This window comes from Papaver somniferum, chromosome 4, assembly GCF_003573695.1.
Source record: "Papaver somniferum cultivar HN1 chromosome 4, ASM357369v1, whole genome shotgun sequence".
NCBI lineage: Eukaryota > Viridiplantae > Streptophyta > Magnoliopsida > Ranunculales > Papaveraceae > Papaver > Papaver somniferum.
Window position 1 is genome coordinate 88,336,469 of NC_039361.1, and position 72,089 is coordinate 88,408,557.

Sequence of the window (72,089 nt, forward strand, 5' to 3'; positions counted from 1 at the left end):
TCCATCCCAGTCGAGTTTGGCGTTTGAGTCTCTTTAGAAATCGTCCAACAATCGAATCCTAAAAACTGTTCGTGAAACATTTCTTTTCCCGCCAAAACGTTAATTTGAAATGTGAAGAAGGATGCCCCCTAGACAGTCCCGGTCTCCCTTTAGCAGATGCCTGGAAATGGGTCACCCCTAAGTAATTAGGTTACCCCTTATCCAAAGTGAGAGTCCGTATAGTAATTTTCTCCCACGAGCGCAAAAACCATTTTTTTAGCCAATTTCACCGCAAAAGCTTATTTCTCCAAAAATACCTACAGGGACATAAAAATCCATAATAAATATAAAATCGAGCACTGATAATATATACAATTGAGATTATATAAGACACAAAAATGTGCCTATCATGGACTTATGGTGGTGGTGGTGACTTGAAGTAGCAAGGTGGTGTGGGATACATAATTGTTGGTAGTTGAGTTGTGTAGGCATATGGTGGTGGTGGTGGCATGTATTCTGGTGTAGGAGTTTCATGTTCTAGTGAAGGTGGTGGCGTGTACATTAGTGCAGGAGTTGCATTAATGTGTGTTGGTAGTAGTCTTTTTGCTAATAGATTCACTGGGGTTGGTGATGTTTTTGTGGTTGGTGGTGTTTTTTAATAAATATTGGTGATGTTTGTGGTGACGTTGGTGGGGGAGTTTGAGTGTGATTGTGGTGGAGATTGGGTGTGATTTTGGTTGCATTTATTGATGGTGTTCCGGGTATAGCAATTGTCCTTTCAGTAAACCTACTTACTTCAATTTTTACGGGATCAACTACTATTGTTGATCCCATTTATGGATCAACTCCTATTGTTGATCCAATTTTTTATGGGATCAACTACGGTTGTTGATCCATTTATGGGATCAACTCCTGTTGTTGACCCAATTTTTTATGGGATCAACTACTGTTGTTGATCCTTTCAACTCCTATTGTTGACAATATTTTCCTTGGATAAGTATAATCATGCTTGTAGTTTAAATTATGTAAATTCCTTCCAGTGTTGAACTTGTAGTGCAATGATAGCATGACTGACTCCACGTCAGATGATGCGTGTTCAGTTCACGCCAATTTCATTCCATTTACATTGATCAACTTCTACTGTTGATCCTTTTTTTTGGATCAACTACCGTTGTTGATCCCCTAAATTGGATCAACTCCTACTGTTGGTTCTATTTTTATTTGGATCAAGTACTGTTGTTGATACAAAAATATTTGAACAGTGGTGGCGGCGGCAGTGACGGTCGCGGTGGTGGCGGCGACGGCGGACTAGTGGTGGTGGCGGCGACTGACTAGTGCTAGTGGAGGACTATTGGTGGTGTAATGGTGGTGGTGAAGGAGTGGTGGTGGAATATTAGTGGTGGTGACGGTTGGTAGGTGGTGGTGGAATGGTATTTGAATGTTGGTGGTGATGGTGCTAGTGGTGGTGGTGAAGTGGTAGAGGAAGAAATTTGTTCCATTTTGAAATAAAGAAAAATATTATATGGATGAGGGTATTAAGGTAATCAAATTTAAATGGATAATGTTATTAAAAAGTAGGAACATATTTATTGTTGTATAAGGATATATTTATTGGGTTTCAACAGTGAGGACATATAAATAATGTACCCAATGTAATATGCACCCCAAAAATGGATAGGACCATCACAGGTACATGATCGAATTTTATATAGTGGTAAATAGAGTTGTCGTTTACTCGGACTTGTTTGAGATTAATTCTAGGCTTAAATATAAAAAATACTAAAACAAAAAAATATATACAAAAAAAAGGTCACGGGATGAAGAATTTGCTGGGACTCGGGATTTTACTGTTTTTCATGTTCATGGGTTCATAAATTAATCCTAAACATTTATAGCTCAAAACAAAAGAAAAAATAACTTTATTCTTTGCCAAAGTAGATTTCATAAAACATTAGTTGTAAGTTGTGAGCATGACGCATCAAAAGTAATTAAAACTAAGCATGCGACATCAAACAAAATAACAAATAATTAATAGAAATCATAAAACAATTAAATTCTATGCAAATAGTTATAAAATAATTATTTTCATTACCACATGAACGAAAAACAGCCTCCTCCGTCGTCCCAGTAATGAGGTCTAGCTCCACATATTGGAAACACGCTCAAAATTCATTTTTATTGCTCAAAGGGTGTTTACGAAGATGAAAATGGAGGGAAAATTATTAAACCGGGTTTGCAACACTTATTTTTGTTACAAATCGAGCTGTTACAGAGAACGATAATAACTATATGTTGTTGTCACTGTAGCACAACGACTGTTCTTGCGTGTCTTATGTTCTTCGTGTTCTTGAGGTGCAGCAGCATCAGAGACGACTCTGCAACCTCTGATTTCTTCTTTGCAGCTCAAAAATCACCTCTGTGTTCACCCCTAACTCTCCATCCCCCACTATGAGTCTTGAAAACTCTTTATATACCCAAATCCATCAAGAATATCCCGTAATAACTCGCCAAATCTCTGTAATAATTCCATGCAGTCATCGGGAATAATTTCCTGAATTAACTTCTTCACACTTCTGCAGGTACTATGTGCATTCTCATCATCCTCAAACACGCTCCATAAGAAGTTTAGCATCCTTCAAACTCATGCAAACCTTCAACAGATGAAGTAAAAATTTCGAGAATATCTCGAAGAACAAATGTGCCCTGTTTTCTTCCACATCACACCACACTCCCATTTTCTCGAAATTAAATCTCTTACCATCTCTGTTTCGATTAAACAGGCTGGTCTCAACTAATTGGAACGAGAAAATCTCCCCAAATCTTTTCGACTTTAATGAAGAAAATCCTCCCGTACACGTACTCTCTGTTTTCTCACACGCGTGATTGTAGCCAAGATTAATCGATTATGACAACATTAACTACCCTGTTTAGTCAAAGCAGGATATTTGATGCCAATTCCAGCTATTTAATCTCCTTCAAACTCGTCGAAATCTTCAGTGTAAGCTCCCGGGTTTTCAAGAACCAATTCCCGCCCAAAACCAATTCAAACAAAGATGAAAAGGTTGCCCCTTATCCAACAACAGGGGTTTGAATATCAAGCGGGGTATCCTGGTGTGTGAATAGCAACTGGGTGACCCTTAGCAATTGAGGTGCTCCTTATCCGAAGAGGTGGTCCGTTTAGCAAATATCCTCTGGGGGTGCCCCGAGCAACTTTTCGAGCCGAATTTTCCAAAAATACATAAAAACACAATATTAGTACAAAAATCGAGTTCCAACAATACAAACATTGAGGACAATTTAGACACAAAAATGTGTCTATCAAATACCCCCAAACTTATTATTTGCTAGTCTTTGAGCGAATCTAATCTAGAAAATAAAATCCTAACTCACCAGGTGGCCCTAGTGACCGAGATGTAGTCTCGGGAGGGTTTACCAAAGGTGTACCCACAAGACCTTTACTCCAGACCCTAGCTATCTATGCAGAACCTTGGAAGGCACTAAAAAATCTCCTTGGTTGGCATACAATATCATTGACTGTAGGAGGAAGTACCCTGATGCGAAATCCCAATTGTTGTACATGAGTTTGCACTCAAGCATACTAAAATTCATATATAAGTGACAGAGCTCTACTCAGATAGTTTCTGGACATCATAACCGGAGTGAACCAATCACATGGAAATATTAAGAAGATGGATGTAGAAAAAAAAACGTAGATGTTTTAATATTGACTGAGGTGAATGGTGTTTCCCATATCTGTCTGAAGGTCACTACTAGGATGAACCTATCCTAATGGATTGAGATACCGGTCTGACGAATATCAACACATCTGGCATTTACAAAGGGACCAGCGGGTGATAATCCTAACTCTAGGTCAATACAACTGGCATATATAAGGGCACCAGTGGTCTATTTTATTGAATTTATTCCATTTGGTCTGGTCTCAATTTTTTTTTTCTTTTTTTTTTTTTGTATCTCAATCACTCTATTTCACCCTAGAAATGGTAACAACTTGAATCGTGTGCCCCACCAAATCACTTAGAAACATAGTTAAAAGAAAAGAAAATAAAAACAGAAGTGAAAAGGATTCGACGAGATATGGCGAAACTACCATGTTTTTTTTTTCTAACACCTGAGCTCTGTGCTTTTATGAATAAACTATTTAGATGTTTCTATCCAACTCAGATTGGTTCCTCAACTCCTACAACCAAGATGCTTCCATCCACTTAGATTGGTTAGTGCCATCCTTAATAAACATAAATTTCTAGGCTCTGGAGTTTATTTATTGCAACTAAAAAGTTTCTCCGATACCCCCAAACCTAAATCTAACACTGTCCTCAATGTTCTAAAGATAAAATTAAAAGCATGAACAAGGAGAAACTGTTACCATTTGAAGCAAAAGAGTTAAGGAAATATATTACCGTGTTGCATGAGATTGGGTTACCTCCCAAGAAATGCTAAGTTTAACGTCTTCAGCCAGACCAAGAAAGGATTACTCACCTTAAAAAACATAAAGTAATAGCCGAAATATCTGTGGGTCATCAAAACCAAATAGAGATATCACAAGTAAAAGGAATCTGCAACATGCCAAGAAAATTAACAAATGAAGCACACCCTTATTTAGTTTTCTGTTTAAGACAACTACATCTAGCCGTGGTTCGGGTTCAGGTTCTATAATTGGGTCTAGATAAAATATTTTCATGGGTTGCGTTTCCTCATAAGTTAGATCCGAAAGTTCAGGTTCTAGAGTCTGGAAAAACTCAAATAAAAACTCAGAAGCACATAATAATAACCTGAATAATTGAGGATCCTCTAAGTCAATCAGATTTGACTTACACAGCTGACCACAATAAGAATGGTGGTCTTCCTTAAACAAATATGTCGACCCTAATATCCTAAAGTAATTAGGTTTAGTCTCAAAACTTAATAATTGACACATCTGAAACTTATACGTTCCCACAATTGGTTGAAAAATATTTGGTGGGAAAACAAAGTCAAACTGGGTATTATCGCCTGGGTAAACCACATCAACCAGAGGATGGGTTTCTAACAACTGAACTTCTTCCTGGACATTATTAGGTTCGGGAGAGCTAGCATTAAGGTATTCCGGCACAATAGTTGAGGCACATATATCAAGTCCCAATTGAGGGACCTTTCTAAGAGTTAAAGCATATGGAGAATGATAATCACCCCCAAACTTAGAGTTTTCAGTGTCTCTAGAAAGACTAGTCACAACTTCCCTAATTTCTAGGTCATCATAATCCTGGAAATGGTCCAATTGATTCTTCTAAGTTAGGTTCATCCTCACTCATCTCTACGAGTTCTTTGTCTAAGACTATTGTTTCTAAATCGCTAGACTCAAAATATTAAACCTTCGTTGGCTTCGTGAAAAGGAAATACTACATCGTCTAAAAAAGGGATATTTCTAGTCAAATCCTCATCCTTTAGAATAGGTGAATAATTAAAATTATTTGGATTTGTACTAGAATTAACATTATCATTATAAAGCTCATTGGGAGTAACAGATTCCTTATCACTATGCCTATATATTTCAGATTCTTCATCAATACATCCTCATCACAGTCATCATTATAATAAAATGAAAATGACCGAACCTCATCTAAACAAGTAGTGTTACCAATTATAACCTCGTCATCTTGATTATGTAAATAAAAACTATCCTTATTTTCAAGGGTGGTATTGGGAACACTATATTGGAATTTAAGACTATCTTGAGCAAATCTTTCCACAATCCTATTTGTACTTTCAGTAAATTGCTTGAGGGAATCTTCTAGAGACATCTTAATTGTTTGCTCTATGGACTCTTCTGGAAGCGAAATATTATAAGTCTCCTTCATAAATAAGTGAAACTTCTGTGTTGACTCATTGAAACTCTTGAGAGACTCTTCTAGAGAAATAGGAGGATCGTTTTGCTCGTATGACCTGTGCGCATGTAGATAGTAATTGGGCTCACCATGGTATGACCCGTAAACTTCAAAAGATTGATGTTCCCAACCACTATTCACACTATGGTCAAAGTAGTAATGTCCATTTTGTTCAGTTGGATATTCGTTGTATTGGCTATTGTACCAGTTTGGCATTCTCAAAACAAAATAAAACCCACTAACAAGGGATTCGTGAGTGGATAGAGTCTTATCTCCCGTACCAGACGGGCGATGAACCGTTGAAGTCGACTCGAGCCACGACTCCTATGTCATGTACGAAACCGAGGGGCCGAGGCGATATCGTAACCGCCGTCCTTCCCTACAACAATTTTATTTAATTCACCCTTCCTTAGGGTTTTAAAAATATTAATGTCCAATGTTCCAAAAATAAAGTTCAAAAAGTCCAAAAATAAGAAATTACAAAAATAAAAACTTATTTACAGTTTCTAAAATAAAATAAAATATTTATATACAAAAAATATTCTTCTTCACTCCTTTTGGATTCCTCTTTTCTTTCCTTCTTTGGTTTCGCTTTTGTTTTCAGCACTTTCTCTTTTTCTTTAGCTTAGCTCCAAATCTGAAAGCAAACAAAAATACCAAAACGCGTAAAAAAGAACAAAAAAAAAAAACCGAAAAACAAATCCGCGTCGGCGACGCCAAAATTTCATACATGGGTAAAATTATTTAATTCTTTTCAGACTTTTGCATCAATTTTAATTGAAATATGATTTGAATTAATTGGTTGTCATTTAATTTGATGAGGTACGCTTAGCTTAAATGTTTTGATACATCATGCTTAGGATTTACAACTAATATTTTGAGAATCTACCTTGGAAAAATCAGAGTCCATATTAATTTTATTTATTGAGCTTTAACTGTTGAGAATAAATAAATCGAACCCTATGTTATGAATTCGATGAAATCCTAGTCCCAGTAACTCTCTTCATCTTGTGACAATATTTTGTATATATTTTTCTTATATTTTAGTTTATTAATTCTTAAAATCAATCTCAAACAAGTCCCCGGCAGCGGCGCCAAAAATTGATCGAATTTTATATAGTGGTAAATAGAGTTGTCGTTCACTCAGACTTGTTTGAGATTATTAATTCTAGGCTTAAATATAAAAAATACTAAAAATAAGAAAATATATACAAAAAAAAAAAAGGTCATAGGATGAAGAATTTACTGGGATTCGGGATTTTACTGTTTTTCATGTTCATGGGTTCATAAATTAATCCTAAACATTTATAGCTCAAAACAAAAGAAAAAATAACTTTATTCTTTGCCAAAGTAGATTTCATAAAACATTAGTTGTAAGTTGTGAGCATGACGCATCAAAAGTAATTAAAACTAAGCATGCGACATCAAACAAAATAACAAATAATTAATAGAAATCATAAAAAAATTAAATTCTATGCGAATAGTTATAAAAGAATTATTTTAATTACCACATGAACGAAAAACAGCCTCCTCCGTCGTCCCAGTGATGGGGTCTAGCTCCACATATTGGAAACACACTCAAAATTCATTTTTATTGCTCAAAGAGTGTTTACAAAGACGAAAATGGAGGGAAAATTATTAAACCGGGTTTGCAACACTTACTTTTGTTACAAACCGAGCTGTTACAGAGAACGATAATAACTATATGTCGTTATCACTGCAGCACAACGACTGTTCTTGCGTATCTTATGTTCTTCGTGTTCTTGAGGTGCAGCAGCATCAGAGACGACTCTGCAACCTCTGATTTCTTCTCTGCAACTCAGAAAGCACCTTTGTTTTCACCCCTAACTCTCCATCCCCCACTATGAGTCTTGAAAACTCTTTATATACCCAACTCCATCAAGAATATCCCGTAATAACTCGCCAAGTCTCTGTAATAATTCCATGCAGTCATCGGGAATAATTCCTGAATTAACTTCTTCACACGTCTGCAGGTACTCTGTGCATTCTCATCATCCTCAAACACGCTCCGTAAGAAGTTTAGCATGCTTCAAACTCATGAAAACCTTCAACAGATGAAGTAAAAATCTCGAGAATATCTCGAAGAACAAATGTGCCATGTTTTCTTCCACATCACACCACACTCCTATTTTCTCGAAATTAAAGCTCTTACCATCTCTGTTTCGATTAAACAGGCTGGTCTCAACTAATTGGAACGAGAAAATCTCCCCAAATCTTCTCGACTCTAATGAAGAAAATCCTCCCATACACGTACTCTCTGTTTTCTCCCACGCATGATTGTAGCCAAATTTAATCGATTCTGACAATATTACCTACCCTGTTTAGTCAAAGCAGGATATTTGATGCCAATTCCAGCTATTTAATCTCCTTCAAACTCGTCGAAATCTTCAGTGCAAGCTCTCGGGTTTTCAAGAACCAATTCCATCCCAAAACGAATTCAAACAAAGATGAAAGGGTTGCCCCTTATCCAAAAGCTGGGGTTTGAATATCAAGTGGGGGTGTCCTGGTGTGTGAATAGCAACTTGGTGCCCCTTAGCAATTGAGGTGCCCCTTATCCAAAGAGGTGGTCCGTTTAGAAAATGCAATAATACAGACATTAAGGACAATTTAGACACAAAAATGTGTCTATCAGTACAGCCCCTTATCCTCCACCGTGCTCCTGATAGTGTTTGCATACGAAATGAACTTTATTCTTTTGCGAATTCTTCCACCAACAACAGACGTCTCTTACTTCTCTGATCCACTTATTCTCTTCAATTTCTCTACATCACTAAATCCGCCATGCTTTTCAGACAAAAAATAAATCTGCATCGCTAAAGCCACCATGGTTTTCAGACAGAGATGAAAAAATAAAATCATATAATGAGAAATAATTTCTCTCCAAATTTGAGGTAGAAGACATGCTAGTAGATATAGCCACTTTGGTGAGGTAGATAAAGGCCACACTCTTGCCCTTTTAAGCGACTTTTCTTCTTCTTTTGTTCCAAATGACTCCAAAGTACCTAAAACTGAAAACTAAACATAAGATACATAATTTACAAAAAAAAACTTAGCAAAGAAAGCATAAACAATAGATAAATATCAAGGTGTTTTAGAAACCTATCAGTGTATTTGGTACCCTCGTCTTTTCACAATTTGGACGAAGTCCCGGGGTTTTTCTGCTATTGCGGTTTCCTCGTTAACAAAACTTCTGGTGTCTTATATTTTTCTTTTTCCGTATTATATTGTTTATCTTTATAATTGGATTTACACAGGTTTGTACGTATTCCATCTTAATAGACACGTCCACTTAATTGTAGTTTATTACGAGACTAGTTTCTTGTAGAATTCGTATCTTGGAAGATTCATAACAAGTTTAATCACTTGGCAGAATTCCGATTGAATTATTTGGATACGGCCTGATTGATCTTTGATATTAATTTTTGAGATCGTCTAAATACTCTGCTTAACAATCAGGTTCATGGACCTTGTGTCTATATACATACTGATTAAGTATAGGTTTAAATATTAACTCTATAGACATATTTTCAAGGATAATTAAGTTGGTCTACTTGTTATTGTATTAAGTTTTTCTATACGTGATACAGAACGAAATTTGGTGTATTTGGTATCCCTTGCGTTTTCAATTGGTATCAGAGTGGGAAAATACTGTAGACCTAATAAGTTTGTTTTTATATTGATCCTTAAAAGCGTACCCCATGGGGAATAGCTTCGGAAAGTTTCTTTCGTTTACCTGTTACATACACCAGAGTTCCTTAAGGATTCTTCAAAAACTCCTTTTTAGGAAATCATCTTCGATTCTTCTAGAAAGTAGCGATTTTCTCAAGACCTCCATCTTGGAATTGAGTATGAAGAATCTAAAGGAAATTTTTTTGCTCCTCAGGTTTGTACGATTGACAAGAATACGTCCGACAAGAGTATTAGGATACGATATCTTAAAAGATTATCTATTAATCCTTTTAAGAAATGCAACAAAAAAAGATCTAGTGAAGAAGATCTTTTCTTGGATATCAAAGACACTTGTTTTCTTGCACTAGCTTACGGTGATCATGAACAAAGATGATTCCTCGCATTGTTCCTACTCTAACATGTTGTGATTCATTTATGGACAATCCGGGCATGTCAAAAAATCTTGCACTTTCTCGAAAAGGAGAACTGTCAAGATGATGACATCTTCTACTTGTCAAGAAACCAAACGTGTTGATCACTTCAGACGGGGAACTAAAATTAAAAACAACTGCCTGATCAAGAATTCTAACTCTTTTGATTATGCCTAAGGTACAAGAGATGAAGACTATCATTCTGATATGATTCATGAGCATCTTCTTTCTCACACAAATTATTTGTAATAAGGAGTAGAATCCCCCCATCGTGTATATAGCTTGACATAGGGCAAGAATCAGATAAGTAATTTTTTATGTGTTTGGTTTTACCTGTGATCTCTCGTATTGTTTATTCAATGCTCTGTGTTGCTTACTAATACTTTATGGATAATTTTAGTATAGTTTTTTTTTTGTTTATGTTGAGTTTTACTCCATAATAATGAAATTGTCCATAAATGAGTAAAGTCGTTAGGGGTATCATGATTTATCTAATTTAGATATTTTGTAATACAATTTTTTGATAAGACATTAGAGTATGTATCGGTTTACTAATCCATCACATTTAAAAAAAAAAAAAACAATTTACTTCATAGTGGTTCGGTAATGGTTCAATCCCAACTATGCTTTATAAGGTTCACCAGCTTCCTTATCTTCTCCAACTGTTCACGAACGACTAGAAATAAAAAGCTAGGGTTACGAAACCAACTTCCTTTCTTGTACCTCTTGGTTAAGTTTTTCTCTATAATTTCATGATTAAAGGAAGCTAAAGATTCAATTGAGAAAATGGTTATCATCCAAGGTGATTTTAAGTAAGTTCTCTTGTTAAACTTCTTCAGTTATACAATTTTAGTAAATCATGCTTAGGGTTGGAGATAATGGAAAACCTAAGAGAAATCCTAAGGGATTGTCTCAAGTTATTAGAAAGCATGGTCATAAGGATATTTGTGAATCTAGTAATTAATCTTCTTGTAGAATAGCCTTTGTGAATAATGATTGTTTTAATGCTTATGACAAAATTCTTTCAAGAGGTTTTCTTCTTGAAAAGAAGTTGGTCAAGGATCAATTGCATGATAGAGAACTATATTGTTTTGAGAAGTATAACCTTGGTGACATCTTTGATGGTCATGGTGAAGGATTTGATGTTCTTACAAGAGTGTTTTATGAAAATGTCCATGATGTTAATTTTGTTAAATTCTCTTTTAAATCCATTATTGGAATACAAGTGATTGAAGTGAATAGAGAAGTTTTGGATAGCATTACTAATCTTCCTACAACAGATTTTACCTTTCCTAGACCTAAGGAAGAAAAGCCATCTTGTGAGACTATCTCTAATCAACTAAATGGATGATGTCTAAGTTTGAAAAATTGGAAATTTCCTACCAAGGATCTTTCCATAGCTTTGAAAGTTTTTGGAAAAATTGGTATTCGAAATCTTTGTCCTTCTACTATTGAGCGTGATCATTGAGGTCGTGAATTTACGAAATTTGTGTACTTTCTTGATATGGGAGATCGTGTCCTTGATGTTTTTGGATGGATCATACAACAAATAGAAACTATGAAACTTTTTATAAGATTTCCTTGAATTTTTTATAGGATTTGTCAAAATTTTGACATTGATCCAATTGGTGTTTCTATTGGGACTCCCATTCCCGTTATCAAGAACTCACTCAAACATATGAGAGGTAATGATCTCAAACGAAGAAGAAGTCCTTCTCCACCCTCAACCGGTGCTTGTGATCTTACTCCTTTGGAACATTTAAACAAAATTATTGAAAAGGTTGAAAAAGTAGACAACAAGGTAAAATGTGTATGTGAACAAATGTCTTTACTTGAAACAAAATTTCACGAGATTAAGGATGATTTGGAGAATATTCAAGATTCTTGGAGTGATTCAGAGAACGATGATGAAGATGATGCCTAGCTCCTTCATGCTTTACTAGTTAACTCCTTGTAGGAATTTTTTTCTTATCGTTTAAGAAGGAACGCTAGTTTTTGGAGTAGTTTTTATGTGTTACTTTTGGAGTTTGTTTTTATGTGCTACATTAGCTATTCCAAATATTATCATATTGCATACTTAAAATTTATTAATTAAATTTTATTTTGGAAGATGACTTGTAATACTTAATCTTTGTGGTTATTGTTTGAGGGTGAAAACGATTTCTGCTGATTTTGGTAATTTCGGGTGTGTGGGTGAGAAACGAGTTTAAACCCTAAACAATGTACTGCAAGGGAGTACTTTAGATTCGAGTGATCAATCTGTACAAATCCGGCCTGAACCAAGAAATGGTCGTTCCATACTTGCTTCGGTCACAAAGTGGAGGAGAAGGGTTGGTTTTGGGGAGGGAAGCGAAGAGAGTGTTGAGACCAGAATAGTTGATTCTGGAAGAGTAGTTGTTTCACGACTTGTATCAGAAAGTGGGAAGCTAACAGATGGAAATATAACAAATATTTTCTGAGTGTTGTATCCTCCTGACCTGAACTTGTTGTTCGGTGGAAATAGGTAAGACCTATTTATACAAGTCGAAGTGTAATGTACTCTGGTCTTGTAAGAAATGGAAAACGGATGAGTAAATGGGAGGAGGTGGTAACCGGTAACGCCTGGAATTGATGTTCCATAAAAGAAAGCGTTTCACCATTACTCCCTGTATTTACTAACCGCCTCATCCTTATGACACTGTCTTATAACAGACGTATTGTACGCCGCACGTTGTAAACCGCCAAACCAATACCCAATGAGCATCCCCCAGTGAGTGACATGTGTTGATGTCTCGAGTGTTTTCATGGAAAACATGTAGCATGTTGTTGTTCGACAAGTTGAGATTGGGGGACTTGCCGGCTCGGTGGTGACCTTCGACGGTCGAGATTTTGCATCTTGAGAGAAAGGGTAGCCGTTGATTATTGCAACCCTTCGATTGGTAGCCAGTGGCATGAAAGCATGGATGGTACGGCTTTAATATGGCCTAGTTTAGGCGCGGCCAAAAGTTAGGGTTTTGGCTTTGTTTGGGCGCGATCAAACTAGGGCTTGGCGTCGGGCTAAAGGTTTCCATGCAGTAGTTGGTAACCTTGGACGGCTAAGATATGCATTTTAGATGGAAAAGTGGTCGTTGATCTTCGCAAGCCTTTGTTTTGGTAGCCGCATAGGGAAGGCCGGCATGGTATGGCGTGGCAAGGTGGTTGGCATGCCATTGGCGCGGTTTGGGCGTAGCTAAAATAAAGGTTTTGGCATTGGGCCAAAGGTTACCATGCGTTGGTTGGAGACCTTGGACGGCTAAGATTTGTATCTTAGATGGAAGGATGGTCGTTGATCGTCGTCATCCTTTGTTTTGGTAACCGCATAGGGAAGGCCGGCATGGTATGGCGCGACAAGGTGGCTGGCATGCCATTGGCACATGTGGCATGGCCGGCATGCCCTGGCGCAGTTTGGGCGTGACCAAAACTAGGGTTTTGGTGTTGGGCCAAAGGTTACCATGTGTTGGTTGGTGACCTTGGACGGATGAGATTTGCATCTAAGATGGAAGGGTGGCCGTTGATTGTCGCACGCCTTCGTTTTGGCAGCCGTGAAGGGATGGCCGGCATGACATGGCTTAGGCGCGGCAAGGTGAATGGCGCGGCATGCCATTGGCACATGTGGCATGGTCGGCATGCCTTGGCGTGGTTTAGGCGCGGCCAAACTAGGGTTTTGGCGTTGGGCCAAAGGTTACCATCCGTTGTCTGGCGACCTTGGACGGATAAGATTTGCATCTAAGATGGAAGGGTGGCCGTTGATCATCGCACGCCTTCGTTTTGGTAGCCGCATAGGGAAGGCCGGCATGGTATGGCGCGACAAGGTGGTTGGCATGCCATTGGAACATGTGGCATGGGATGCCTTGGCGCGGTTTGGCGTGGCAAAAACTAGGGTTTGGGTCAAAGGTTACCATACGTTGTTTGGCGACCTTGGACGGCTAAGATTTGCATCTAAGATGGAAGGGTGGCTGTTGATCATCGCATTCCTTCGTTTTGGTAGCCGCACAGGGAAAGCCGATATGGTATGGCGCAACAAGGTGGTTGGCATGCCATTGGCACATGTGGTGCGGCTGGCATGGCATGCCATTGGCGCAGTGGTGTGGCTGGCATGGTTGGAATGCCTTGGCGCGGAATTGCGGATGGCATGGTTGGCATGCCTTGGCGCGGAGGTGCGGCTGGCATGGCATGCCATTGGCGCCGTGGTGCGGCTGGCATGGTTGGCATGCCTTGGCGCGGAGGTGCCGCTGGCATGGCATGCCATTGGCGCAATGGTGCGGCTGGCATGGTTGGCATTCCTTGGCACGGAGGTGCGGCTGACATGGTTGGCATGCCTTGGCGTGGAGATGTGGCTGGCATGGTTGGCCATTGTCCCAGTGGTGTGGCTGGCATGGTTGGCCATTGGCCCAGTGGTGTGGCTGGCATGGTTGGCATGCCTTGGCGCGGTGACGTGGCTGGCATGGTCTGCCATTGGCACAGTGGTGTGGCTGGCATGGTTTTCATGCCTTGGCGCGATAACATGGGAATTAGGGTTTGGCATAGATGATGTCAGTCAGTGTTAAGGGTTCTGCCATGGAACATGACCTATGTAAAAAAAAAGGGTACCCCGGTAATTCTTACGTAGGCATGCTGATTGATTCAATAAATGTTTTAATGGTCATAGTGACGTCATGTCAGATGTACAGTTTTATGATTTTGACCCTAAGCTAAAAATCACCATCAACATTAAGTCCCCTGCCTACCAACATTAAGTCCCCTGCTTAGCTCGGAACATGAGCATTGTTGCGGGGTAAGCATAAGATGGTGACAGGCGAGGACAAAATCGAAATGACAAGTCGTGAAAAGATGGTCAAGAAGACCCGACTAACCTTTTTCGAGAGGTAAGGAGAGTTCGTGATTCTCGTGTTGGCGGCCTTGCATAGATTCTACTTGTGGTGTTGCTGGCTAGACCGTGAAGTGGTGATATGTAGATTGTCGGATTGGAATGGGAGCCGCAGGCGTTGGTCGGCTTGGAATGGGAGTCGCAGGCGTTGGTCGGCTTGGAATGAAGGAAACTGGCTTCGGTCAGCGGAATGGTGGAAACTGTCTTCAGTCCGCAGAATGGTGTAAACTGCTTTCAGAACTTCGGCTACCAAACGATGGTGATGGCGCTGGAACTTCGGTTATCAAATGGTAGTGATGGCGCCTGGCAACTTTGTCGAAATCAGGGTTTGGGATGCCGAAACCCTAATTAGCGCTCCTTACTAAAATCATTGTAGAATTCTCGTACAAACTCGGATTTTGACGGTCCTCCCCTCCATCTGACTGGAAAAGAATTTCCTATCTCCTTATGAGGGAATATTTAGGTTTTGAGCTCGTTTAGGAGGTGAAAACGGCCCGAGAGTGAAAATCAAGAAAAATTCAGGAGGGATGTTGCAGGCCCGGGGTAGCATAGTCACGCTGAGTCATCTGTTCCCGTTCATGGAGCAAGAAGGAAACCTTATTTTGTGCAAAACTCTAGAAACTCCGTCCGTATGAAAAGAGGTATTGACCTTCTTCTGTTTTCTATTGCTCGTTTGTATCCGCGCTTTCATCTGCAGTGTCTCTCCAGTGGATTCCAAAATTTACCAAACTCCATTGCATTCTTGGGACGGTGGATGGAATATATGCTCAGCAACGATCATGTCAGGGTTAATCTTGGAGATTGTGGTTGCGGTATCGGTCCATCTTCGGCTTTAGGTAGTTCAGTGCCTGGACCTTCTGGTCATGATGATGATGTGCTGTGAATGCTTGTATGGTCGAAAAATTCTGGCGCCCCCGGATTAAATAGGGAGACGTTCCGTTGCCGATGTCCTGCTATAAAGTCTTCCAGGACTTTGTTTCAAGCGACATCCTTCGAGCCATCTTCTGAATCTTGGAATATCGTATGGAATGAGATGTGGTAAGAAGTCCCCAGTTATACTTCTGTTTGATCCGATGGCATGGATGAATAAGTGAATGTATCTTTGTGGCGTGCTCTTGAAGTCTTCGGTGTACATGTACGGATTCGTGTTGAGAAATTCCTGCGGCTCGTGAAACTTCGACAGTGATGATGTTGAAATCAGAAATAACCTGGTTGAGGGGAGTGAAAGCGTCTCATGCTGGTAGTCCCCATGTGTATCATATTTTCATTGCATCTTCTTGAATCCACGTCTGCGTTATTTGATACAAGGTTATCGTACTCTTATGGATGTGACACTGGGATGCTCAGGATATTGCATGGACGAAATATTCTGGATAGCGAAGATGTAGGAATGAGAGAGTTATATTGTTTATCATGGCTCCCTCTGTTTCTTCAAGAAAATGTTTCAGCCGCGTCTCTGGAGTTATCTTACGAGTCTTTGATGGTCGTCAATGGACTGCGAAGAGAAGTCCCCAGTCGCATTTTTCTTCAGTTTCTGAAGTTGTTTTCCTCTGAGCAGGCTTGGGATCCTCCGCGGCCTAGTAAAGTGTTGAAGGCATCTTCTAGACAGAGAGGTGATGATATTCTTACGCTGCACCCTTGAAGAGTAGATGACCTTGTTGCGGCTATGGCCTTTTGGTTGACTGTGTCTTCTGAGATTTGATAGTGAAGGGATTCCGTGTATATCCTCAGTCCTCAAGTATGGTTTACATGTTTCCATCTTTGTAGTGATTGTTGTTGTGGTGAAGCTCTGGCTGGTATCAATACATAAGCGGAAACAATTCTTGGTAGCAGATGTAATCAGTAGAGACTACATTGTCGTGGTAACAAAGTAGGTTGGCTGGAATTGTATGGGAATCCGTGGAAGTAAAAGGATTGGATGGATACGTAAGCAAGCAAACTGTCCGTGACTACGAAGATTGGTTGGCTGTGATCATGATCCTTGACATGGGGAGCGTGGTGGTACGACCCTTTGCAGGAAGAAGCATCGTTGAAGCAGCTTCGGCTCTTGGAGAAGATGTTGAAACTTAAGAAGCCGAATGCTGAAGCCTCGTCTTCAGATCCTGGAGAAGCTTATGGAGAGAACGCTGAAACAGAGCGGCTGCTGGAGCGAGCGTTCAAGCAGAGCGGCTGTCGGAGTGATCGTTAAAGCGGAGTCGCTGCCGGAGGATGTTGAAGCGGAGCGGCTGCGTTAATCAGTGTGTTGTCAAACTTGACACCCTTCAAGCGAACAATGGTTAGGAGTCCCCAGTCCTATCTATCAATCGTGCTTTTCAGGAGATGTTGGGGTTTGGGAACGACTTCTCTGGTTGGAAACAGCTGCTTCCCTGATGCAGTGCGGTTGAGGGCTGCAAATATTCCTTGACGTTGCGCCTTGGGGAAATATAGAATCTCACATAAATGCTTCATCATAGACTGCACGATTTTGCGGGCGAAGTCCCCAGAAATCATGTATCTCCTGACAGTGAAAAGAGTCTTTGTGAACTCAGGGGGGTTGCTGATTTTTCTTTGCTTCGATTTCGGAGAAGTCGTTCCTGATTTTTTCGTGTAATGAAATTAGATTGTTGATTCCCTTCTACTGGGCGTTCAAGAGTAACGCTGGAAGGATGCAAGATGCTGGCGCAGGGAAGATGCAAGCTGCTGTAAAGATGCAAATTGTTAGCGCTGGAAAGGATGCAAGCTGCTGTAAAGATGCAAGCTGTTAGCGCTGGAAGGATGCAAGTTGCTGGAGCTGGAAAGATGCAAGTTGTTAGCGCTGGATCAGCTTGGAATGGGCGCTGTCTTGGCGTGGACACTGGCTTGGCATGGAAGCTGGCTTGGATTTGGTATGGCGTGGACTGTCGGCTGGGCATGGCGTGGACTGTTGTCTTGGCACGGCGCTGGCTTGGCGTGGCGCGGACTTGTTCTTGCGGGACCAGTTGCCTCTTTCCATACGTAGCTCAAATAGGAAATCATTTCCTTATTCAAATTCCAAGAGTGTTATGCGTATGAAAGGGGTTGGCTCTCCTTTTTATCTCGTATCTTTGTTCTCACGTCCTGGTGTTAGCGGTAGCGCGGTAGCAATAAAGTGGACAAGCATATTCCAGCTATGTACTCCAGCGTTTCTCTTTCAATTTGTTTTCTTGTGTTGGTGCAAACCCTATCTATAGGTATGCCTTCCATAAATCTGTAGAAATATTTTTCTTCTGAACTGGTGTAAACCCTAGCCATGGGTATGCCTTTCATAAACTTGTAGAAACACTTCGTCATAAACAATTCCTCTTCGAATATCACCGTAGCAACGTCGGCTACCTCATGAATAGTGACGGGTAATCATTATTATGCAAAGTAGGCACGTACGAGTAGGTGACTGTTTTTTTTTTTTGAAAGGCAAACAAAGCGCTTGGTTTATGGTTTTTATTTTCTGGATTTTTGGGTTGATAGACAAGTATTACCCCTGAGGGTTTTGGATTATTATTTGGAATGAACTGTTTTAGAATATTGATGTTTTTGGTTATGAATATAAGTGGCATGAGTACCCCAGGAAAGTCATGGAATTGTGAATGTTGTGCGATAGTAGAAAGCATGAACCACGGGAAAAATATGGCTATCGGTTTTTTATCTCCCCTGTGAAGATTTGAAGTGGTAAACCATGTATTTTGTCTAGCAAGACTTACTCGGTTTTTCGGATCTCCTGATGAAAAGGAATCTCCCGGGTGTAAGACCGAGTTTTGCGGGAAGCACCAACGTGAATGTGGAAAGTCCCCAGTCATCCCTTGTCGTGTCATGACTGGTAACCGGGTCGTCTGGTAACTAAGCCGTCGATCCCTGGGCGGGTCGTTTGGATTCTACTATCTTGACGTCTGGGTCGAAATATGAGATCGAGGATTGAAAGTTGACATTGTAACCGAAAGATCAATCTCTCACTGTGGTCGCCAATTGTTTGAGGGTGAAAACGATTTATGCTGATTTTGGTAATTTCGGGTGTGTGGGTGAGAAACGAGTTTAAACCCTAAAAAATGTACTGCAAGGGAGTACTTTAGATTCGAGAGATCAATCTGTACAAATCTGGCCTAAACCAAGAAATGGACGTTCCAGACTTGCTTCGGTCACAAAGTGAAGGAGAAGGGTTGGTTTTGGAGAGGGAAGCGAAGAGAGTGTTGAGACCAGAATAGTTTATTCTGGAAGAGTAGTTGTTTCACGACTTGTATCAGAAAGTGGGAAGCTAACAGATGGACAGCTAGCAAAAATTTTCTGAGTGTTGTATCCTCCTGACCTGAACTTGTTGTTCGGTGGAAATAGGTAAGACCTATTTATACAAGTCGAAGTGAAACGTACTCTGGTCTCATAAGAAATGGAAAACGGATGAGTAAATGGGAGGAGGTGGTAACCGGTAACGCCTGTAATTGATGTTCCATAAAAGAAAGCGTTTCACCATTACTCCCTGTATTTACTAACCGCCTCATCCTTATGACACTGTCTTAAACGGGCATAGTGTACGCCGCACGCTGTAAACCGCCAAACCAATACCCAATGAGCATCCTCCAGTATGTGACATGTGTTGATGTCTCGAGTTTTTTCGTGGAAAAGATGTAACATATTTTTGTTCGGAAAGTTAAGCTTGGGAGACTTTCCGGCTCGGTGGTGACCTTCGACGGTCGAGATTTTGCATCTTAAGAGGAAGGGTAGCCGTTGATTATTGCAACCCTTCGTTTGGTATCCAGTGGCATGAAATCATGGCCGGTACGGCTTTAATATGTCCTAGTTTAGGCGCGGCCAAAAGTTAGGGTTTTGGCTTTGTTTGGGCGCGACCAAACTAGGGCTTGGCGTCGGGCCAAAGGTTTCCATGCGTTAGCTGGTAACCTTGGATGGCTAAGATCTGCATCTTAGATGGAAAAGTGGCCGTTGATCTTCGCAAGCCTTTGTTTTGGTATCCGCATAGGGAAGGCCGGCATGGTATGGCGCGACAAGGTGGTTGGCATGCCATTGGCACATGTGGCATGACTGGCATGCCTTAGCGCGGTTTAGGCGTGGCAAAAAAAAAAGTTTTGGCGTTGGGACAAAGGTTACCATGCGTTGGTTGGCGACCTTGGACGGATAAGATTTGCATCTTAGATGGAAGGATGGCCGTTGATCGTTTTCAACCTTTGTTTTGGTAACCGCATAGGGAAGGCCGGCATGGTGTGGCGCGACAAGGTGGCTGGCATGACATTGGCGCGGTTTGGGCGTGACCAAAACTAGGGTTTTGGCATTGGGCCAAAGGTTACCATGTGTTGGTTGGTGACTTTGGACGGCTGAGATTTGCATCTAAGATGGAAGGGTGGTCGTTGATTGTCGCACGCCTTTGTTTTGGTAACCGCATAGGGAAGGCCGACATGGTATGGCGCGGCAAGGTGGCTGGCATGCCATTGGCACATGTGGAATGGCCGGTATGCCTTGGCGCGGTTTGGGCGTGACCAAAACTAGGGTTTTGGCGTTGGGCCAAAGGTTACCATGTGTTGGTTGGTGACCTTGCACGGCTGAGATTTGCATCTAACATGGAAGGGTGGCCGTTGATTTTTGCACGCCTTCGTTTTGCCAGCCGTGAAGGGAAGGCCGGCATGGCATGGCTTAGGCGCGACAAGGTGGATGGCGCGGCTGATGAGCACGCAAGTGTGACACATTTTCACCCATAACTACATTCGCTATGACTAACTTAATCACTAATAATCTTGTTTTAAGTCTTTTCAAGGAAACAAGCTCTTTTGGAAAAATAGCTCGAAAAAGTGTTAAAGGAAACCAGATGAACTGATAAAGGCACCCATCATTTCAGATACGGGCACCCAACAAATGGATAGAGGCACCCTCTTCTTCTTCATTTGAAACAGATTCACATAATTTATGGGAGATATCAAAGATTTAAGGAAAAGATATCTTCTTGCCTATTATACAGGAAGTTTTCATATCTTGAAGTTAAAAGAGATAATATATTGATGAGTTTGTTTTTATTGAAAAGGAGAAAGAAAATCTGTGTTTTTAGTTATAAATAAAAAAAGATAATATCCCCAGGATTTTTTTCTAGCAAATAGAGGAAGATGTGTGATAAATCGAGAAATAAATTATTCCTGAGATATCTTTCATTAAAAGGAAGATCTGGTGGAGTTATGGAAGAATATTTTGAAAAGGTGTTTGAGTAATGGGTTGTTGTGTATAAATAGGGTGCTAATAGGACCAAACAGGCATCCGGAGAGGGGGGAGTTTTGGAAGAGCAAAATAGTTGCGTTTAATTTTTCTCCTTTTCTCTTCTTTGTAAACGCCATTTGAGCAATAAAAATAAATTTTGAGTGTGTTTTCATCATGAGAAGCTAAACCCCATCACTGGGACGACGGAGGAAGCCGAATTTCATACATGGTAAAATTATTTTACTCTCTATATGGCTTTTGCACTTATTTTAAATTGATTTATGATTTGAATTGGTTAGTTATTATTTTATTCGATGGGTCATGCTTGCTTAAATGTTTGATGTCCCATGCTTACGATTTATAATTAATGTTTTGAGAATCTACCTTGGCAAAAATAAGAGTTAGTATATTTTATTTATTGATCTATAATTGCCGAAGAATAAATAATTGAACCTTATGATATGAATTCGGTGAACTCCTAGTCCCAGTAACTCTCTCTTTTATTATTTTCATTAAACCCTTAAATTTAATCTTCACAAGTCTTAGAGTTCGAATCCTTATTTACAACAACGACAATTAAAAATCTCATCAGCGGCATGCCATTGGCACATGTGGCATGGTCGGCATGCCTTGGCGTGGTTTAGGAGGCAAAACTAGGATTTTGTCGTTGGGCCAAAGGTTACCATGCGTTGGTTGGTGACCTTGGACGGCTGAGATTTGCATCTAAGATGGAAGGGTGGCCGTTGATTGTCACACGCCTTCGTTTTGGCAGCCGTGAAGGGAAGGACGGCATGCCATTGACACATGTGGCATGGTCGGCATGCCTTGGCGTGGTTTAGGCGCGGCCAAACTAGGGTTTTGGCGTTGGGCCAAAGGTTACCATGCGTTGTTTGGCGACCTTGGACGGCTAAGATTTGCATCTAAGATGGGAGGGTGGATGTTGATCATCGCATTCCTTCGTTTTGGTAGCCGCAAAGGGAAGGCCAGCATGGTATGGCGTGGTAAGGTGGTTGGCATGCCATTGGAACATGTGGCATGTCATGCCTTGGCGCGGTTTGGCGTGGCCAAAACTAGGGTTTGGGCCAAAGGTTACCATGCGTTGTTTGGAGACCTTGGACGGCTAAGATTTGCATCTAAGATGGAAGGGTGGCTGTTGATCATCGCACGCCTTCGTTTTGGTAGCCGCATAGGGAAGGCCGACATGGTATAACGCAACAAGGTGGTTGGCATGCCATTGGCACATGTGGTGCGGCTGGCATGGTTGGCATGCCTTGGCGCGGAGTTGCGGCTGGCATGGCATGCCATTGGCACAGTGGTGGGGCTGGCATGGTTGGCATGCCTTGGCGCGGAGGTGCGGCTGGCATAGCATGCCATTGGCGCAGTGGTTCGGCTGGCATGGTTGGCATGCCTTGGCGCGGAGATGTGTCTGGCATGGTATTCCATTGGCACAGTGGTGTGGCTGGCATAGTTTGCATGCCTTGGCGCGGTGACGTGGATGGAATGGTCTACCATTGGCACATTGGTGCGGCTGGAATGGTTGGCATGCCTTGGCGCAGTAGCATGAGAATTAGGGTTTGACATAGATGATGTCAGTCAGTGTTAAGGGTTCTGCCATGGAACATAACCCATATAAAAAAAAAGTTACCCCGGTAATTCTTACGTAGGCATGCTGATTGATTCAATAAATGTGCTAATGGTCATAGTGACGTCATGTCAGATGTAGAGTTTTACGATTTTGACTCTAAGCTAAAAACCACCATCAATAGTTATATATCTGTATTGCTTATTTTTTGAGATTTGTTCATTGTTATCACTCTTTGGTGATTAGAACATATATCTCATATTTTCTCATAGGTTAAGCTCTTTCAATCTTGCAAAAGAGGAGTAAACTATTTTGAGAATGGCAGTTTTTGATCCCTCCATGATTATACTTTTTGTGAATACACTGCTACAGGATTTCGTAAGATTTTCTTTAGGGGTCGACTTACTTCCTTGATTGTGTCTCCACCAGTAAATTAGTGGTGAACTTTAATCTCTATGTTCGTACATGGCCAGAGAAGTTATAATTCTTATGTTGAGTCATATCACACTAATTGAAAATAGTTTGTGTTGATGTTTTTCTCACGAAAATATTGTATCTTAGTTTCTCTAATATTAAGATTGTTATTTTTAACTTATTTGTTCGTAACTGGCAAGAAGACAGAAAAATATTGGGTACAAATTTATTTTGTTCGTAACGGGAGAATAAATTTTAAGTCCAGGAAAATCCTTCTCTTGTGATTAGTGTAAAATTCGCGCTGTCGTTCTTTCGGGAATGACATAAATGGGGGAGAGTTCTTTTGAACTTGTACTTAATGGTAATATATTTATGGGAAGTGCTGATGTGGATTTGTAGGAGATGCTTGTGCCTTATGTCTCCTTGACGCAAACCGAGATTTCTTGGTTGAAATCGTCTAAACTAAAGGTTGGTATGTGTTCTCTAGTCTTGAAACTCTTTTGATTAATTCATGATTATCCTGATTTTTTCACCTTTTCCAATTTTGTTGAAAAAAAGAGGGAGAATTATTAAGTAGTATCTTATTACATTATATATGCCTTTACGGAGCATCATGTAAGGGGGAGTGAATTATTATCTATAGTTTTTACCTATTGTGTAAAAGTAATATGTATTGACTAAGGGGGAGAACATATCATCGTAGTATTGCTTCAAAATTCTGGTGCAATTGAATTTTGAGGAAGGTAACAATACTATGTTTCTGTATAACGACCAATGAGTAGAGCATGTTTACCTCATTCTACAAAATCTCTTTACGAATATTCTCATAAGTTGTTGTCGCTGCGATTTTTTTTTTTTTGCTAAGTCCAATGGTTTATTAAAGCTAAAAAAAACGTAATTACAAGAATTACAAGGATGGCTCAAGTCCCCCCACTCCCATAAACCAAAGGGGTGAAAAAATAACAGCAAAATAGCACTAAAAGCTCATAAAAAAATCTCCTAAACACAAATAAATAACAAAAAGAAAAATTCTAGGAAATTAAAAACGTTTGCACCCCTTATTTCCCACTCTAAAATTCCTCTTCTTAGGATGGAGAACTGAAAAAATTTCTGCTATAAGATCAGAGTTCCCATAAATATCCCTATACTCGTATTCATAAACATCATCATCTTATGCTTCATCCGAAGCATAATTACCTGGAACAAGTTTAATAGGAGTTGAAACTTTTTTGTTTGTTGAAACTCTTTCCATCAACTCCTTCTTTTTCTTAAAATAATCTTTTCTATAGGCTAGATTTCTAATGAAGTTAGTGTGAACCTCATCATTCTTGATATTACCTACCTCTTCAAGCTCCTCCTTGGTGAGAATATTGTCTTCCTTTTTTTCCCTTATGCCCTCTAATCTGTCAAGAAAAGCAGTCTTTTTTTCTGCCTCCACTACACTTGTTTCAATTGAATGCTCAACTGAACTTGTAGTATTCTCCAAAACCTTGCTATTCTTGTTTTTACTATCATCAGTAACCGTACCCATTCTTTTGAGATTTTAACTTCAGCTACTATACTAGCCACACCCAAATCAGCATCTTCCTCCTTAAAATTTCCAACACTTTGCTGAACTTCCTCTGCAACACCATGAAACTTTTCTTAGGGCTTTCAACCCTAGCCCAACCCATTATGGGTCCATTATATTACTTGGTTATTCCTTAGTGGAATAAGTGAGCCTAGATAGTAGATTCTCGGAGAAACATTAGATATTTTGAGCATGAGAACCACATGTAAGGCATGAGCAGCGGAGGGCCATTTTCGCCTTTTTCTGTCTTCTATAAGAATTTCAACAGAACTTCGTTTTCTTTTTTTTCTTTTTCCAAAAATCTATCTGCTTCTGTTTTCCACTCAAATGATCTTAAACAAAAAAAGAAATTATAGCTTTAAAAATTGAAATTCGAGTTCAACCCATCAACAGTTTGCGGCTGAATTTGTACTCTGCAAAGGTAGGGGGTTTTCTCACCCGAATTGGTTTACTCTTCAATTTGTGCAACTTGATTTCTAATCCCTAAATTTGATGAGTTTTTTTATAAAAGCATGTTTGTGACAAAATAAGAAATGGATTTCTGTTTCTTCATTTTAATCTGATTTCTGCTGTGAAATTGTTGAAGTGTTTATTATAAATCAATTTGAAAAACCTAATCAAAGTGGTGTGGTTGACACTTGCCCTAATCGAGTCTAGGAGTCATAATTTTGTGACACATTTGAACGAGTTTCTAAGAATTGCAAGAGTAGACGTTAGCTGATTCATTCTTGTAGTTTATGGGTTTTGCAGCTAGTCCTGAAGTGGGTACTTTTAGCTTTACAAATCAACTTTAGTGGCTGATTTATTATTTCACTACATGCGCACAACTTGTACCGGAAATCTTTGAAATGATTTTTCAATTTTCACTATGCATGAATTGGCGACTCTTTTGTTTGACCTCCTTGGCTATCCAACTCTTTTTTTTTAAACCTTCTTTGTTATCTTTGTTCAAATCATCACTTGCTTGTAAACTGATTTCTCTTATAAAAGAACTTTATTTGAAATTTGGATTCCTGGAAATGCTGTTTGTACTGTTTTGATGAGGCTTTCTAACACATGTATGGACCTTTTTATATCTTTCGATAATTTTTATGGCATAGTGGGCCTTCTCTATTTTCCAACGAAACAAACTTTACCGAATTGCGTCTCTTAATGAATTATGTACGAATTTTCGATTGGAAACTAACAAAACTGAAAATTTCAGAGAAATGCGATTTCTGTCCTGTTTTGGCGAGACATTTTTACATAGCTATTAACCTGTTTTCTGTTGTTCACAGTTTTTATGGGATAGAAGGCCTTCCCTAGTTTCCAACGAGACCAAATTTGTTGTATTTCATTCCTTAACGAAGTCTATACAAATTTGTGAATATAGGGACTCGAACTGAAATTTCTCGAACATCTTGTATTTTTGGTTTTCAACTGTACACATTGTCGTTTTAAATTAGTATCTGATATTTTTCAACACAACCTTATTTATTCACATTTTTGTGGGCAGTGTCATCATCTACTTTGGTTAGTAATTAATGTTTTCTTTTATGAACGAATGTCTTGAATCTTAACATTTGAAAGGTGCTGGCAAGTTCTTTCACACTTATGCTGTGTTCTTGTGTTTTGTAAAATCTAATTTACAAATCATTTGCAATTGCTTCCAATGCTTTATAAGTGTACGCATTGAGTTATGGGTTTGCGAGGTTTTTCATAACCTGTTTCGTGGATGTTTTCCTTGCGATTAATGTGTTTGATAGGAAACTAGAGAGCTCTACTATCGGATCGTCAGGTCTTAATTGGCACCTCATCTACGGATGGCAACCCGGAAGATCGTTTGTTTGATAACGGTGGATGGTATCGGACTACCCTGACAACGGCGTTTGCCAAAGAAATAGTAGAGTAACTTATCTGTATTTGCAGCATCGAATTTTTAGCTATCGACTGATTACTTAAAACGTTACATTTTGTAAATTATTTTGCTGCTGCTCTTTCCTATGCCTTAATATTTTTATGTCAACATTTCGTACTAAACCGTTATATCCCCTACTGAGTTGTGGCTCACTCCTTTTAGTTTTGTTTTCCACAGAGTACGAGCGGAGCTTGCAGCAGTAAGCCGGGCAGAGCTTACAGCAAGCTTTAATGCGTTGAAAGTTAGTATTTTGTTGTTCATAATATGTATATCACGGGGATAAATCTGGGATAGTCTTATGTTGCACATGATCCATACTTCTGATATATTTTATTGTACATAAAAATGTGGGGATCTTGTCTTGTTGGGTAGTTTCAAATCGGTGTTAATCTATTTTTGTCGCATTTTGCTTGGTATGTATACGCAGTATAGTCTCGTGCTAAGTCTGACATGGGTATATGAGACTCCTTTTGTTGTCATGTATATAAAACTGTACTAGCAGGTCTCTTTTTATATATACTACTTTCTTTAGATTTCTGTTGAGTGTGTTTTTAAGTTCATGTTCATTTATCTTGTCAAAATGTTCTGTGTACTCAATCCTATTCAAGTGTACAAAGTCAGACAATGTTTAAAACTTTGTTTAACCCCTTTTAAATTCCTTTAGCATACTTGTTTCATTCTTGTGCAAAATCCAGTATTAAGAAATTATAAGCATTAATATCTTTCTGATCTCGTCTGACCAACAGCAAGGAATTTTCATTTTTGTCGTCTGACTTGTAATGCATTATAGCCTGTCTTTCGGAATGGACGTCCGGTTTTAGACGGTAGTTTTATTAAGAAGTAAAATTCACTTTTCTGTTTAGTTAAGAAAGCTTAGATTTGGACACATGAATTATTAAGTGTGCATACTCGTCTTTTTTATGCAATCCGTTTTAATAAATGTAATTATATCCAGTGTATAGCTTGCGGGAACTCATTTGGAGACTCTTTTGAATATGACTGTGTGTTCATGATTCTTTTAAGAAGCTTAGTGGCTCTTCACTGGCTCGATGTATTCTTTTTTCTAGCCTAGCCTTTTGTTTTCATTTTGTATGATGCATTAAGCTTGAAATATCTATGGGCATATTATTACGCACCTGACAAAGATAGAAATGTTTTAATTTCTCTTATTAATTTTGAAACTTAATTCTACAGTTGTCTCTGTACTTAAAATTCTCATGTGTGATATATCATTTTGGTCATACTGGTGATACCAAGATGTCTAGAATTCCTGTTTTAAAATGAAAATGAAATTGGCGTATATTATATTTTTCCTTCTTTCGTTTTTATTTCCGAGTGGCATGGCCAGGGTTTGTCCTTGCTGGACGGGTTGAAACCCAACCCGTTAGAGGGAAATTATCTGGTCTGGTACAGTTGGTAATCAGAGCAATGGTTCCGACTTACAGGGACTATGTTTTGTTTTCTTACTTGATGAAATGATAGATTTTCTTTCAAAGTTCTATTTACTTCAATTGTTGAAATATTATAGTAATATGTTGATGACTCCCATTTGAATCTGTTTCAGTTTGTGAAAAGCATTTCCTTCCGCTCATACTAACTTATCATGTTTTGTTATGCAACTCTGAATTTGAAATATGATGGTTAAAGCTTTTACTGAAAATTTTTGTTTAGAGTTTGATAGTTTTGTTGTTTGAAAGAGCCCATGTTCCGATTTAACGAGGCTGTGTTGTTTTTCTTGTTTGAGTAAGTCATTTGATTTGGTCATTTTATCTTGGGGTATTGGGGAAAGCAGAAACCGTGATATACATATTAATGTGCGATGCCTCCAAGGGTCCTGAAGCTTAAGGTGTCGCTTCATCGAGAAATGGAAAAGTCAAAAATCTTGCTGTTACAAAAATGATGAAAGCAAGTTGTGAGCAATTTGCAGAATCCGTACAAACCATGGCTTTATTGGGAACCGGAACCAGTCGCGGCCTAGTAATGCTATAGACTTAAAGAAATTCAGGAAAGTGGTTGGTGAGAGAGCGTTCCATGGTACTGAAGAACCTGTAGAAGCTGAAAAGTGGTTTAAAGGGTATAAAAAAGGAGTTTGACGCACATTTAGTGGCCGAGGAAGATAAAATACGCTTTGCTACATATATGTTTTAGGGTAATGCGGAAGATTGGTGGGAATCCGAAAAGCGAATGGGAAACGAAACAAATACGTCATGGGTTCAGTTTGAAAAGTTGTTTCTTGACAAGAATTTTCCTCCTACAATCCGATCGTGTGCTGAATTTGCTACCTTGAAGCATGGGACCATGACGGTTACTCAGTTAGAAAAGAAATTTAATGAACTCCAACATCACGGAAAACATCTTGTCGAGACCTCGAAATTGAAGGCTCGCAAACTAGAAAATGCATTGAAGCCAGGAATCCGTGCCCCGAGTGGTTCCTCTACAACATCCAACTTATAAGAAAGTTCTGGGAGCCGCATTAGCTATTGAAGCTAACTGGATAAAAGCACAGAAGGAAAGGGAAGAAAGTGAGCCGAAAAGGAAGAAGAATAACGGCGATTCATCCTCTCAACAGAAACGTCCTCGTTTTGATTCTGAAAACACCACCAGCAAAGACAAAGTGAAGGGTTGTTTCCGATATGGAGAAGGTCATCTAATCAAAGATTTTCCAGTCCCAGCATCGCCGAAGCCGCAATACGTGAATCAACCCCAACAACCGAATGTACCGAAACAGAATCTTTACGCTAGGAAGCCTTACAAACCACGTACCAGTGCGCCACCCTTCCATCCAAGAAAACCAAATGATCAAGGAAAGCTAAACCATATTTCAGAGGTTAAGGAGGAAGCAGAAAATGCCATAATCGACGGTAACTTCTTAATTCATAGTTCCCGCGTTAACTTGTTATTCGATACCCGTGTTACTCATCCGTTCACTAATATGATCATATCGTTTCGTTTATTTTTGAATTTGGGGGACCAAATTCTTTTTTTTAGTCGGTAATGGTGTAACACCATGAAACTTTTCTTAGGGATTTCTAGTCTACTGAAGAGCTTGGAGGAACTTCGTCAACAAAAGGTATGTGAAGACTAAAACTTATCTATCACTCACAAGTCTATTCTATTCCATCTTCTAAAGAGACTAAATCGTATAGCTATATAGACTTTTACATCATACACAATTGAAATTGCGAGCCGAGTTTATCTCGTTTATATTTCTCAAAATATGTGTTGGAAGCTTTTAGATTTATCTTAAACTTCATCATCTACTTGACGAGTTTAGTTGTAGACAATTTATTTGTTGGAACCTAAATATTAAGTCAAGATGATCATGTGAAAATTACCTTGAACATCTTACATGATTTGTGTGAGACATCATTTGATGTTAACTTGGGAAGTTTCGTATTGATCGATTAATCACTTGAAACTTACTTGACGCTAGTGGTGTGTGTAAGATTACCATTGTTGTCTTGTAAGGATGTTTAGAGTTTGGAACTACTACCAATGTATGGAAATAACATAGGTTGTATACTTTGTATGCCAACAGTGAAGCTCTAGTTTAGGTCCGGAACTCGTGTTTGTGAACTATGTTAATTTGCGAACGGATATACCTGTGAAAAGGTCCAAAACTGTACTTCGCGTATTCTGTTTGCGAACAGCTAGACAAGGCTAACCCCGAAACTGTGGTTCGCGTACTCTGTTTGCGAGCGGAACGACAAGGCCAAAGTCCGGAACAGTGGTTCGCGTACTCTGTTTGCGAGCGGAACGACAAGGCCAAAGTCCGGAACAGTGGTTCGCTTACTCTGTTTACGAACACAGTGGTAAGTTTCTAAAATCAGTAAGTATGACTTTTCATACTCATGAACTTAGGTTCGTTTGCGAACTAAAGTCCCTGGAACTTTCTAAAATGCGGGGGTACAACAACCACACCCAACAATTGGTTTGGAAATCTGAGAGGACTTACTCAAATATACTTTCTAGAGAATCAACTAGACAGTCAGACTCAATCTAGAGAAAAATATATACGAAAGTTTATATCTCTAACTCTCAGTTCAATCTGCAATCAGCAAATACAAATTTGTGAGCCTGATTGAATATAAGAGGAGTAAACTTGAACGGTACCAAAGATCAATGTTTAAGGATCAATCAATTTCAATCAACAACCAAAGTTTGGATTTCCTAATTAATCGATACAACGCACAACCTGTGATATTTCAATTATATAACAAAATATAATGCGGAAAAGAAATAACACAGACACCAGAATTTCGTTAACGAGGAAACCGCAAATGCAGAAAAACCCCGTGACCTAGTCCAACTTTGAATACCACACTGTATTAAGCCGCTAAAGACACTAGCCTACTACCAATGAACTTCGGATTGGACTGTAGTTGAACCCTAATCAATCTCACACCGATTCAAGGTACAGTTGCCCTTACGTCTCTAATCCCAGCAGGATACTACGCACTTGATTTCCTTAGATGATCTCACCCACAACCAAGAGTTGCTATGACCCAAAGTCGAAGACTTGATAAACAAATCTATGTCACACAGAAAAGTCTATAGAATGAATAAATCTTTCTCCCACATAAATACCCAAGAGTTTTTGTTCCGTCTTTTGATAAAAATCAAGATGAACAGGAACCAATTGATAAGCCGGTCTTATATTCCCGAAGAACAACCTAGTATTGTCAATCACCTCACAATAATCTTAATCGACTAGCGAAACAAGATATTGTGGAATCACAAACGATGAGACGAAGATGTTTGTGATTACTTTTTATCTTGCCTATCGAGGATATTAATCTCGAGCCAATTATTCTAATTGTACTCAAACACGATAGAAACACCAAGATAAGATCATGCAACTACAGAGAAAATAGTTGGGTCTGGATTCACAATCCCAATGAAGTCTTCAAGTCGTTAACCTACGGGGTCTCGAGAGAAACATAAGGTTAAAGGAGAATCGACTCTAGTTCCGCAACTAGTAACACACAGAAGTTTGGAGATTAGGTTTCCCAGTTGCTAGAGTTCTCTTTTATATAGTTTTCAAATCAGGTTTGCAATCCAAGTTACCTTGGTAATAAAGCATTCAATATTCACCGTTAGATGAAAAACCTGATTCAACCAAGCTAGTATCTTTCAACCGTTAGATCGAACTTAGCTTGTTACACACAAATTAAATGTACCCTCATTTAGGTTTATGTAACCGTACCTAAACGTGTACACCATGTTGGCTCAACAATAGTTAACCGAAGTTAGCCATATGATCACTGTCATACCAACCTTGTTCATCTTAACCATAACTAGTTCAAATGACTCAAATGAAACTAGTTAAAGAGTTGTTAAATTGCTACATTCTCATAGAATTATACAAGAACACAATTGAAGCAAAATCGGTTTGATTCACTCGAATCGATTCATGAACATCATATCCATGGTTTGCAAAGATTGCATTCCTTATTTTATAAATGTTTAAGTTCATGAACATAACCAATTTTAGAACTTTAACCTTCAAGTATGTAAACGGGTACGCATACTTGAAATACCCGGAAAAAAATTGGTTTGCGCCAGTACGCAAATGGGTACGCGAACTTCCAATTCCAGCAGAAATATTCGGACATGAACCTTACGCTAGTACGCGAACGAGTGCGCATACTTAGGTTCCCGGATTTCTCAAGCCAACAGGTACGCATACTATGGTTCCCGGACATGGATTACATATGTGCAAGAGTACACAACATGACATATCCAATAATGGTTAAGTGTTCTAAACTCTTATTTAAATCATTGAAACTTTCTTAGAGGATGACAATAGCCGTTTTCACACACTATTAGCATCAAAGCAATTTTCAAGTTATTGAAATAATCATAACGGAACATTCCAAGTCCACACCAAATGATTGTATCACACAAACCATGTAAGATGTTACTCGACAATTTTCACATGATCATCTTTTGACTTGCATCAAGAATATAAGATGAACTTGGTCGAAGCGAAAGCTTGCCAACACATATTCCGAGAAATATGTAAGTGGGTTAAACTCAGCTCGAAATCTCAAATGTGTATAATAGAAAACTATATCGTAATACGACTTATGTCTCAATATAGGAGATATAGTAGAAATATACTTTCCAAGTGATAGACGAGTTTCAGTCTCCACATACCTTTTGTTGATGATGTTCCACATGCTCCCCTTAGTAGTTCTTCGTCTTCAAATGATGAACGCCGTGAAGTCTAAGGCTCAACTACATAATTTATGTCCTAGTCCGAGACATCTATAAGTAGACTAGAAATCAAGACTTATAGTTTTGATCACTAACATTGACAAACATGCTTGAGATAGCAACGCATGCGAGTTCGACCGAGCAGTGCTCTAACAATCTCCCCCTTTGTCAATTTTTGTTAGAGCATTGCTCGGTTGAACCCACCGAGCATTGGTATGTCAAATTTGATTGTCATATTTCAGTGAATCAAAACTCATGTTAAGAGTCACTTGATTATGTACTAGAGTTAAACTTCGTATAGGTTAGCTTGAAAGTATTAGGATATGAGACGTTACAAGTATTGCGAAGTCTTGAAGATGTGAAGAAGCAAGGAGCTACAACGACAACAATCATCCTTCCACTTGAGGTTAGTGATATTTGACTTGAACTGATCATTCCCTAACGTATCTTTCAAGTCGTGCATATTGAAAAGATAACTGTGAAGCATATATGAACTCTAGATAGACATAGTATTAAGGAATACAATACGAGGTTTATTGCTTAACCATTAAACTTTGCAGATAAGAAATCGCCATAATCATTTGAATGCTATTGTGATTATGTATGGGTATGAGGTGAGGATTTCATCCTAGGGAACAATGTTTACATGTGTTCTAAGGAAGTAAGTTCATTAACTTGTTTGTGAACCGAAAAGGAAATTGCCAGGAGTTATTGGTTTTGTTATTCATTGCATCTCTTATGAACAACTAATATGTGTGATAGAATATAACCGCTCACAACTTGTTGTGTTCTTGGTATAACTATTCACAAAGTCCTGACTTATGTATTGGTATAACTTTTATTAGTAAAACCAATTTTAAATAATCGCCTGTGGTATGATCGGATTATGTCTGACCTTGGGGAAAGGGAACCGATCCTAGTAAGGGAAAGGGAACCGATCATTGTAAGGGGTGCGGTACATCAAGGGGAACCGATCCTTGTATAGGGTGCAACAAGGTTTATAGCAGAAAGGAGAACCGATCCTATGGACATGTGCAACACATATAAGTTAGATACCATATATATGTGGGGAACCGATCCTGGTACCTAGTCAACCGAATCTTTGGGAAGGTAGTGTGACTATGCGTAGTACTCACATGGAGGTAGAGCCGAAACTTGTTTTGGTAGAACCGTTAAACCCATGATTGTGATTGAATGTTGGTTTGATCAATCACATAGTTCTTGAAAGTCAGATAAACCAATTCTAAACTTGTTTGGAAGTATGGCAAATCGGTTTCAAGGTTGTAAGTGTGAAAGAGAACTTACAAGGTAAAGATGTCGACAAACTTAAAACACGTGCTGTGAATGTTTATTTCTATAATTGTTCAAAGATATTCCTTAACGGTTAAGGGAAGAGAATCCCAGGATCGAAACATAAGTAAGTAAGTTAAGAATATTTTAATTAAGGATATTAATTTCATTTTATAGGGAAATTACAGAATTAGTAATGTGCATTTACTAATTAGATTTTCCGAGAGATTTCGATCGTTATTTTTGGACAGAGCATTTCCAGGAATTATGGAAACCGAATTTGTGCTTTAATGAATATCTTAAGAATATTTTAGGTTTTGGAAATTCCTTGGTGTCCAAACTTCCTTGTCTATAAATACATGAAGTTTTCCTTTCTAGCAAACTAATCATTTGTAACAACAGATTTACTCTTTTGTTGTTGTTACTGGTGGAGCCGCCTATCGGAGAGGAGAGTAATCTAATTACGTGAAATCTCTTATGGCCGCTCAGTTTAAAGTCTTCTTTGGGATTGAGAAGCTCTAGCGCGACCCGTTGGTGGGAAACTAGATAATTGCGGTTTATCTTTGTTTTCGATTGACTTGATTGACTAACGACGGTTGAAATCTGATTGCACCAAGTTTGTTTATTCTTGAGAATCTTCTCTTCTGATATAAGATTCACTCAAACTAGTTCAGAGTTTCGGCAGGGATCTTTAGACTGTTGTTAGTTCTAAAGACGATCTTGTGATAATCCATTGTTAACAGACTCCGTTCTGTGCGTGATTGATCACAAGAGATTCAAGTGATTGTGTGCAGGTTTTTATTGAAGATTTAAGAAGATTTGAAGACAAAGAAGATATTGAAGATCTTACTTGAGTTTTACAATCTTTGGTGTGCACAATACTTGTTTCGGTAAAAGAGGATCCAATTAATAATCGGTTTATCCTCGTGGTAGATTGGATTGATTAATTGAGTAGATCGGCATCAACACGGTTCTTCGGATTAAAGGTGTTGTTGGCTTAGTGATGACACCTCATTTCCAAATCCCCATTTTTTACTCAAAACAAAGATATAGGCTCCACTCATTTTCTCCCGTTTTAGCACCATGAGACCACCTTCTCTACCCTCGATGATTAACTCACTTTGGTGGGTCTCATATTGACTCTTCTGTTAACAAAAGAGAAATGTAGTTCTCCTCCTTCACATGCATGCTTAGTGGACCATATGCAACCAATTGGGCACTCAATTAATTACACCCAATGGTGCCAATAAACCTTGCCCGTAATGGTTCTCTGGTTGCACCTTAAGTCCTTTTTTTATAGGAAAATCTTAGGCCTAGAAAGGCACTAAGAAGCAGTACAAATGTGATGATAGGCAGCAGCTGTGGATGAATCACACAGCCTACCAGTATTGTTCTTATAAAGTAGAGCTAATTCAAAAGTTTCCATGTTTTGACTACGGGTAACAATGCTTAGGTTTAATAGAACAAAAGATATGGGATTTATGACCATATTTCTACTAGTGTCTTCTTGACTATGTCTTCTTTCATAGTAATTGAGATGAAATCTTCCTTGGGCAGCTTCTTTGTAGAGGAACTTGAATCGGTCTAGAATATCCATTGATTCAGCAGATATTGCAATGTTTGTGTGTTGTATCTCTTTGGCCCACTGGAAAGCTAGATTTGCGCCTCCTGTGAGTCCTCCTTCTCCATGGTGTCCTGGATGTCTTCTAGATCCAATGGTGTTTCCTGCAAAATCTATCATAGTTAAAGCAATATGATAAACAGAGTCCTCAGAATCTTGTATAGTGCAGATACTGATATGTTTCCCAAATCCTGTGTTTGTATTCCAAGTATAATGAGCATTAGCTTGTTGCATATCAGTGGCAACTTACTCTGGTAATAGAGGGAAGTTGTTCATGATATGATTTGGCATTGCATAAATTCTATTATGGGTGCACAACTGTTGCTTTATTCTGAGAGTGATCACTCCCACATTAGGTTGAATTTGTTTAAATATAAGATCACATCTAGCTTTCCAAATGTACCAACAAGTGGTTGCATAGATGCTTCTATTAGAGTTTCCTAGATGAAACCAGGAGTTCATCCAGTCAATGAAGATTGTATTGTTATCAAAGAGAGCATGGGAGGTGCCAAGAATTTCCTGCCAAACTAAAGTAGCAGTAGTGCAATTTAGGAACATGCGAGACATGGTTTCTTCTTCCCCACTATTGCAGACAGTGCATATAGGATTGATGTAATGAAGTATGCTAGCTGTCTTGGCATTTGTGGGAAGAATTCCATGTGCACACTTTCAGATGAAGATTTTAATGACTGGTGCCACTTCCATGTTTCAAATGGCTTCCCAATTTCCAGTTGGGACATAATTTCTGTAGATATAATCAATTTTGGCCTTGTAAAGATCCTTGACAGAGAAAGCTCATGTGTCATTAAAGTTCCAAATTATTCTGTCTTCTAAATTTGGGTGTGTTTGAAGATACATAATAACAGGAGCTTCTTCCATGCTAAAGATGTTAGAGATTTGAATTTCATCCCAGTTTCCATCTGGAAGAATCAAAGATTCTAGCTTATTGAGGGCAGTGGTGAGGTTTTTAAAGTCTAGTTTTAGAATTTGGAATCCATAAGTATTCCCAAATTTGTATTCTTCTGCCATTTCCAATCCTCCAGGAGCGGTGCTGTTGTATGTTGCTTATACCTTCTAGAATTCCTTTCCATATCCAAGAATCCCCATCCTTGGATTTAGTATCTATGCCGAGAACATTTCCGGCATCCATAAGCTTATACCATAAAGAATCTTTGTCCTGCTCTAGTCTCCATCCAATTTTTGTTATCATGGAGCTGTTAAATAACTCCATATTCATGAATCCTAGACCCCTCAGAGATTTTGGCTTGCAGATGTTGTCCATGCCTTTGGGTAATAACCAGAAGGATTTTCTATATTCTTACCCCAGAAGAAATCTCTCTGCAGATTATTAATGTCTTTGCAAGTTTTCTTAGGAACTTTGAAGCAATTCATTTGGTGAATGCGGGCTGAGGAGGTTACAGATTTGATGATTACTTCTCTGTTGGCAGGGTTAAGAGAAGTATGTTTCCAACCAGTTAGCCTTAGCTTAAATTTTTCTACTCCAGGTTTGAAAGAATTGATTTTGCTTCTATGAGTGAAGAGTGGCGATCTTAAGTATTTATCATCAAGCTGAAGGACTTGAACTCCCATTGAATGGCTAATTTGAGGAATTAGCTCAGGATTAGTGTTTTTGCTGAAGAAGATTCCAGATTTATGAAAATTGATGAGCTGACCAGAAGTACTTCCAAATGTCTGCAATAGTTGCATGATGTTTTGTGCTTCTATAGTATTTGCTTTGTAGAAGATCATGCAGTCATCTGCAAATAGGAGGTGACTGATAGAGGGTGCTGCTTTGCATATCTTCATCCCATGAATAAGGCCTATCTCCTCAGTATGCAATAAATTTCTTAAGAGGGATTCCATACAGAATAGAAAAAGGTAAGGAGATAGAGGATCACCTTGTCTAAGGCCACTAGAGGGTTTGAAGAATGTATCAGGAGATCCATTGATGAGAGCAGCTGAGGTTGTGGTTGAGATGCATTAATAGATCTTGTTGCACCATAGATCATCAAAGCCAATTTTCTTCATAATTGTCATTAAGAAGTCCCAGTCCACTGTGTAAAAGGCCTTTGCCATATCAATTTTTATACCCATAGAGCCAGTGTTGCCTTTTTTTCCTCTTTTTGATCTCATAGTGTGTATAATTTCATGAGCAGTAGTATATTATCATAAATTTGCCTCCCAGAGATGAAAGCAGATTGGTAAGGGGATATGATTTTGTTAAGAAAGGGTTTCATTCTTTGGGCTAGAAGTTTTGAAATGATTTTGTAGGTAGTGTTACAAAGACTGATAGGTCTGAAGTGGCTAGGGGAGGTAGGGTTATCTACCTTGGTAACGAGGGCTATGAAGGTAGCATTCATCTCTTTTAGCAAGTGACCAGAGAGGAAGAAGTGTTGAACCATTGAAACAATATCATTACCTATAATATCCCAGTTGATTTTAAAGAAATTTGGTGGGAATCCATCTGGACCTGGAGCTTTGTCATTTGCCATACTAAATAAGATAGCTTTTATTTCTTCAGGTTCTGGCTTTCTGTTAAGGGTGATATTATCTTCAACAGCTATGGTTGAGGGGATGAGATTAATTATTTCAGAAGAGGAATTGGTAATTTCAGCTGTAGCCATATGTGAAAAATGATTGGTAAAGCAGTCTTTAACCTCCTGATGTTCAGTGATCCAAATACCTTCTTTAGTTTGAATAGTTTCAATTTTATTCCTCCTTGCTCTAATTTTTGTGGCTCTGTGGAAGTAACTTGTGTTTTGATCACCCAGCTTGATAAGTTGGTCCCTGCTCTTAGTTTTCCAGAATTTCTCTTCAATATCATGCCAGTTTTTTAGTTGCTTTCTAGCATCAGCTAGGGCTTGTCCTCTGTCAGCTCTGAAATAGTAAGTGTGTAACCAAGTTAAGTGTTGTTTGCATTCTTCAATGTTGGTTTTGATATTTCCATAAAATTCCTTGTTCTGTACTCTGATTTGTAATTTGATGTCTTTAAGTTTCCTAGCAATGGAGAAGGCACTTGAACCTGGAGTGACCTTGTTCCAGCATTCAGCTATAATTTTCCTGCAGTCAGCATGATCTAACCAAGGTCCAAAATTTTTGAATGGTATCTTACCATTTTTCCAGTGAGGATTAAAATTTAACAGAATGGGCTGATGATCATACCCAATGGCTAGCATATTGGTGATAATAGTGTTTGGAAAATTATCCAGCCAACTATCATTTGCTAGCCTTCTATCCAATCTTTGCTCAGTTAGAGCATGGCCTTTTCTCTTGTTTTACCAAGTGAAGGGGCAGCAAGAGAAGCCAAGATCAATAAGATCTAAGTCTTGTATCTTTTAATTGAAGATTGAGGCTTCATTGGCATCAATTGGGTGAGTACTAAACTTTTCAGTATCATGGAGAATGAAGTTGAAATCTCCCATTACCAACCAAGGTAATCTATTGGAGATGACAGTCTGCTCAAGAGTTTTCCAAGATTTTAACTTGGATTGAGTATCAAAAGGATTACCATAATAACCTGTAAATAACCAAGAGGGGTTATTGAAAATTCTGATAATAACATTAATATGGTTTATAGAGCAATCTAAAATTTCTACATTTAGATTGTTTTTCCATAATAATGCCAATCCACCAGCAGTGCCACTTGCCCCTCCTGGATTAACATTCCAGAAATTGGTAACACCCAAGTCATGAAGAGTTTTCTTGAGTTTATCATGTTTTTGTCTAGTTTCAGACAAGAATATGATGTCATGTTCAATTTATTAAGCATGTAATTTAGGTATATTTTAGCATCCCTAATGCCCAATCCTTGGCAATTCCAAGCTAAGGAAGTGAAAAATTGCCAAAAATATGACACTGCTGGATACTTTGAGGAAAGTCTTCTAGTAATACTATCATAGTGCTTATGAGATGCAAATAACACATGGAAGATAGTATAAGCAAGATTTAATAAATGTCAGTAAAAGGTTAGGATGAGAATGTATACCCTTGTTCCAGCATCAGAGCAGTCCAAAGAGCCATTTGCCAAGTGATTGGAATGAGAACCCATCTGTTCCTGAATGGTGTCAGTCTGATCCTTGTATCTTTTTGCACTTGTCATGCCCTTGCTGGTAAATGTTGCATTTTCTTAATTTGGTGTGGCCTTCTTCCTCTTGGAATCAGCAAATTGTGTGGAGAAGGGACTGAGAGAGATGTCATCAAGATTCTCAAAGTTATGATCTTGTTTCTTAGCTTTCCAAGCAGCTTTTTTCTTCTTAGTTGCTTCAGCTTCCATATTTTCTTTGATATGAGCTAAGGTAGGGAGAGAGTGAGTGGGAAAGAACTTTGGTGTAGAGGTGACCGGGAAAAAATGCTCAGCAGCAACTAGATCATCAGCATCTAGATCAGCTGCAGTTGTGTTCTCATCATTTTTCCTCAAGTTGTTGTTGCTGTTTGAAGTGGTTCTAGCAACCGCTTTCCACTTTGGTAATTTTTTCTTGTACTGGCCAGATATCTTTTTTTCCAAGTCCAATCTTTTGTGTTTAATTTGACAGGCTAAGACATCTGGGTGAGGGGAGTCATGAACTTCAGTAGTAGGAGCCTGAGCTTCAGCAGAATGAGATTGATCTCCAAAAATGATATGATTGGTAGATGTAGATGCGATGTTTGCTATTGACTTTTCAAGCTCCAATCTCTTGGAAATTTTCATTTTTGCTTCAAACACAACAGCTGCATCTGCATCAGAGTAATGCATGTGAATAATAGCTTTTCCAGCTTGAACTAATTTTTGTTTGGGAGTTATAGATGCAGGTGCTGGTTGAGGGGTTGGTAAGTGGTGGAAATCAGCAGTTTTTTGATTTGGTGGTGTAGGGCAGGGAGGGCTTGGGTGGTCAAGAATTCTACAGACTTTGCAGAACTTGATGTCATTGAGAGCATAAGCACACTCTAACCAGTGAGAGAGGGTAGGAGTTTCATAGGCTTCTATTCCAAATTTGAGAGATCTGGTTACATTGATGGTAACTTTGACTTCCACATTTTTTCTCAAATCTGTCTCTACCATATGGTTTTTTTGAGCATTGAAATACACTAATTGGTTGAATGATATTTGGGATGTCTGTTATGTGAGTAGGAATCCTCTTAATTAGAAGCCAGATCATGACTTTAGAGAATAATTCTTCATCAATTAGCTCTGGACCTTTTGCAGGTACACCTACTAAAACCATCAACTTATCAAATACTCCTCTAGTGCCTCTATCTCTCAAAGTGTTGTAATCGTCTTCATTAGTGGTTCTGAGGATGTAGAAGTTTCTTCTTCTGTTCCATATTTCAACCTCAATTCTGCCAATCATCTCCCAGTGAGCATTGATGAAGTTGCTAACTCTGGATGTTTGGAAGCAGATATTACTACACAGTTTTCCAATGAAGCAACCTTTCCAATTCTGGACTTGTTTGGTTCTGATGTTCTCAGAATTAATAAAGACTTTGGGAAATAAATCCTCTGGAATAGTTAAGGTTGATAGACTGCCAACCTTTCCAATTCTTCTTCGGTTGCACCTTAAGGCCCGATAGACTGCCAATAGTAATGGATGCCCCTTAAAATTTTCTGATCTTCCAATAGTACATGCATGTAAAATGACCATTTTGCCCCTTAGACTTCCAAATTCTTGTTTTGCTCATAACTTCTTCATACGGACTCAGAATGACTTTGTTCTTTCGCCATTTACTTCGTCTTTTCGTCCTCTCTAAAACGACGACGAGAACTCCTAGGTTTGAACGAGTTTCTCTTGGTATTTGTCCCCTTCTCTACTTGTAGCTAGCTTCTTTTATTGCACAATTAAGTGCAATTTCACTTCTTTTTGGATGATTCACCTACTGAAAGACAATTAGAAAACAAACGTAATATATAATAATTTGCAAGAATACGAGCAATTACTAGCATGGAATTGACACCAAATATATGTGAAATATGCACTTATCAAATTCCCCCGCACTTGGCTTTTGCTAGTCCTCGAGCAAACTATCTAACCTAAAATAAAAAAAAAAACTGTCGTTGAGGACCCGGTTGCACTTAGCATGTGCAACAAGCCTTTAAAACCCTAGGTGTCCCTAGTGGACAAGTTATAGTCTCGTGAGGGCTTACGAGAAGTATACCCACAAAACCTACTCCAACTTCAAAGCGTTCCGGCGTCCCAAGCATCCAAAGAGCTATGAGTACATAGAGTTTCTGCATGCTAGTAATAAGAAGTTAGAAATGCCAAAGAACATATTCTCATACTTAAATGTTGAGTGAGAAATAATCACACCATAATGAGAGAACTCATGTTTGAGAGCGACCAATAAGCATTTCGCCTCGATTCTGCCTCACTTAAAATGATTTTATGATATTTGCACTCAATAAGACGGCTTTTTTATGGGTCTCAACAGTGTGTAGGTAGTAATGAAGAGATAAATCATATACACGTTGATTGGTGGGAAAGAAACCTTCCGAATTATTTCTGGAGACCCACAAAATCGTGGGAAATAAAAGACTTTTCTGATGATCTCTAAGAAAGGAAATCAACCACCATAGCAAGGATGAGAGTACTTAGCACCTTCACATCCAATCGGCAGTGACGAAAGCAGCACTCTCGCAGCATCCAATAGAAACGTCTTCGGCTCGTCTTCTTCATCTTCGGTCTTCGGTCTTCAATTATCGATGATAAATTATTGAACTTCATGGAACTTTGACAATTTATAACTCTTTTCCTCTAATTCTTTGTTGCTTGAAATTTCTGTATAGATTTTTTCTTCCTCGTGGCTTATTGATGAACCAAACCCTAAATGCAAATCTTTTTGTATTTTTGTAATATATATATATATATATATATTTTCCTTTTTTCTTCTTTTTTTTTTTTTTTGTAAAGATTGCAACTATAATAATTAAATAAATTTAACATGTCCATGAGAGAAGGGCTTTACCGCTTTGATCTTCACAACTTGTATTGTCTTCGTATCATAAACTTCAATAACTCTCATCTTTTGATTTTCTTTGTTCTTATAAATAAGTCTCCCACTTGGATATAGACTTATGCTCATTATATGTAAGTCTTCAACATGTGTATAAAAATCTGCTCATTGTATGTTGCTTCACTTGGATATGAAATTTGCTCTTCCTTGTATTGTTGCTTGTAAACCTTAAACGTCTTCAAATTTCTTGTAGATTTTGATGTCGCTCCTTTGTTGATGATGATGTATTTCTATGGACCTGTTGTTGGCGAGAGAGAGAATGGTGCTAACTGCAAATCAAACTACAAGAAGGTGGTTTTCATCTATAGACGTCACCCTCATGATTGACAAAATTAGCACTCAAGAGATCAAATAGTAGTGCTGAAAATGATGTGAAATTGGGTAGCTCACCGTTCTACCCGGAATTAACGTACGGTGACACACACTCAAAAATAAAGCTTTTTAGTCAACTAAAAAGAATTGAAGGTCTGGTGCCTCTGTTGATGTGAAAATAGGTAGTCTCCACTAATGATTGATCAACAACTCTAATAATGCATTCCCCCTGCACCTCATTTGCCACTGGCATGATTAAATCCATTATTTAACACTATAACAAGTAAGAAATCCGAAAGTAGTTCCCTAACACTTCCAAGTTCAGTTTATCGGTCAGAATCCTCTATGTAAACATAGCTAGAAATATGCTAGTGACTCTAAAATCTCTACAAGTTGGAGGTTTTTATGCAAATATTTACAAAAAATTTGAAAAAAAATTTGAAAAAAAATTTGAAAAAAAATTTGAAAAAAAATCGACTATAAAAGGCTAAAAACTCTATATGCAAAATACTGAAAACACTCCTCCACACTTAAACTTTACATTGTCCTCAATGTAATTGAGTCATCTAAAGTAAAATAAGGTAGGAAATAAAAATATGGTATGCAAAACTAAGAAAAATAAAACATAAAGACAGAAATAAAAACCAGTGGGTTGCCTCCCATTCAGCGCTTAGTTTAACGTCTTCATCCTGACTTGACACACATTCATATTACTCCTCCAGAGGGAGCAAATAACGAAGCTCAATCTCATCAACATTCACTGTAGTGAAGTTCTCGTAGTATGGCTTCAGTCTATGGCCGTTGACCTTGAAAACTTTCCCAGTTTTAGGACTAGTTATTTCAACTGCACCATGAGGAAAAATATTAGTAACAACAAATGGTCCCACGCATCAGGACCTTAACTTTCTAGGAAATAACTTAAGACGAGAATTAAACAAAAGAACTTTCTGCCCCAACTTTTTCGAGAAATCATTTTGTTGTGGAATAATTTCGTCTTTTCCTTGTATATATGAGCGCTTTCGTAAGCATCATTTCGTATTTCCTCTAGCTCATTGATTTGTAGCTTCCTTTGTTTCCCAGCTTCATCGTACTCCATGTTGTACATATTTACCGCCCAGAAAGCTTTATGCTCAAGTTCAACCGGGAGATGACAAGCTTTGTCATAAACCAACCGATATGGAGACATACCAATTGGTGTCTTGTACGCCGTTCTATATGCCCAAAGTGTAGCATTAATCCTGAGGCTCCAATCTTTTCTTGTATTATTGACAGTTTTCTCCAGAATGGACTTGATTTCACGATTTGAAACTTCAGCTTGCCCACTAGTTTGTGGGTGATACAGCGTGCCAACCTTGTGTGTAATGTTGTACTTCTTGAGGAGAGCATGGAAGGATTTCTTGAAGTGCGAACCTCCATCGCTGATAACCACTCGTGGTGTACCATGTCTAGAGAAAATATATTCCTTCACAAACTCACAAACAACTTGAGAATCATTAGTACGGGTGGCTATGGCTTCCATCCATTTCGAAACATAATCCACAACAAGAAGTATATAAAATTTTCCATTCGAATTAACAAAAGGACCCATAAAATCAATACCCCACACATCGAATATTTCTACAGCAAGAATTGGTGTGAGTGGCATTTGATTTCGAGCACCTGGATTGCCCGTTCGTGGACATTTATCGCAAGATTTGCAAAAAGCATATGCATCCTCAAACAGTGTAGGCCAATAAAATCCACTCTCAAGAACTTTGAGAGCGGTACGTTTAGAACCAAAGTGACCACCACATGCATAAGAATGATAAAATGACAGAATTGACTGAAATTCAGAGTTAGGTACGCACCTGTGGATAATCTGATCAGCACCATATTTCCACAAGTAGGGCTCATCCCACACATACTGTTTGGCTATTTTCTTAAGCTTAAGCTTTTGAAAATTAGACATCGTACTAGGTACTTGCCTTGTAACCAAATAGTTCACTATATCAGCATACCAATGTGTTGATTCTTCAATCGAAAAGAGTTGTTCGTCTGGAAAACGATCCTGTAGGGGAAGTTCTTCTTCGGAAACAAAAAGTCTACTAAGATGATCAGCAATAGTATTCTCAACACCTTTCTTGTCTCTGATTTCAATATTGAATTCTTGTAGCAAATGAATCCACCATATAAGTCTTGGCTTAGTCTACTTCTTTTTCAATAGGTACCGAAGTGCTGCGTGATCAGAATATACAATCACTTTTGTACCGACCAAATAAGCTCTGAATTTTTCTAATGAAAATACTATAGCCAACAACTCCTTTTCAGTGGTCGAATAGTTGATTTGAGCCTCATTTAGGGTCCTTGATGCATAATAAATCATAGGTGACCTTTTGTCTACTTTCTGACCCAAAACAGCTGCGACTGCATAATCACTTGCATCACACATTAACTCGAACGACAAACTTCAGTCAGGTGACTTAATAATTGGTGCAACAGTCAACAATTCCTTCAATTTGTCAAAGGCATCCTTGCACTCCTTGTCGAAGTTAAACGCGACCTCCTTTTGCAACAATTTGCACATCGACATATATATTTTGGAGAAATCTTTGATAAACCGCCTATAAAAACCTGCATGACCAAGAAACGAGCGAACCCCCCTCACCGAAGGGGGGTATTGTAAGTTTCTAATCAAACCTATCTTTGCTTTGTCCACTTCGATCCCTTGAGAGGACACGATGTGACCAAGCACAATTCCATGGTTTACCATAAAGTGACATTTCTCCAAATTTAAAACAAGATTAGTGTCTATGCATCTTTTAAGCACAAGTTCAAGATTATTTAAACAAATATCAAATGAATCACCATAAACACTGAAATCGTCCATAAATACCTCAATGATGTTTTCCACATAATCAGAAAATATACTTACCATACATCTCTGAAAAGTGGCAGGTGCATTGTCGTCTATATGCAAACGTACCAAAAGGACAAGTAAAAGTTGTCTTTTCTTGGTCCTCCGGTGCGATAACAATCTGATTGTATCCCGAATAGCCATCCAAAAAGCAATAATGAGAACATCTCGCTAGCCTTTCCAATATCTGATCAATGAAAGGCAAAGGAAAGTGGTCCTTGAGGGTAGCCGAATTGAGCTTTATGTAGTCTATGCACACTCGCCAGCCTGTTTGAACTCTTGTAGGAACAAGTTCATCATCTTGATTTCTGACAACAGTGACACCCGATTTCTTAGGCACCACTTGTATAGGACTAACCCATTTGCTGTCAGAAATTGGGTAAATCACCCTCACACTTAGTAATTTTAGGATCTCCTTCTTTACGAACTCCATCATCAGTGGGTTAAGCCTACGCCGAGCATCACGTACTGGCTTCAAATCATCTTCCATTAGGATTCTATGCATGCACATAGCTGGATTAATGCCTTTGATGTCAGCAATTGTCCAACCAATAACTGTTTTATGCTCTTTCAGAACCCTAAGTAAGGGATCTTCTTGTACTGCTGTGAGATTCTTTGCAATAATGACTGGAAGTTCTTCTCCATCACCCAAGTAAGCGTACTTTAAGTGATCAGATAGAGGCTTCAACTCTAATTTAGGTGCCTGCACAACAGAAGGTAAAAGAACTTCATCAGTTACAGGTAAAGAGATGTATGATAGATTACCTGTTTGAGATTCTTGAAATTCCGTTAAATCACCACACATCTCCACTAGCTCTTTGGTTAAGTCAACGTCCGAATTAGGCATGCCATGGACGTCCAAATCAATGCTATTTTGTAGCACGGATTCAGGTTCATCTTCATTGTTCAAATCAAACATCTGTTGTGCTAACGAACCAATAACATCAACAGAAAATGCAGAATGGACATCACTTGGATAACGCATAGCTTCAAATATGTTTAAGTGTATAATATCTTTGTCGAAATCCATGGTGAGTATCCCAGTATCCCAATCAATCTTCGTCTCAGCAGTCTTCATAAATGGTCTCCCAAGAAGTAATGAAGTAGACGAACAATTGTCTCCATTCTGTATATCCACAATATAGAAATCAACCAGTAAGATCAATTCATTCACTTGCACCAACACGTATTCCACGACTCCCTTAGGATATATGTTAGACTTATTAGCCAATTGAATGATAATCCATGTCTCCTTTAGAGGTCCAAGATTCAAAGAATCATAAACATCGGCTGACATGACGCTTATGGAAGCTCCCAAATCAAGCAAAGAACGTTCAAAACGTCTTTCACCAACAGTAATTGGCACTGTAAAACCACTAGGATCTTTTCATTTCGTGGGCATGTTTTTCAACAACATAGCTGAAGCACTTTATCCCACCTGAGTGACCTCGTTAGCAATCAACCTATCCTTCCTTGTACACAAATCCTTCAGAACCTTGGCATACCTGGGTACTGTTTTGATAGCCTCAATAAATGGAATGTTGATGTGCACCTTGCTGAAAATATCCATGATCTCCTTGTCTAGATCTTGCTTCTTTGACTTGGAAAAACGACTAGGAAAAGGAGGTGGTGTGGTAAAAGTAGGAACCGCGTCCTTAGGTTGGCCGGTTGAAGTTAACTTTTCCTTTAGAACAGTTTCCACCTCTACTTCCTTTTCTGAGTCGTGACTAACCTTTTCTTGTTGTTTTGGCTCTTCTGTCTGCTTTCCGCTCCTCAAAAGTACTGCATTAACATTCTCTCTTGGATTCACAAAAGTTTGTGACGGCAGCTTTGTTGATGCTTGCGCCTTCAGTTGATTAATCTTAGTTGCCATTTGCCCCATCTGAGTATGCAGATCTTTAATGGCGGAGTCGGTCTTCTGCATATGTTGATCAGCTTTCTGTTGACCTTGTTGGAACATGGAAATCAGAGTATCGATCTTAGAATCTTGATTCTGAGGCTGCGCTTGCGGCTGAGGTTGGAATTGTGGTTTTTGAAAACCACCTTGCCGAGCATATGGATTAGGAGCCGCAGCTTGCTTGTTTGCGTAGCTGAAGTTCGGGTGATCTTTTCAACCTGGATTATAGGTACTAGAGTATCGATTATACCCTGGCCTCTAATTAGGGAACACAACATTCAATTGTTCAGACTCTTCTTCATAAGTAGGAATAATCACTGCTGCCATTCTGCACTACCTTTTCGATGTTGCTTATCCTTTGCTCTGATTGTGTAGACTCTCCTATATCGCTAACTCTTCTGACACTTGAGTTGTTTATGGTGTAGAATTGTTGAGCGTCGAAGTCATGCTCTCAATCAAGCTTGTTGCCTGCGAGATTGTCTTTTCAGTAAGTGAACCACCACCAGCTGCATCAATCAAATTCCTCTGTTCTGGAAGTAATCCTTCATAAAAGTATTGGATAATGAGTGCTGAAGATATGTTGTGGTGAGGACAGCTTGCCAACAACTTTTTGTACCCCTCCCAATATTCATGAAGAGACTCTCCGGTAATCTGCAGAATGCCACTAATCTCCTTGCGAACATCAGCCGCCTTGGAAGCAGGAAAATATTTCTCCAGAAATAGTTTTTTCATTCTAGTCCATGTTGTAATACTCCCTGGGGGAAGATAATACATCTATTCTTCCGCCATATCTATTAAAGAGAACGGAAAAGCTTGCAGCATTGCCGTATCACTGTCTTCGGTATCTTGCCTAAGACTTGTCATCTTGTGCTGGAATTTTTGAAGATGGCGGTTTGCATCTTTACCCGGAAGTCCCTTGAACTTCGGTAAATGATGAATCAGACTCCACTTCAGTTCCACTGGGTTAATTAAAGTAATACACAATGGTTCCGAATCTAAGCATGGAGATGTCAACTCTCATAGCTTCTTCTCCGGAGGTGGAGGTGGTGGAGGATCTCTCTCGTCGTCTGTATTAACCATCTCTTCAGTAGATGATTCTTGTTGCGACTGTTGATGTTCTTCCAGTATTGTTCCCCTACGAGTTTTGATTCCGCACCTTTCATAATCCCACGGTTTAGGTGCCAGAGATTAAGTACCTGAAACCAGAAAAACTAAAGTAAAATCTAGAAAATATTAAAATGTGAAATAAATAAATATAAACCTTTTTTTTATATTAACAAAATTAAATATTAACAGAAAATAATATTAATAAACAAAAATAATAACAAAAGTAAAATAATAATAATAATCTAAATTGAATTACAATAAATATTAACAGAAAATAAATTAAGGAATAACAACTAAAACTAAAAGAAAAATAATAATAACTATAAGAAAATAAATTAAAGAACAAAAATATAAAGGAAAATCTAAAAACAAAGTATTGTAAAATAACTAACAACTAAAAGCTAATTAAATTAAAGAAAAATACAAAATAACAAAAGTATTAAATAAAATTACTAAAATAAAATAAAACAACTAAAAGCTACCGACTGCTCCCCGGCAGCGGCGCCAAAAATTGGTGCGCGTCGTTTACGCAACAAATTAATTACACCTTTCCACACAATTAACTGGTAATATAATGACAAGGAGTTCGTTCTCACGAAGAGCAGGGAGTTTCTAGTTGTTTAAAAAGTAATTGAAATAGGGTTTTTAGATTTTCAAATTAAAGTAACTAATAAAACAGAATAATAAATATTAGTTTAAAACAATAAGGAGAAAGATGACTAGGGAATGATTCTCCGTCACAGAACCGAAGCTTAATTAAATGCAAATTTATTTCTTGCTGAACTTATATTGTTACCAATCGTAAAATAGCAATAAACTCTGTTATCCCCCGGATTCCTATTGTCACTGGATACGGAAGCGCTCGACTACCAACTTTTATCCAACCAACCCACCAAGAATAAGCTCTCAAGGTGTAAATTAGTCGAATGCTTTACACTCTGTTAATCAGGTTGATCCCAGCACCAGACGCATAAGCTCGGCCTGCTTACTAGTGTTATTTTTACACACAATTGCTTAACAAAATCTCTCTGTCAGCTCTTGCGATTTACTACTTGTGTAAAGAGTTGATGTGACAATTACACGTATCACCCAACCCTAAACTAGTAGAAGAAATATTGGTTGGATAATTTAATTGATCATTTTAAATAACCCCTCAATATTCTTAGACAATAAAATTAATAAAGATAATCAACAATAAAATAAAATTTGAAATAAATGTTGCTAAAGAAAATAATGTTACATGGTTCAGGAATTTAAAATCATCCCTAATTAATTAAAAACTTTAACTACTCATAATTAAAAAGTACTAGAAAAAATAAATAAAGAAAAATGAATTAAAATGAAACTGAAAACAGAAGCTCACGGCAAAAGCCAGGAGCTCTCTCTGTTTCTCGCTACAAAGGAAAAATGACCGAAGAAGAAGTGCTCTTTTTTTTTTTTGGTCCTCTCGAGACCTGTATTTATACCTGAAATCACCACAGCTTTTCCCTAAAATCCGTAATAGACGAAGATAAGAAAGTCGATGGAAAGTTTTTGCTTTATGGGGTGCTGATTCAGAGTAACAGAGTGCACCTAAAAAATGTGTACATAATTCCCAATCCATTGGATCATCCAAGTACCGCATGTATCTTCGTATGCTCCGTTGATCTGTCCAGCTTCAATTGGCCGCGTTGCGTCAGATCATTTCCATTTCCAAAACACTTCTAACATTTTCGGTTCGCATCAGAGTTTGTCGGACCGTTAACAAAGATCGAAAAGAAACTCTCTCTGTCCTTTGCTTTTGTGCTACGTACGCGCCATCCTTCTTTCATTCTCCTGATACATGAATATATGCATGATCTGTACACGGTTTGTTGGACAAAGTCTACTAGGTAGCGGACATGGAAGCCCAAGGTGATGACACCTCATTTCCAAATCCCCATTTTTTACTCAAAACAAAGATATAGGCTCCACTCATTTTCTCCCGTTTTAGCACCATGAAACCACCTTCTCTACCCTCGATGATTAACTCACTTTGGTGGGTCTCATATTGACTCTTCTGTTAACAAACGAGAAATGTAGTTCTCCTCCTTCACATGCATGCTTAGTGGACCACATGCAACCAATTGGGCACTCAATTAATTACACCCAATGGTGCCAATAAACCTTGCCCGTAACGATTCTCTGGTTACACCTTAAGGCCTGATAGACTGCCAATAGTAATGGATGCCCCTTAACATTTTCTGATCTGCCAATAGTACATGCACGTAAAATGACCATTTTGCCTTTTAGACTTTCAAATTCTTGTTTTACTCATAACTTCTTCATACGGACTCAGGATGACTCCGTTCTTTCGCCATTGACTTCGTCTTTTCATCCTCTCTAAAATGACGACGAGAACTTTTAGGTTTGAACGAGTTTCTCTTGGTATTTGGCCTCTTCTCCACTTGTAGCTAGCTTCTTTTATTGCACAATTAAGTGCAATTTCACTTCTTTTTTGGATGATTCACCTACTGAAAGACAAATACAAGAAAACAAGCGTAATATACAATAATCTGCAAGAATACGAGCAATTACTAGCATGGAATTGACACCAAATAAATGTGAAATATGCACTTATCACTGTACTTTAGTAAGGGTGTACAAAACTCACGTCCAAACCGTTAAAAAAAAAGTGAAATTTTTAAAACGTGAAACTCTGAAAAAGGAATTCCTAGAAAAGGAAATCGTTGACACACCAAAAAAAAGGAAATCGCCTTTCTTTACATGTATATATACTAGGATATGACCCGTGACGTGATGGCACGGGATTTAATTTGTTCTCGGTGTTGCCGAACGATTGTTTCTTATCTATTTCGACATATGTCCTGTTAAATCTAACTCCAGTATTATTACATTGTGTCATGTTTTCCTAGATGAAGCATACTTAATTAAATTTGTTTTCGATGCATATTTTTAAACTAATAATTAACCAAAAATATGTAAAGCTCTAATAAATGACGGAATTGTGGAATTTTTATGTAAATATTTGTAAAATATGGAAACATTAAAATTGAACGACAACAATTTTTACATGACTACTACCCCATATTATTCCAATACCGTTACAAAGTTCTTTGAAACTTTGGAACAAAAGTTCTAAAATTGTATACATGGAGAAAAAGAATATAAGAGGTGACACATATGCTGGTGTTCATGTTCCCAAAATCCAACATGTCGCGGTTGCCTACACGCTTTTTCAATTTTTCCTATGCATACAAAAATATAGGATTAACATCCAACTTACTTCAGAAATCAAAGAGAATACATGTACACACACCATTTTGTACATAACCTTGAAAGGAACATTAATGCTTGATGACTACATGAGGCCAAATTTAACCTATGTCTAACCAACTATTTAAGATAACCCATTCCATACCTAGAATGATTGCCGATATATGTATAAGTGGATTGTTGTTAGGAAAATCTTTCATCGAGATCAACATGCCAACGATCAAATGGAAAAAATTATTTGCAAAAGCATGAGTTCCAATAGTTCACCTGTATAAATTGAGAAAAATATCAGTTCCACATTATATTAAAAAGACATGAAATTTAATAGCTTATTTAAAGAGTAGCTTGATGTGAGACTGCTGCAACGACCAAATGCAAGAGAAATTAATTTTTAATATAAGATGGTAGTATTGTTGGTGTTCCAAACTTTCTCCAGTTGCATATCCATATTCATTATGAAATAGTGTTACAAATTAACTTTTATAAGGAAAGATTGTGCCTAAGGAAATTCTTCATGGCTATCGTACATGCTTTCTAATTTGTTACAGTATCAAAATAAATTACTCTACATAATTGATTTCAAACGACTAATCTATAAGAAAGTGACACACTAACTCAACATGATCTTATCCCGATTGAATCATAGGAACTTCAGAATAAAAAAAAGGTAGGGAACTAAGTACGATATTGGAAAGAGATGTAAGATTTAGTTATAGTCTCATTAATTAACACGACACATGCCACCATCTATTTTTTTCATCCATCATTTTACGGCGAACATAAATCATCAAGCAACTGATTACTAATTTTATTCCCTAACAAAATTGAATTTTTATTGAACCAACCGACGTTCGACACCACAATCGCAATTCATATTCTATGTTGCTATTGGACACTACCAACATATTTTTCATAAAATATTTTCTAGCTTTTCCTTGTTCAGCGAATTCCCAACAAACAGATTTCACAAACTAATATCGGTATAATTATCAAGTAACATACTAATAACACAAACTCTGACTTTCAGTTATCCTGTCAAAATTGAAATATAGAGATTGTTGCAAGAACCAATGTGTTGGGTGTTGGATCTCTAATAACAAAATATCTTATTTCGAAGTACATGCATAAAGAGTTAAAAGAGCCAAATGATATGAGAAAACTTACAATTTTACAACCTCCTTGTTCCTGTCAACATCCGTAGACCTTCTGTCAAAGCATTCACATAATTGATAATTTACATTTTCTCCAACCTCCGTGGTGTTATACAAACCGAGCTTAAAACTTATTGAAAATTGTACGAACTGAACATATAGTAGGTCCCTGGAAAAAAATACTGAACTTTTATACTTCATCCAAGCTCAAATATTGGTATTAACCAAAAGTAGCTTGTAGTGAGACCAACAGTACAGAAACGCGAATAAACCTTTCACCCGACCTTATATATATATCTGGCAAACGAATATGACCTTGCGCAAACCCCCTAAATAACATGTTAATAATAACGATATCCTATATTATACTTCGTGAACATTGCAACAATGGACTCTAGCAGTGCTAAATTCATCCGGAATTAATACGTAATGAAAAGATTTTTACCAAACCTCGATGTATATAATCAAATATTGGTATTTACCTCGACAGAGAAAACCAACCTGTGTCCTTTCTCCCTTGCTTTAGGTGGTATTTCATCTACGAAAAAGTTTCGATGAACCTGCAAATTTGAAAAATTGGAATGATAATAAAGCAAAATGCAAAGGCAAGATTTAAAAATATTTTATGAACTAACCTAAAACTCAGAAATTAATTAGACTGATATGAGAAAACTTACAATTCTACAACCTCCTTGTTCCTGTCAACATCTGTAGACCTTCTGTCAAAGCATTCACATAATTGATAATTTACATTTTCTCCAACCTCTGTGGTGTTATACAAAACTGAGCTTAAAACTTATTGAGAATTGTACGAACTGAACATATAGTAGGTCCTTGGAAAAAAATACTGAACTTTTATACTTCATCCAAGCTCAAATATTGGTATTAAGGGTCCAAAAGTAGCTTGTAGTGAGACCAACAGTACAGAAACGCGAATAAACCTTTCACCCGACCTTATATATATCTGGCAAACGAATATGACCTTGCGCAAACCCTCTAAATAACATGTTAATAATAATGATATCCTATATTATACTTTGTGAACATTTCTACAATGGACTCTTGCAGTGCTAAATTCATCCGGAATTAATACGTAATGAAAAGATTTTTACCAAACCTCGATGTATATAATCAAATATTGGTATTTACCTCGACAGAGAAAACCAACCTGTGTCCTTTCTCCCTTGCTTTAGGTGGTATTTCATCTCCAAAAAAGTTTCGATGAACCTGCAAATTTGAAAAATTGGAATGATAATAAAGCAAAATACAAAGGCAAGATTTTAAAATATTTTATAAACTAACCTAAAATTCAGAAATTAATTAGACTGCTAACAGATCTAACTCAAGTAAAAAAAGGACTAAAATCATCACATACCCACCAGAACAACAAATACAACAAAAGAAAAACAGCCAAAAGACTCCAACTTACCAATACAACAAAAATGGACCAAAGATTGTAAATCCAAGAGTGCCAAAGTAAACGAAGGACAACAAAGTAAGACTAATTTATAAATGTTTGAAACGTCATTTTTGTTAAATCAAAATAAGAAAATCAAAGAACCTAATCTACCAGTTGGATCGCCTCTATAATTATTCATATTATAATATAATACCTAAAAATGATTTATGCAGTTGGATACAGAAAATGTCTATTTATCGGTATTTTGTTCGTAGAATCAACTTCGATTTGACCATATTCGAAGTCTACAAAAAGTGAAAATTTTTGGGTTAGATAAAGCCGGAAAAATTGCCATAAACAAAAAAAGAAGTACGATGAACTAAAAGCTAATTCAACCGGCAGTGCTCACATATTAACAATTCAAGTGAGACTTGGAAATCATACCAAAAAGTAAATCTACAGGATTAACAATAAAATATAGAACTTGAAAAATAATCAACCTTTATAATTCTTGTTAAGAGGAAGTGGGATGCACAAAATCAAATTCAAACAAAACTTGATAATCTAAAATAAAATTAATTGGGGGAAAATAAAAATATTCACGATACAAATTTAAAAATGAAATTCTAATTCAGAAAGCAGAGAGAAATACAAACATTAAGTCGAAAACGATGCAGCTACTGCGCTTAAAAACCAGATTTCAAATACAAACTATAAGAGAACAAATAAAAATATTCATCATACAAATTTAAAAATGAAATTCTAATTCAGAGAGCAGAGAGAAATACAAACATTAAGTCGAAAACAATGCAGTTATTGTGCTTTAAAACCATTTGATGAATCTAATGAGCGTTAATCTAATCTTTACACAAATTAAACCTAAAACCACAAATTAAAAATAAAAAATCTGAAACATTTCTCAATAACCCAGATTTTAAAACACCAATTGGATGAAAAGAAATTTAGATGAAAATTGATAAACTATAAAAAAAAATACAAACTATAAGAGAACAAATATAATAACAAACCGTCTTTTCAATATCCAGTGGATGATAAAGAGATCTTCTTTGGTAGAAATATTTTACACATGGAGAAATTGAAATATTATGGGCATAAGAAGATCTTTTGATTTATTTATTTTTTGATGGAAAAAAAAGACGATGAAGAAGAAAAAAAATAAAAAAGATGAAAGAAAATAATCAATTTTTTTTTGAAGCATGAGTTAAGAGGGAGTTTAATTTACAGTAAAAGAAACGGTTTCACATTGAATGTGAAGAATAACTTCAAATAAATGACACTGGGAGGGTGAAGTGGAGATTGAAATATGTGGCTCGAACTGGAGCCTTGGAAATGTAGATTGAAAATCTTAAACGCTGCAATTACTGCGCTTTAAAACCATTTGATGAATCTAATGAGCGTTAATCTAATCTTTACACAAATTAACCCTAAAACTACAAATTAAAAATAAAAAATCTGAAACATTTCTCAATAACCCAGATTTAAAAAAACCAATTGGATGAAAAGAAATTTAGATGAAAATTGATAGACTATAAAAAAACAAACTATAAGAGAACGAATATAATAACAAACCGTCTTTTCAATATCCAGTGGATGATAAAGAGATCTTCTTTGGTAGAAATATTTTACACATGGAGAAATTGAAATATTATGGGCATAAGAAGATCTTTTGATTTATTTATTTTTTGATGAAAAAAAAAGACGATTAAGAAGAAAAAAGAAATGAAAAAGATGAAAGAAAATAATCAATTTTTTTTTCGAAGCATGAATTAAGAGGAAGTTTAATTTACAATAAAAGAAACGGTTTCACATTGAATGTGAAGAATAACTTCAAATAAATGACATTGGGAGGGTGAATTGGAGATTGAAATATGTGGCTCGATCTGGACCTTAGGAAATGTAGATTGAAAATATTAAATCAGTGTCTTAATCTCAACCCTTCTTTATATGCTAAAAATGTAAATTGAAAAACAAAAACATATGACTCAATCTGAACCGTCATTTATGTGTCTTAAATGTAAAAGGTCGTCCATATGGAAAAACACCAATGTCCCTTATAATATAGACTAGGATATGACCCGTGCCATAACGGCACGGGGATATGAGTTGTTTTTGTGTTGGTTAGATTTTTTTTTTCTTGTGAGACTACCAAGAGCTGAGCGTGGGAACCCTGGGGGAACTGTAATCTTTCTCAAACTGAATTTGAAGCTTTGATCGATACTATTAACACCAACCGGGTCGGTTTCTTGTTAAATGACGATTAGGATGTACACATGGATGTACATTGACATATATATAGCAGAAAGTATATTTTTGGTGATTAAGATATCCAATGTAAGTTTGTACACTGGGATCTGCACCCATTTTCATTTATTGTAATTGAGATACCCATACATTCATAGTTGTTGCAAATAATACCAACAAACTTGAAAATCTAATATCCCAAGAGGGAACACGTAGAAATTTCAGGTTTGAATAAAAGTAACTTTTCGATTGCATTCCAAATTACAAATGCAGTTCAGTCATCATTTAAATAGATTGTCATTTTTTTTGTGCTAAAAATTTTATAGTAATTTTTTTCTTCGAAATTCAAAAAGTTGAATCTGAGTTGGGAATCCTTCTTTCATATCCTTAAAAAGGTGTTATATCAACATGGAACCGCTAACAGTTTTAAAATACGAATATTGAATTTGTGCTCGTATCAATGTATAATTGGCATGGTTACACATTAATAATACTTGAACTCATGGAAAAAAAATTAATCGGTTGGGATAATATAATTTACGGCCAGTCATTTTACGACCATTAAATGTCATTATTCCCTATAATATTCTAGGTTTGAGAGCTACTTCAGGTATTACACCGCCAATCACCAGGGACAGAGCTGCTGCCACCCCTAATGCTTCTACGCCACCTACCAATCCCGGTAACACAAAAAGTGCTCCTTCAGGTGTTACCCCACCAGTCACCAGGTCCAGAGTTGATGCTGCCTCCCCTAATGTTTCGTCGAGTATGGCACCTATGACCATCACTAGGAATACAATTACTCCACCATCAGGACGAGAAACCGGAGGAGCCAGAAGAAGCCGACCCTACATCACCATTTCTGATTTGATGGAAAGACAGAAGGTTCTTGCTAGAGCCCAGACGGACATGGCTTCGACTCAGAAAGAAGTACTTGTCTTTCTCAAGACCCTAACGGAGCGGCTACCACAGGAGCCGCGCCATCCAGAGTCGGTGAAGAACAACTCCAATACCCCTGACGCCGGCACCTCAGCAGCATACCTTTGTAGACGAAGAAACTCACGCCAGAACCCCATTGGAGAGAAATCAACCGTCCAATTTCGTCAAGCGAGAAGATTAGAATAAGTTCTTCGGAATCGAATCAAAAGTGATAATGTAGACATGCATCAGCATCAACCCCCTTATCCGCCTGAAATACAAAGAATTCCTCTTCCAAGAGGATACGCTTCTCCTCAATTCACCTTATACGACGGTACCGGGAATGCACGTGAACATATCTCTCGATTCCTGGAGTCCCTAGGCGAACATGAATACAACCACGTCCTCCGTCTGAGGAAGTTTTCGAAGTCGCTTACCGGAAGAGCGTACATGTGGTACAACAACATCACACCAAACAGCATCTCCAACTGGGGTAACATGGTTACGGCTTTCTACAAAAATTACTTCTTCGTGTCTGAGCAGGTTACCTTCTCGGATCTAGGAAGGATGTTCCAACAAGATAACGAACACCCAAATGATTTTGTCAAGAGATTCAGGGTGCAAGCGCTAGACTGTCACGACCCAAATATGATCGAACAACAATTCGTAAATTCCTGCATCAACGATATGGCTCCCATCTATCGCGCCTTACTAGAGAACCTGCGGTTCCAGACGTTCTCTGAACTCCATGAGGCTTCCAAACGATCGGCCACGACGGAACCAACGTTATTAGAAAGAACCAGGCCAATTAGAGGCGAGGACGTATGCGAAACTCGAGGAAGTAGACATCTCGTCAACAAGCAATACAACACTGGTTCCTCCTCTGTGAGCGTAGTGGACGAAGGAGGGAAAAGGAAGGCCTCAATGGCAGATCAACAGCCTAAGCGCGCGGCACCAGCACAATGGGCGACTCCACCACGGAGGGCCGCCGCTAAGACTCATATGCATTGTCATGAAGCTGGAGGAAACGTCCTGGATTTCCCGCTCCCGATCGAGGAAGTGATCGAACTCTTGGAGGCATGGATCTAGGACGATGTCATTAGATTACCACCCCCAGACGCCCACCGACCGAGGTAGAGATGGAGCACCTTAAATACTGCTATCACCGGTTTGTTCACCACCGAACCAGCGACTACAACAAACTAAAACTTATCTTCAAGGAGAAGGTAGAGGCAGGGGAACTTCAGCTGGGAAATGAGGGAGTACATAGAGATCCACTTCCAGTCAGAAATTGCGGGATCTCTGGGGACTCTGTCCACGAAACTGTACAATCCATGATGCAGAATGTGTGTGAAATTCTCTACCTTTCCAAGATGCAGCGTCAAGACATCTTCACGACCCTCAATCGTGTTGTGTCGGGCAAACGACTTTTTCCGGTTACGAAAGCTGCGCCAGAATCCCCGGCTCTTTTAGGGGACAGCGCTGAAAAACATAACTGGGGACTGCTAACCACGGACTACCTAAAGGGCACTGAGCTCGACAACACATTGATCGATGCAGCCTATGACTTCAACATCATTACCACAAGACTCTGAGAGCTGCAGGAATTTTGAAGCAAGAGGCTACCCACTCCCCAACCACGGTCAAGAATTCGGAAGGAGAAGCAATGAACGCATATGGATACATTAACCTCGAAATCAAGGTGGGAGACGTTATAACGCATAGCAAATTCCACATTATCAAAGAACTAGGTTATGACATGATCCTGGGGAGCTCGTGGGTATTTGAAAACGAAGAAAAATTGGGAGCATCCCCTCTGCCAGTGTCGACACCCGAAAGAGTTTCCAAATTGTAATACGAAACCTCTTGATAAAGAATGATAACTATACATTTATGGTTTAAACTAACTCATGAAAAACGCCCAGCTTACAGCGTCTTAAAAAAATAAAAATAACAAAATAAATAAAATGAGCATTCCCTTGGATATTATTGATATGAAGCGTCCTTGAATCGTTCTTAGCGGTGAAAATGACGCGCGTGATGATATTGCATATATCATATGCCAAATATGCTTTTCCTTGCAAATTAATTATACAGTGTTATTGTCTTAACTAAGTAGTGAAAGACTCGCGTTAAATAAAATTGCATATCCAAACAAAAGAAATTTCCCCCTCTAATATGATACATGTATAAGAGAGTTTCTCTTTATCGGCATATGCGTTTGAGACCTAGAAGTAAATAAAAGACCCAGTCTAAATATCAATGGTACGAAAACTTGCAAATGGAACTGATATTACACCTTAACCTAATAGTACATAAGAGACCTAAAACATCCATAATTTCACAATTTGCTAGCATAAAATTAACATGACAATACAATTGAATATTGAAATATTTTTTAAATCAACTTCTATAAAGTGTAAGATATTTGTACTGACTTTGGTTACTTGGTATCTTCAATGAAATAAAAGAAGCTCAAGTATTAGATGATATCCACATAGTAAAAGATAGGTAATGGATCAATTATTAGTCATGGTATCTTTAGATGAAAAATGTAGATGATTTCCTATGCACTAAGATCTCTTAAACTAAGATAATCTTTAAAAAACTCGACAATTTAGTCATCGCAATCACATATGTGCATATGAACCACATCTTCTTGCAAAAATTAGAGTTGTACCTTTATGGAATACCAAAACTTCTTCATTTGCATCAATGATAAAATGCATGCAATGAAAATTTGTATAGTCCTGACACATATAGATATAGTGACGCATCCCACAGGAAAAAAAAGTGTATTATTGTATTGTTCCCTAAACCGCTTTCTTCATTGCTTAGAAATAATCTCTTGAAGTCAGAAAAATGAAAGATTATAGTCGAGTTTCAATAAGCCAGTTTTGCGTTGCTCGTTTTGAGGCTTCTTAAATTTCAGTATTAGCAAGATAGTTGACTGTGTATAAAGAATTTAAGATGATCTTTTAAGAGAATACCTATTTTTAGATGTCAACTGCATATAACCATTATTTGACTATGCATGAAGACTTTAAGATAAAAAAATACTCACTTTGTAAACCATCCAAAGGTTATAAATATGAATAAATGCAATTTTAAGTTTCACATGATACAAAAAATTTGAAGAATAACATACACACATAATCAAGAAACTTTAATCCATTTGATACGAACATGTTCTACGACTCTAATCCAACAAAGAGTATGAACTCTCTAACAGCAGTAGTAATACAGTTAAAAAATGCTATTTACCGACCTAAGTTAAGTGCATAACAATGGAACCATCGTTTTCTTCGTCATTTATTTTCACTCCATGTAAATCCTCTAATTTTGGCCCGAAGAAGTCAAAGTCTAATCGGACAATCTCCTGTCCAGAGAAAAATAAAAAAATTTGGTGTAAAAAAATAGAAATTAAATAGTATGGTATTAAAAAGAAATTAACATAAGCGTAAAAATGAATAGATAGCGATCATATCTGATCAGTATCTTTTGACTGCGAATGAAAAAAATCGAGATAACAAAATACAATATTAATAAAAAGTAAAGAAGAGAAATTAAACTGCATAAATTACACAAATAATAGGCGCGAGGCACCCTTAATCCATTGATGTTAAACAAAAAATTAAAGAGAAAAGCTAACAAAAATTATCTCAATCAAGCAAAACAACGGAGAATCATACCTTGAGAATAGAGTTGTGCAAAGGATGAAAAGCTAACAAAATTAACAAAAATTAAAGAGAAAAGCTAATAAAAATTATCTTGAGAAATTAAACTGCATAAATGACACAAATATTAGGCGCGAGGCACCATGAATCCATTGATGTTAAACAAAAAATTAAAGATAAAAGCTAACAAAAATTATCTCAATCAAGCAAAATAACAGAAAATCATACCTTGGAAATAGAGTTTTTGCAAATGATGAAAAGCTAACAAAAATTAAAGAGAAAAGCTAACAAAAAATATCTCAATCAACCAATACAAAAGAGAATCATATATACCTTGAGAATAGAGTTGTGCAGAGGATGAATAGAGTTGTTGATTTAGAATAAAAGAAACCGTTTGATATTAGATGGGAGGAATAACTCCCAAATAAATGACATTAAAAATCTAAGATGAATAGAGTTGTTGATTTAGAATAAAAGAAACGGTTTGACATTAAATTGGGGGAATAACTCCCAAATAAATGACATTAAAAATATAAGTTTATTGTGTAAAATTAATATGTGAATTAATCTGGACCCTTCTTTATATGCCTAAAATTTGGATTGAAAATCTTAAATATTTAGCTCAATCTGGACCATTCTTTATATGCCAGAAATGTACTTAAATAACTTAAATATGTATCTCAATCCGGGTCATCCTTTATGTATCCAAACTGTAGATCTCCGTCCATAGGGAAAAACAACATTGTCCCTTATAATATAGAACATGTTCTACGACTCTAATCCAACAAAGAGTATGAACTCTCTAACAGCAATAGTAATACAGTTAAAAAATGCTATTTACCGACCCAAGTTAAGTGCATAATAAAGGAACCATCGTTTTCTTCCTCATTTATTTTCACTCCATGTAAATCCTCTAATTTTGGCCCGAAGAAGTCAAAGTTCGTTAAAAATCTAATGACATTAAATGGAGAGAATAACTCCCAAATAAATGACATTAAAAATCTAAGTTCATTGTGTAAAATTAATATGTGAATTAATCCGAACCCTTCTTTATATGCCTTAAATTTGGATTGAAAATCTTAAATATTTAGCTCAATCTGGACCATTCTTTATATGCCAGAAATGTAATTAAATAACTTAAATATGTATCTCAATCTGGGCCATCCTTTATGTATCCAAACTATAGATCTCCGTCCATAGAAAAAAACACCATTGTCCTTTATAATATAGATATATATATGTATGCAAATCGTAAGATTAAACTATGTAATAATTAACCCTAGGAATGTAATAATGCAATCGAACAGCTAACAAAAATCGTCATCTTTTTTAGCCTTCTTTTAAAATTTCCATAAAAGAATTTCCCCTTAAATCGATTAATCAAAGAAAGAGGGTCTCTACTCCAGAAAAAAAAAGAAAAAAAAACATCAGAGAAAAGGCTAGAGAGAGAGGGAAAGCGTATCAAAAAAGTGTGTAGAATTTCTTCTTCCACTCAGTATTTTAACATCTCCATGTTTCTGTGTGTTGGTTTGTGATTATTAGGTCAAATATTGTCATGAATTATTAATAGGGTTTTTATGTTAACAGGGCTTCAAGTTAGAAAGAAGAAAAAGGAGAAGGCATTTCCAATAATGGCAATCAAATCTGGTAAGATTCTCTTCTTTTAGGATTGAGATTATTTATTTTTAATTGAATCCAATTGAGTTTCTCTTAACCAATCTATTTGTTGATGGTTCTTAAAGAGTGAAACTCACGGTGATCCTAACCAAACAGATTTCTTGTTCCTTTACTGTTTGGAATACGAACCAAAGGGATTGATCCAAGTACGTGACTTATTTATAAGTTGGAGGCGTGGGAATAAAGACAGAACTAGGTAAATTATAGGGTTAGTTACTTGGTCTCAACTATACGAAGTTAGTGTAATTTTGTGTAGCGGCTTAATCCTGAGAGTATTCAATTCTGGACTAGGTCCCGGGGTTTTTCTGCATTTACAGTTTTCCTCGTCAACAAAATCTTGCTGTGTCATTTACTTTTATTTTCCGCATTATAATTTTTTTTTATTATAATTAAAGTAAATTACACAAACTTTAATTCCTATTTACTTGATAAGCAATCCTATTGTATTTGGTTAAGTCCGAACCTTTATATCAAGTAACCTTTGTATCAAGTAAACATACTTCGTTGTGGTATTGTCTCGATCTCGTATCCACAGACGATCACACGAAGTGTGAACCGATTAGTTGTATTGTCTCGACTCAGTCCATAGACAATCACTTTCGGAGAAAAGACTTATAGGTAGGAGAAGTTTTAGCTTGAGGTATATTTGGGTACCCTCGCCTTTTCAATTGGTATCAGAGCAGGCAAACACAAAAAGATCTAACAACCTGCGTTTGGTGCGATCCAACCTATAAGATTGAACTCGAGTTCTCATGAATCGGCTTCAATTAACGTACCGCCAAGATTTGATGGAACAAACTATCTATGATGGAAATATGCTATGAGATCTTTTCTTCAATCACGAGACTTTAATACTTGGCTATTAGTCGTAGATGGTTATACTCTTCCAAAGAGAGAAAATTCAGAAACTGAACTTAAACGTTTAGCAGAGTTTTCGAACGAAGAAAAGGCACTTGCAAAGCAGAATTCAGATGGTTTGAATGCTATTATTCATGCTGTAAGTCGTGACTTACAACATCATGTGTCTACATGTCAGACTTCGAAAGAATCTTGGGATAATCTTCAGATCGTATTCGAAGGAAACTCTTCAGAGAAAGAAGCTAGACTTCAAACCCTCACTTCCGAGTGGGAAAACCTTCGAATGGATGACAACGACACTTTTGAGGAGTTTCACGTTAAGCTCTCTGAGATAATTAATGCTTATTTCTCGTTAGGAAAGACTATTTCTGAAAAAGATATAATATGCAAGATTATCAGATCGTTGCCATCAAGATACGATTCTAAGAAACATGCAATCATATAAGCAAACGATCTTTCAACTCTCACACGAAGCACACTCTTTGGTAAGTTAAAGATCTTTGATCATGAATCACGGTCTATTCAAACCAAAGGAATCGCTTTTAAAGCAAAAGTTCCAAAAGCTCAAATGGAAAGGAATAAACAGTTGGATGATTCAAATGAACTGATTGCAGAAAACTCTGATGATGAAATTGAACAATCATTATCATTAATTACTAGACAGTTTCAAGATCTCTTGAAGAAAAGAAACAAGAGATTCGTTAAGGATACTTATCGATCTTCTCGACCGCATGATTGAGTTCCTGTGAAAAAATATCAGGAAGAAGATGATGAATATCAACCGCAGTGCTTCTAGTGTAAAGGGTTTGGTTATATTGCTAAAGACTGTCCCAATCTTAAGAAATACACTGGACGCAAGACATTGGCTGTAACTCTAGATGAGTCCACTGAGTCATACGATTCTGAAGATGAGGAAACAACTAATGTTGTATTAGTTGTCAATCTTATTCCTTCCTCCACCGTTAGTGATTTACCCATTCTAAGAATGGACATGTCTTCCGATGTTATTAAATCATCTAATGGTAAAGGGAGAAATAAGACAAGATGCAAAAATTGTCTTAATAGAATTGCTAAAAGTTGCATATGCGATTTCAATCTATCCCAAGATACTTCGTTGGTTCGAGGTAATAGAAAGAGATCTTTTCATACATACTAGATCAAGAACACTCTGGTTGTTCAAAATTCCATAATGAGAGAAAATCTCATACTAATGCCACTTGATCGGTATTAGAATTCTTTCATCATCTCGTGTGCCAATTTTTGAGTTAGGAAGAAGAAAAATCAAGGCACTTTTGTGTAGATTATGGAAATAATATCTAGTATTTGAAGATATTTAATTTGTTCGCATCTTTAGGAATATTATATTTTCGGAAGTATGAAAAATATAAAAAGTCTCTTCTCTTATTTTGATCATTCCTTGTCCGAACTATGGGTCTGGATCAAATGGTTTCTCTGGAGAAGATGCAAGATCAGAAAGATCATCTTAAAACTAAGGATGGATTATCTCTTGACATTAAGGGTAAAATCAGAAAGCGAGATTGGCTTAGCAAGAAGGAAAAAGAGAATACTCTGAAGAAAGATTAGTGTATTGAGGTATTGACACATTTTTGTGTTCAATCAAAGACAGAATTACATGCTCTTGCAGAATCCTTCATGAAAATTTCTCATATGCAAGAGATTTTGGTCAAGCAACAAGGGTTTCTACTTGAAGAAATTCAAAAGTTGAAAAGTAGTAATCCACCTTCATTCAGCTCGAACATGAAGGACTAGGTTTCAAGGAATAATAGACATAAATTTGTGATTTCTTTCATTGATTGTATTGGTGTATTATGAATAAAACTATTATGAATAAAATTATTTGATTGGTAATTTTTCTTGTGATAGTTTTCAGTTTACATAGCTTGTGCTTAATTTCTTTTATCTTATTGCTATATATGTTTATGGAATGTTTGATTTCGGTTTTACTACCTTAATATTCGATCTCATTTATTGTGAACCCTTATAGTTTGGGTGACTTTTTGATTTAGCGGGATTAAATTGTATCCCTAGTAGGTAGGCTTTATCAAAGGATCATGAGAGGTTCTAATAGAAACAGTATGTGAAAAAGTCACAATATATTGAATCGGTTTTGGTTTAGCATAAAAGCATATGTGTTTCGACGGTTTTCAACCTTTCTCTGGTAAAGGTTGAGGTGTGTTGTTATTCTTTTGTTTATGCATAAGGATGACAACGTGGTGATATTTCGATATGAATTCTCCCTGGACGAAGATGCTATCATATTAGAGAAGTGGATGCGAAATTTGAGGTAACAATCTTGTTAGTTAATTGTTTTCCTGTTTAAGAAAAGCTTGAGTTTATATTATATATATTTGTTGCTTTTGCTTATCAAAATTTAGGTTAAATTGATATTTATTCCATGATGTGTGTGTGGATGTGTGTTTCAATTGGTTCCTGTTAAGAAAAACTATCATTATTGTGTGGTATCAATCGTTTAGGCTTACAAAATTTCGGTACAATTTATGTGTGTGTGATTCAATTGGTTCCGGTTAAGAAAAACTATTGTTATCTTGATTTTGTATGGTATCAATTGTTTAGGCTTTACAAAATTACGGTGCAATTGCGGTGCTTTGAATGTCTACGTTGTTTCAATTGCTTCCGGTTGAGGTGAATAATTATGCAAGTTGATTTATTTTGTTTTGTATGAATTATTTATGTCTTAACGAAATAATATGTGTACGGGATGAGTTGTTTAGTCCAATTCGATTCCGGATAAGAATCTAAGTTAATTCTGATCTTAGTTTGTCTTATCAAAGTGAGGTTTCGTTTATTCAAGTCTAATCGAATGCCTAAACAAGGAAATGATAGTTAACTAACCTAGTGTTTGGCTTGTTTAAAATTGAAAGGTCTAAGTTTATGGATAATTAGAACCTGATGAGAAAAATGGAGTTTATCTTTATTTTGGTCTTATCGAATTAAGCGGTTGTTTTTGAACAATCGGTTTAGCAAAGGGACTAATGTGATTAATTGTTTTTTGTTTGCTAAACTAAATGGGAAATTTTTTTTCGGGAAATTGTTTCCTTGGTAACATATCAAAATAAGACTACTTGTAGTTTCGGTTTTGATGGTGGTTATCAGAACATGATGCTTGGAACCCTCGTGCCTAACTCTACAGGTTTGCAAGTCTATTCTGAGATTTGTAAGATTCTTTTCGTGTTGTCCTTTATTTTTTCGTTTCTTTGTCATTTTTGTGACAAAAAGGGGGTGAAATATATGGAGTAAACAGGTGGTACTGGTATTGATTTTATATGATCGGCATCGCTGGGGAAAAGAACATTGGTACGTGAATATTTTATCTAACGAAAGAGTGAAATCACAGATGATGTAATTTTTAATGATGTTGTAGTAATAATATTCGTTCAAGACTTGTGAAAGCAGATTTTAGATTTAATTTTAAATAAAAAATATAGAAAACTTAAATAAAAGTGATATGAAAAATATGGAGAAGACTAGGGCTATGGACTCCACTAATTAGCAATATCAAAGTGATTTATATTCTCTAATTATAATTACGCAAATCCTTCATTCAAATTGATTCTTAATATTGCAAAAGTTGATTTTTTAGAAATCATAATTGTAAATCGAAAGTATGGGACATCAAAATCCTAGGCTAGTATGCTCCATCAATTGAAATAACAATTGTTTAACAAAAACCATTTTATCTATTTATTTATCAAGGCAAATAATCATATAATAATTGCATAAATAAAATAAAATAAAGATTACCACATTTCATTGGCGAAATAGCTTCCTCCGCCGCCCCAGAGGATGGGTTTAGCTCATCATTGTGCAAACTTTCTCAAAATATTGATTCATACTCAAACTTTGTTTACAAAGACGAAATGGAGAGAAAATAATGAAAATCGGGTGTTTGCAATGTTTATAATTGATGCAAAACACTGTTACAAAGAACGATAAAATTGAACTATTGTTGTTGCTGTATCTCTGCGACCCTCGTGTGACTGTAGTTGTCACTGTAGCATGAACGACTGCCTCTGGTGGTCTTTTATTCTTCGTGTTCTTCAGCAGCAGCAGAGATGGTGGTTCTCTGGTGCGATTTTTTCTCTTCTGTTGTTGCTCTCCGCATCTCCCAAACTCTCCGTTCTCTCTCTACTGCTCCTATACATCTTATATAGCCTTCCAGAACAGAAAATAATCCTCCATAACTCCAGCAAATCTTCCATTATCGGCATTGAAGAAAAATATTCTCGGGAATATTTTCTTCCAATTCTTGCTTCCTCCACGCGTCTATGGATGTCAACATGCTCCAAACATCCTCCCGGATCATCAAGGAATGGGTCACGACGTTGAAAATGCATGCAATCTTTCCATATCAGCATCAACACAATCCCGAGTATCTTCCTCCTCTGTTTGCTTCCACACGAGATTGCAGCCAAATTTAAACGAATCCAACTGGCATACCAGTCTTGTTTAATCGAAACAGGATATCTCCAACCAATTTACACGCTTTAATCTCCCTAAAACTCGCCACAAATCCCATCAGAAGAGATGTTGCTGTCTTGGAAAGCTTTTCCGCCAAAATAAAAATTTGATTTGAAGAAGATGGGTGTTGTGGACAAAAATGGGCTACATATAGCCGTGGGTGACATTTAGCAAAAATGGGAGTCCGTATAGCAAATGTCCTCCCGAGTGCTCCGAGCAACTTTTCGAGCCGAATTTTCCAACAATATTTATTTCCAAAAAAATACCTACAAACACACAAAACACCATAATAAGTACGAAATCGAGTACTAACAATACGAAACATTGAGGACAAATTAGACACAAAAATGTGTCCATCAAATACCCCCAAACTTATTATCTGCTAGACCTCGAGCAAATCTAATCTAGAAAATAAAATTACTACACTTAGCACGTGCAGCAAGCCGTTAAACCGCTAGGTGGCCCTAGTGGCGGATTGTTGTCTCCGGAGGGTTTATCAGAGGTGTACCCACAAAACCTGTACTCCAGCCCCTAGCTATCTACGCAGAACCTTGAAAGGCACAAAAGAATCTCCTTGGTTGGCATGCTCTCATTGACTACAGGAGCAAATACCCTGATGTGAAATTCCAATTGTTGTACACGAGTTTGCAATCAACATACGAAAATTCATATATAAGTGACAGAGCTCTACTCAGATAGTTTCTGTACATCATAACCGGAGTCAACCAATCACATGGAAAGATTAAGAAGATGGATAAAGAGATGGTTTAAAGTAAACGGTGTTTCCCATATTTGTCTGAAGGCCTCTGCCAAGGTGTACCTATCCTAATGGACTGAGATACCGGTCTGACTAATATCAACACAACTGGCATATACAAGGGGACCAGTGGTCGATAAAACTAACTCTAGGCCAACACAACTGGCATATACAAGGGCACCAGTGGTCGAATTTATTGAATTTATTCCGGTTGGTCTAATGGTCTGGTCTCATTTTTTTTTTCTTCATTTTTTTTCATTTTTTTTGTGTATCTCAATCACTCTATTTCACCCTAGCAATGGTAACAACTTGAATCGTGTGCCCCACCAAATCAGTTAAAAAATAAAAACATAAGGATTAGGATTCAACGATATATGACGAAACTACCATGTTTTTTTTTTTTAAATTATAACACCTGCGCTTTGTGCTTTTATGAATAGACTCTTTAGATGTTTCCATCTAATCAGATTGGTTCCTCAACTCCTACAACCAAGATGTTCCCATCCACTTAGATTGGTTAGTGCCAACCTTAATAAGCATAAATTTCTAGGCTCTGGAGTTTATTTATTGCAACTAAAAGCTAACAAAAAGTTTCTTCCCCACCCCCAAACTTAAATCTAATATTGTCCTCAATGTTTCTAATGAAAGAGCAGTACCAAACAGTAAAGTAACATGAGGAATTAGTAAAGAGAGAAGTCGTAAAGATAGTACCTGGGTGAAGAGAGAAATCAAAAACTAATATATAACATACAATCGCCTCGATGGTCAATCAAGGGTAAACAGGGTCCTCCAGAGGGACTTCCTCAATATCACCTGTAGGAAAGGACTCTAAAAAGGGTTTCAATCTCTGACTGTTAACTTTCGAAGAACTACTACCATCCGGTGTCTCGATCTCTGACTGTTAACCTTCGAAGAACTACTACCATCCGGTGTCTCGATCTCAACAACTCCATGAGGAAAGACAGTGCGAACAATAAAAGGACCCGTCCACCGAGAACGTAACTTCCCAGGGAAAAGATGCAAGCGGGTATCATACAGAAGAACTTTTTGACCTGGAGAAAATGACTTTCTTAAGATATTTCTATCATGCACAAGTTTCATTTAGTTCTTATACTACTTAGCACTATCGTATGCATCTCTAAGAATCTCTTCCAACTCATTGAGATGGAGTTTCCTATGGGTTCCTGCCTTATCGAGTGAAAAATTTAGCTGCTTAACAACCCAATAAGCTCCATGTTCTCACTCAACAGGTAAGTGACATGCCTTGCCATAAACAAGCCGATAAGGCGACATTCCAATGGGGGTCTTAAACGCAGTACAGTAAGCCCATAAGGCATCAGTAAGCCTAGACGACCAGTCTTTCCGATTAGGATTAACTGTTTTCTCTAATATACGTTTTATCTCCCTATTGGAAACTTCTACCTGACCACTAGTCTGTGGATGATACGGGGTAGCTACCTTATGTGTAATACCATATTTTTTCATCAAAAGCCTAAAAGGTCCATTACAAAAGTGCGACCCTCCATCACTAAATATAACTCGCGGCGTACCAAAACGTGTAAGTAAATTATTTTTCAAGAACTCAATCACAACCCTATGGTCATTGGTTTTACACGCAGCCGCCTCAATCCACTTAGAGACATAGTCTACAGTGACAAGGATGTATAAGTTACCAAAAGAATTAGGAAACGGACCCATAAAGTCAATACCCCACACGTCAAAGACCTCCACAACTAAAATAGGGTTCAAGGGCATCATGTTCCTACGGGAAATGGTTCCTAATTTCTGGCAACGTTCAAAAGTCACATGGTAACTGTGGGAGTCTTTAAACAACGAAGGCCAATAGAATCCACACTGCAATATCTTAGCAGCAGTTTTCTTAGCACTAAAGTGACCCCCACAAGCATGATAATGAAAAAAGGAAATAATACCGGACTGGTCACTCTCAGGTATACATCTCCTAATAATCTGGTCTGAACAATACTTAAACAAATAAGGATCATCCCAAAAGAAGTGCTCAACCTCAGCTAAAAACCTAGAACGATCTTTTTTATCCCAATGTTGGGGCATTCGACCAGTAACAAGATAGTTCACTATATTCGCATACCAAGGTAATTGGGTAACAAAGAACAATTGTTCATCAGGAAAGTTATCCCTTATAGGAAGGGAATCATCAGGGGAACTAACAACTAGCCTAGACAAGTGGTCTGCTACAACATTTTCGGCACCCTTTTTGTCTCTAATGTCTGGAGAAAACTCTTGCAACAAAAGGATCCACCTAATCAATCTAGGTTTTGTATCCTTCTTAGACAAAAGATATTTCAAAGCAGCATGATCAGTATATATGATGATCTTAGAACCTAAGAGATAGGGTCTAAACTTGTCTAAGGCAAACACAATGGCTAACAGTTCCTTCTCGGTAGTGGTACACTTCAACTGGGCATCATTCAGAGTTTTGCTAGCATAGTAAATCACATGAATTAATTTGTTTTCTCGCTGACCTAGCACAACACCAATAGCATAATCTGAAGCATCACACATGATCTCAAAGGGTAGATTCCAGTTGGTTGCCTGGACTATGGGGGCGGTAGTGAGTAAATTCTTAAGCTTCTCAAAAGCCTCTAAACAAGCATCATCAAAGACAAACTTAACATCTTTTGCAATCAAATTGCAAAGAGGTCTAGAAATTAGGCTAAAATCCTTAATGAATCGACGATAAAAAGTTGCATGCCCTAAGAATGACCTAATATCTCTTACGGTTTTTGGGACCTGTAAAGTCTTAATAAGGTAAACTTTGGCTTT

The 72,089-nt window shown here is 37.5% G+C and overlaps 1 protein-coding gene and 2 long non-coding RNA genes across 12 annotated transcripts; 1 reads left to right on the forward strand and 2 right to left on the reverse strand.

The window, feature by feature from the left end:
* The first annotated feature begins 24,819 nt into the window (after positions 1-24,819).
* On the forward strand, positions 24,820-27,047 carry LOC113276095. Of its 2 annotated transcripts, XR_003323966.1 has the most exons (3): positions 24,820-25,034; positions 26,359-26,500; positions 26,688-27,047. It is a non-coding gene; the product is annotated as an uncharacterized LOC113276095 (long non-coding RNA). The 2 variants fall into 2 exon arrangements; XR_003323965.1 differs by having other exon boundaries at positions 26,359-27,047.
* Positions 27,048-36,891: 9,844 nt separating this feature from the next.
* Positions 36,892-38,816, reverse strand: LOC113272774. The gene is made up of 2 exons (XM_026522572.1): positions 38,060-38,816; positions 36,892-37,598 (listed from the first exon to the last, which is right to left on the reverse strand). Exons 1-2 carry the CDS (start codon positions 38,814-38,816, stop codon positions 36,892-36,894), a joined length of 1,464 nt encoding a protein of 487 aa, XP_026378357.1.
* A 12,705-nt stretch (positions 38,817-51,521) lies between these two features.
* On the reverse strand, positions 51,522-56,373 carry LOC113274070. Of its 9 annotated transcripts, none has more exons than XR_003322761.1 (7): positions 55,667-56,373; positions 54,853-54,943; positions 53,917-54,466; positions 53,722-53,799; positions 53,253-53,408; positions 52,234-52,355; positions 51,527-52,060 (listed from the first exon to the last, which is right to left on the reverse strand). It is a non-coding gene; the product is annotated as an uncharacterized LOC113274070 (long non-coding RNA). The 9 variants fall into 9 exon arrangements; XR_003322760.1 differs by having other exon boundaries at positions 51,528-52,060; positions 55,139-56,373; XR_003322758.1 differs by having other exon boundaries at positions 51,522-52,060; positions 53,917-54,943.
* Positions 56,374-72,089: the final 15,716 nt, after the last annotated feature.

Coding starts and splice junctions, on each gene's coding strand:
- LOC113272774 (XM_026522572.1), bottom strand. CDS start 38,816: ATGCTAGCCATTGGGTATGATCATCAGCCCATTCTGTTAAATTTTAAT. Junction 37,599..38,059: donor AATCAACTGGGATATTATAG/GTAATGATATTG, acceptor CCACAACCTCAG/CTGCTCTCATCAATGGATCT.